This window comes from Orcinus orca, chromosome 6, assembly GCF_937001465.1.
Source record: "Orcinus orca chromosome 6, mOrcOrc1.1, whole genome shotgun sequence".
NCBI classification, from domain to species: Eukaryota; Metazoa; Chordata; class Mammalia; order Artiodactyla; family Delphinidae; genus Orcinus; species Orcinus orca.
The window spans coordinates 59,674,141-59,746,229 of record NC_064564.1 but is presented as its reverse complement, the minus strand read 5'-3'; positions in this window follow the sequence as shown (position 1 = coordinate 59,746,229).

The following is a 72,089-nucleotide window of genomic DNA, read 5'->3' as shown; positions in this document are numbered from 1 at the left end:
AGGTAAATGGTATTTGCAGTCTTTCCTTATGCTTGCATTGATACCAATTGCTTGCATTGATGCAATGTTTGCGTTGATACCATTGGTACCAATGCTTGCATAGATCAGGGTAATTAATTCTACGTGTGGTTTCAGATAGCACAAAAATCTCACTGGTTTAACAAAATAAATATTGCTTTCCTGCACAACAGAATCAAATGTAGGTAACTGGGGTTGGGTTAGTAGATGCTCTCTGTTCCATGCAGTCATTCAAAGACCTAGAATCATTAAAAGGAACTCTGCCACCGCCTAGGTCTTTCAAATTATCTACTAGATCTTCTCATGTATCTGGTTGACAGGGGCAAAGACAGATTGTGAGAATCATGGGAGAGGTTTTAGGAGCTGGCCTTGAAGTAGAAAACATTGCTTTCAGCACCATTTCATTGGACAGTCTTGGTCACATAACTCCTGCTTGACTTAAAAATAAAAACTTTCTGTATGCTGAGGAGGAAATTGAAATATTTAGATGAAGTCATAGCATTATCTCTATCTCATGAGGGGATCTAGAAGTAGATATGTGGGGTGTCTTTAAAATCTAAGACACTATAACTCAGGATATGAGATAAGTCTAAATTTTAAGCCAGTCACTGACATTCAGTGAATAATAGGAAGCCAGAGATTTTTTTCTTTATTGTTTCTGTATTTTCAACAACTAGCATAATGCCTGATGACTCTCTAATTCTATACCAGTTAAATTACATGTGCCAGCAATAAACAACTATAATATATAATAAAATATTTTAATTAAAATATATACTATATAATTGATTCAAGAACAAGATTGACAGAAGAAAACACAAATAAGAAATAACAGTCTTGGAAAATAATAAATATATAAATTATGATGGAAATAAACATTTCCTTTTCACTTTCATAACATTATTAATCAAGAAAGATAGTAAATTAGAAATCAATGGGTTTATTAATAAGTTGTTAACAACATAAATTAGTAGACATTTTAAATTTTGGTGGCAAAATTTGCCACAAAAAATTTAGCATATTTTTCTTCCCTTATTTTTTTTCAAAGCTTTCTGCTAACTTCTACCACTGTTTCTATTAACAAGATAAAGAAAGCAATAATGATGGATAGACAAAAGGTAAAGTATTGTGAAAACCAAACTATAAAGTATATGTACGTGATGTAAGGTGGCCTGTCAGTAAATGCTGAATACGTGAAGATGGTTATTGTGAGGGATAGAGAAACAGTTATATGCTAAATGAATGATAGCAAGAAGGTTCAACTTTAGAAGAATACTATAAAACATGGAAAGAATATACATATGGTACATGTAAACTAAGATCCTTAAGTAGAAAAATTTTAGGAAAGAAAGAATGGCAAGGAGCCCTAAATATAAAAAAGGCAAGAAAAAGAAGTCAAAGGGCAAGGAAATGAAGAAGCAAAAAGGAAGTCTCAAATAAATATATAAAGTTGCATAGATGTAGGAAAAGCATATATTGATGTAGAAAAAAAATGTCAAAATGCATAAAATTTCTTTTTAAGTAGAATGTTTGGAAAAAGAAAGCATAAATTTCGATTAAAGAAATAGGACGTTAGATAAAGAAGATAGTATAAAATACTATTTTACTTCCTCCCCTGCTCCAAATCCATGATATTAAAAATAAATAAATAAATACATGTTTTTAAAGGAAAGGAAAAGAGAAAGAGAATCAGACATGTAAGAGGAAAGTGAATAAGGAGATAATTTGTAATCATGCTAGACAAAAGGATTTGTACTTTCACTAAAAAAGACATTTTAAGGAGTTCTTATTAGATAGTGCATTTAGCCAGGGTTGTCCAAAGAAACAGAACTGACAGGATGAAAAAATATATATATGAATGAGAATTGGCTCATGAGATTATGGAGGCTGACAAGTCCTAAGATCTGCAGTTGGCTAACTGGAAATCCAGGAGAGCTAGCGGTGTGGTTTCAGTCTGAAGGCCTGAATATTTGAGATCCAGGAAGAGCTGATTCTTCAATTCATTCTGAAGGGAGAATAAAAACTGATGTCCCAGCTGGAAGGCAGTCAGGCAGGAAAAGTTTCTTCTTACTTAGGTGAAGATCAGCCTTTTGTTCTATTCAGGCCTTCAACTGATTAGATGGAGGCCACCCCCATCTGGGAGGGAAATCTGCTTACTCAGTCTATTGATTTTAGTGTTAAACTCATCCAAAAGCAGCCTCACAGAAATACCCAGAGTAAAGTTTGACCAAATTTCTGGGAACCCTATAGTCAAGTTGATATGTAAAATTAACTACCACAGATAGAAAAGTAGTCAAACTAGATGACTTATAAAACACAACCTGAGAAAACCATAACCAAAAACACATTCAAAAGAAGACTACTAAGAAGATGGAAGCAGTCTGGATGCCTTAGGACCCAGAGTCATGTACCAAGGTTGTAATAGAGGAGCAGGCAGTGGTTTTCTATAGGCACCAGTGGCTTTTGCTAGAGGCTAAATCAGAAAATGTTAATGTCTGAAGCAGAGGTCAGGGTATTACCAGACCTCAGGTTACTGAGGTAGAGCAGATATCCCCACACCTAGTAGGCACCCTGCTGGATGGTATATCTCTATCTTGTTGGGGATCATGGGTGCCAGGCAACAAAGATCCTGGTGAATGAGCTTTCTTACATATGAAGCTCCCATCTAAAAATCACCAAATTTGTGAGGAAAAATCCCACAGTGAGAAATATGTTCTAAAGTTAAAAATACATGTAAAATTAACCACAAAGTAAGTAATACAATATTTAGGATAATTATAATTAATATATATATAAGGTATGAGTAAAAAGGTAAGACACATGAAAATTATATCAGGAAGATTCAACATTATAGAACATGAATTCTAGAATGAACAGCAGACATAGTAAAGAAGGAAAATACATTGTGTAGAAGCAAAATTTATAGAGATGAAAAAACTTTTCACGTTGAAAAGACTTCCAGAGCTATAAGCTAAATGAATAATAAGAAATCCAGTTCTAAAAGTTTTATAATAAAAATTTCTGAACATCATGGATGAAGAATTCATTTAAACTTTCAGAAAGAAAATTTAAATAATCACCCCCAAAGTTAAAAATTACATTGTCATTGAACTTTTCATTAGTAACACTAGATGGTAGAAGACTGAAATAAAGGGAAGAGACACTGGTGGACCATTAGCATATGTAACCAGGTGAATTTATCATCATGTTTCCCAGAGCACTCTCCCTTCCCCTCCTACTCTCCCTCCGTTTCCCTTTTTTAACTTTGTCTCTTTCTTTGACTTTGCATATATATGTTAAGCAGTCTGTCCCCAAGGAAGAGCTCAATGGTTTGTCCAAATATACCAGTAATTAGATGGCTAAGAATGTTTATTTCAAGGCTGAAGTCTTAGAGATTGTACTTGGCTGGAAACCACATCCTCGAAACAGCTTTATCAGTAAGATATGGGCTGTTTTGATCTCTGTTTGCCTGATTACTTTGTCTAACCAACTGTCAAAAGATTGAGAAGAGCGAGGATTAATTAAATGATATTCAAATATTTCCGTATATGGTAAATTATTGGGGAGTCTTGAAAGATAAATAAGAATCGGTAAGTAAAAAGTAAAGCTTTTGGTGTTGATCTGAAGGTCATTTTGAGTTTTGATCTTGGTCACTGTACCATATGGTGGCTTTATCTACATGTGGGTGTCATTTTAGATCACTTTAGCAAATGCAGTCATTTGAACGTTAAATGCTATAGCTTGGCCAAGTATTGCATGGGAGGCTGAAGCAAACATCCTATTGTTTTAGGGGAAAGATAATTTTTTTGTGTGTTTTGCTGTGTTTTAAAGCCAGACTTGCAGTCAATAGCATTGAGCCTGGTTTTTATCTGTTCTACAAATGCTAGTGAAGTTGTAGCTTTAAATTATGTTCAGACCTAGGGAGTCCATACTAAACTGGCTGCCAATATTTCATTCTCCTTGATGATGTTTTGAACTGTATTCAGGGCAAAAGGAAGTAACTACAGAGTAGCTAACTTCTTGAACTTATGAAGCTTATTATAAAAGAAAATGGATTCCTGTGCTATGTGGCTGCTTCCCACTAGCTATCCATTTTGGTAGTGTATATATGTCCATACCACTCTCTCACTTCGTCGCAGCTTACTCTTCCCCCTAAATTACAGAAGTCATGGAAATAACTATATTTCAGAGGTTTTATAACTCCAAGCATTAGCACTTGATTATGTAAATAAACAAATTAAAAAAATCAATGCCCGTATAAACAGATATTTAGATAAACAGTGAATTTTCTACGAAGACAATTTTGACAATCTGTGCTTGGAACACTCTGTCTCTAGTAATGGTTTCCTCAGAATTTCAAGGATAAACTGGAATGGTTGGAATATATGATTCAATATTATTGTCAAAATGAGAGTATTGGGAGAATAATAACAAAATTCATAAAAGCTGATTGCTTAAACTGAAGGAATAGAATGATTATTTTAAGAGAATTATGGCTATCACCAGAATTTACTGGAAAGATATGAAAGGATCACTTTATATTTTAAATCTCAGGAAGACATATAAAAATACAAGGATTGTCTCCCAGATCTGACTGCTCTTAAAGAGGTACTAGAAAAGGGAAGCAGTATTTTTATTGTTAGAATGTGAGCAAGGGTGTGTGTGATCCATAACAATGTAACAAGGAAGGAACCGTAAAGTATAAGAATGCGCACTGGAATAACTTCTGCATAAGGAACCAGAACCAAGGAAAATGCTACAATGTCTCTTACAAAGCTTCAAATAGAGTCCATTAAAAGAGCAGGTAGAAAAATAGCCCTTGTAGGTTTGGAACTTCCACCAACCTATTATTGAAAATCTGTACAGCCTTGCAAAATGGAAGACAAGGTGATAAATCTAAAACTTTAATATACATATATTAAATTAATATTAACTATGTAAATATATTTAAATATTATATATGCCAAGATAGAAGAAGAATTACCTGTGGCCTATGGATTATGCTTGAAAATTTATGGAATGTGGACTCCATAGGAAAGCAGAAGAAGCATGAGATAATTAATGGAAAGCCAGGCAGGACAGTGATGGAGTTCAGACTGAGAGAATCTGTAGGTCTCTTTGGAGAATTCTTACTGGTTAGATCATCAAATTCAGGAAAGAGAGTACAAAAAAATTTGCTTCACTCTGTATGACAGACAGAGAAAAACGAATACCATATGCTAACACATATATATGGAATCTATAAAAAAAAGTTTCTGTTGGACCTAGGGGCAGGACAGGAATAAAGATGCAGACATAGAGAATGGACTTGAGGACACAGGGAAGGGGAAGGGTAAACTGGAACTAAGTGAGAGTGGCATGGACTTATATATACTACCAAATGTAAAATAGCTAGCTAGTGGGAAGCAGCCGCACAGCCCAGGGAGATCAGCTCAGTGCTTTGCGACCACCTAGAAGGGTGGGATAGAGAGGGTGGGAGGGAGGCGCAGGAGGGAGGGGATATGGGGATATATGTATACGTATAGCTGATTCACTTTGTTATATAGCAGAAACTAACACAACATTGTAAAGCTATTATACTCCAGTAAAGATGTTAAAAAATTTACTTGAACATTGAATATTTTTGGCACACATGTAATTCCATTAAAATTATAGAAACCTAAGCTGAATCTGCCAACATATATATAAAATATATACCATGATCTAGTGGTATTTATCTAAGGAATGCAAGATTGATTTAATTTATGAAAATAAATCTCTGAAGTGCATCATATTAATAGAATAGAGGCAAAAAATGTGGTAATGTCAATAGATAAATAAAAGGCACTTGATGAAATCTAACATTTTTCATGGTAAAAACATCTCAACAATTAAGATTGGCATAGAAGTTCCTCAGCTTAATGAAGGACATCTGTGTAAAGCCCATAGCTACCATCATACATCATGGCAAAAAACTGAATGCTTTTCCCCTAATATCAGGAAAAAGACAAGGATGCCTAGTCTCACAACTTCCATTTAACATTGTACAAGATACTCTTGCCAGTACAATAAGTCAAGAAACAAATTAAAGGGCCCCAGATTGTAAAAGAAGCAAAATTTTCTATATTCACAGATGTTTTGGTATTGTATGAAAACCTGAGGAATCCACAAAAACACTCAACTACTGTGCCATTGTAGTAAGTTTTAAAACAGTCTTAGTAATAAATAATTTCAGCAAGGTTGTAGAATGCAAGATGAGTATATCAGTTTCATTCTTATACATTAATGAAGAGTCTAAAGTGAAATCAAGAAAAATTCATTTACAGTAGCATTGAAATGAATAAAATACTTAGGAATAAATTTATCAAAAGAAGTACAAGACTTGTGCACTAAAATTACAAATTTGCCAGTAGCATCCTCTTTAGTGCTGGATAGGAAAGACTCAGTAGTCTGCACTTAACCTCTCTGGACTTTGCTTAATACATGTATTTTTCTTTTGCTTTTACTCAATAACCTTTGCTATAATGAAATTTAGCCATGAGTTTTACCTGCTATTGAGTCCTGTGGGCCCACTGGTGAATCACTGGACTTGAGGGTAGTCATGGAAACCCCTAATCACTGGTAATTGTAGACATTGATTTCTAACAAAGTTTTTTCTCTAGAAAGTTCCAGTAGATACCCTGAAAACTCAGGACTTAACCATAGAGTTCAGTAAGGAGGATGAATACAATATAAAGAAACAGGCCATAATATTGTTCTTATAACAATAAGATTTGCCTGGAAATAAACACATTTTCACAGAATTCATCTGAAAACCAAAAGATTCTATAATAGCTAACATTCTGGGAAAAATGTGGTCTGCTTAAATATTTCCTACATTTTAATTGATTATAAATTAGTTGCTAAAATATTATTTGTTAATTGCAACTAATACTGCTATTTCTTCATTCTTAAAATTCTTTATAACTTCTTTTAGGAATTAGAAACTTGTAGAGAGAATGCATAAAATATAGCCTGATGCTGTGGTATCCAAAAATGAAGAAGTGACTTAACATTAGAAATTGACTATGAAAGACAAAGCAGCATGATCAAGTAGTGACAGGTGGGTCAGAGGGATGATCCTAAATTTGACAGAGGACAGATGCTGAGCTTTTCAAAAGATTTTGCAATTGTCTGAACAAATTTCAAGCCATATTTTCTATAAATGAAAAATGAAATTACCAACTGGGAAAACAGAACAAAGATAATTTTAAAGAACAGAGAAAAAAATATTAAAGGTCAAAAATACTAACTTTATTAAATACTTAATAATGGATTAATAGACTAGTTTTTCTCCAAATTGCAACAGTAGTAAAGAACATGTTAGAGCACTTAAAAAAATAGGAATATCTCTAAGACCATTATTTGCAAAACTGTTAAAGAAAGGTTTTCAATTGGACCTGAAACTATGAAAAAAGAAAAACTTGAGCAGTCAGATCATTCTTATAAAATAGCTGGTGGCAACAAAATGACATAATATCACACTTCCCTTGGTTTTTTACAACAACATAATTTACTACCTAGTCTGCATGTCACATCAGTTTCAGAATTGTTTAGACTTGGATAGGTTAATTCAACCTGCCTATATTCACAAAATTCAAAAGATCCTGATTCACATAGTTAATGTAAAAATTTGCAAATAGAGATATATGTTCATATTGGCTGTATGTTATTCTAGCATACCCCCATAGAAAACACAAAGGAATGCAGATTATAAGAATGAAGCAGAGTAAACTTGCAGTCACGTTGGGAGAAATTAGTGGTATCAAGCTCTGAACGTCTAGTTCTTCCGTCTCAACAACTGGCATAGGTTTGTCAACAGAATCTCCTCTTTGAGTTTAAGTACCCCCTGCTTTGATAGCCTGCACAAGTTCGTGTCATTAACTCTATTTCTTTATTTTGCTTCTCCAAGCAGCATCTCTTCCAAAACATATCCCTTTTTTTTCACACATGCTAGGAATTTCAGTCTAGGCCTGTGCTGTGCAATATTGTATCCACTAGACACATGTGGCAAGGGAGCATTTATAATGGGACTAATGCATCTGAGGAATTGGGTTTTTAATATATTTTTTTAATTTTAAAAAAAAATTTGTTTTATTTTATTTATTTTTGGCTGCACTGCGTCTTTGTTGCTATGCACGGGTTTTTCTCTAGTTGTGGCGAGCGGGGGCTACTCTTCATTGTGGTGCGCGGGCCTCTCATTGCGGTGGCTTCTCTTGCTGCGGAGCACAGGCTCTAGGCGCGTGGGCTTCAGTAGTTTTGGCTTGTGGGCTCAGTAGTTGTGGCTTGTGGGTTCTAGAGTGCAGGCTCAGTAGTTGTGGTGCATGGACTTAGTTGCTCTGTGGCATGTGGGGTTTTCCAGTACCAGGGCTTGAACCCATTTCCCCTGCACTGGCAGGCAGATTCTTAACCACTGCACCACAAGGGAAGCCCAATATTATTTAACTTTAATCAATTTAGACTTAAAAGCTGAAGCATATAAAGTATTTCTTATTGACATAAAACTTTGTTTTTGTAATACTACCTTTTACTTTGTTGTATCATGTAAGATATTGTTTTACTGTAGTTTGCTGTGGGGTGAATATATCGTTTCTAGCATTACGTATAAACAGATAAACCTTTCATCTAGTCTGTGCCATTGGATTGATTTAATTTGAATGATTTTTCTAGACATAAACGTGCCATTATAATGTGTCTATTTGAATGCGTTATGCAGATAAAACAATACACAGTGATATCTGTTTAAGTCATAATTGGTAATTAACTTAAAATAATTATAGTTTTAACATAAATTAGGTTAAAATTAAGTATGGGCAATTTTTAAAATTTAAAATGAAGGCATATTTTTGATGCAGTATCTATTGGAGATGCAAAAACTAGTGTTATGATTGGAACAGTAAAGATAAAAGTTTACTACAACAAGATATGAATTACATGTTAGTGCGAACGGTAATTGCATTTTTTGCAGCAGAGCAAAACAAAATGCTGTTTGGTACCTGTGCAAGAAAAGTTTTAAAGATGATAAAGTGGGGAATGTAAAGAGACCTTGTCCGTAAATACATAGTACATTTGATAAGATGTTTCGTCTAAATAGTCAAAATATGATATCTGAGATTAATCACTTGATATTAGAATTAAAATAGCCACAAAAATATTTTAAACTTTTTTAAACAAAATCTGAGCTTGTAGGTTTGGCAAGCTTTAAAGGAGCTTGGATTCTTGAAAAAATAATGAAAAAGAAAGTACAAATAATGATTAGTTCAGTTATGGAAATATTGTTAGAAACTAGTAAAATAAAAAACTAATGAAGATATTTTACAATAAAGCCATCAAACAGTTAGTTATAGAATATATGACTTTTTAAAAATATGTAAATTCCTATAACTTTCTAAGCACATCAAAGATCAATTTATTCAAATTTTGAAAAATGTTAAGTAGTTTCTTTAGGTTTAGGTGAGTGCTGCAATGTAAGAGATAATGTAAAATTACTACATTTGGTTTGTTTTGTGTCAAAGGACTTCTAAATTTACTAATAAACATTTTATTCAATTCAGTAACAACAATAATATTGAACTCTTGCACACTTTTTATTTATTTACATTTATCACAGAAGAATATCAGTTAGATGTGAAAAAACTGAATTGCTATTTCAATGGACTGTACTCTAGCCTTGTGAGATATTAATCTGGATTCTTTAGAATCTTAAAACAAAGGACTAATTTTTCCCTTATTGATTTGCTCCACTCTACTAAATATTGAAAATATTTGCATTCAGTTTTCTGGAGCAGACTCTGTGGAAAATGTCATGGATAGAGTTGTTAAAACCATTCAGTATTGAACAATGTATGTGAGTGATGAAAGAATAAAAAGACAGTGAATTCAATGAATGAATTTAATAACTTAGTTCTTTGCCAATGCTCACTGGTTGTGTAGTATAAGCGTTTCACACAGATTTACTCTACAATTAGCTAAAATTCAAGATTACCTAAGGGCTTCCCTGGTGGCACAGTGCTTGAGAGTCCGCCTGCCGATGCAGGGCACACGGGTTCGTGCCCTGGTCCGGGAAGATCCCACATGCCGCGGAGCGGCTGGGCCCGTGGGCCATGGCCACTGAGCCTGCGTGTCCAGAGCCTGTGCTCCGCAACGGGAGAGGTCACAACAGTGAGAGGCCTGCGTACCGCAAACAAAACAAAACAAAAAAAGATTACCTAAGTATTAAAAAATGCTTGATAGGGCTTCCCTGGTGGCACAATGGTGAAGAATCCTCCTGCCAACGCAGGGGACACTGGTTCGAGCCCTGGTCTGGGAAGATCCCACATGCTGCCGAGCAACTAAGCCTGTGTGCCACAACTACTGAGCCTGTGCTCTAGAGCCCGCAAGCCACAATTGCTGAAGCCTGCATGCCTAGACCCCGTGCTCTGCAACAAGAGAAGCCACCACAATGAGAAGACTGAGTGCCACAACGAAGAGTAGCCCCCGCTCACGGCAACTAGAGAAAGCCCGCACAGAGCAACGAAGACCCAATGCAGCCAAAATAAATAAATAAAATTTTAAAAATTATTTTAAAAATGCTTCATAAAAAATTATTTAATCAAAGACAGTAAATGGCCACATGGTTTATATTCTCTCACAGCTATTGCACTGAAAATGATGGAGTTCGATTTAGAGCTATAAGGAAAAAAAGAGCTTATCTGTGACCTAGGTAGACAGGTAAAAGGATTTGTGTTAAAAATTAATGTTAACTCGATACACATCAATAAAGGTGATTTTAGACATTGTCTTACATGTCTAAATAGAGAAGATTTTAATTCTTATCAACAGTATTATGTGAATTGGCTGCAAAAACAAAGAGAAAGATTTAAGAGAACATTTTGTTTGTTTGTTTGTTTTTTGCGGTACGTGGGCCTCTCACTGTTGTGGCCTCTCCCGTTGCTGAGCACAGGCTCCGGACGCGCAGGCTCAGCGGCCACGGCTCACGAGCCCAGCCGCTCCGCGGCATGTGGGATCTCCCCGGACCGGGGCACGAACCTGTGTCCCCTGCATCGGCAGGCGGACTCTCAACCACTGCGCCACCAGGGAAGCCCAAGAGAACATTTTTGATATTGATAAATTTAAAGCTGCTTTTCAATTTATGCATCACACTTGAATTTGGCATTAATAGTACTGAATTTACCCAAAGGTTAGGTAATTTACCTATTTACAGATGTAATTTTGAAATTGATTTGTTTTTAAAAATGAAATAATTTATTCTCAAGTAGACAAACTCGTGTATCAATGTTGGATCAAATATTAAATTAAAACAATCTTTTGGTTCTCAGTCCAGTTATTGGAAATTTTAGATTTGTCTGGAAAACCTTGGTATGTGTGTCTCTATTTTCTACTATAACTTTTATGAAAGCGAAGATAAGATAAATTTTTTTAGAATAAAACCTAGCATCTTAGTGAGATGAACTGTAAGTGTAAAATATCCACTTACCTAGGAGATTAGTATGAGAAAAAGCTTGTAAATATCTCATTAATAATTTCTATTGGTTACATATTAAAATAGTATTTTGATATATTTTAAAATATATTATCAAAATGAATTATACTTGTTTTAAAATTTTTTGATATGACTACTATAAATTTTAAATTAAATATGCATCTCACATTACATTTCTATTTGAAAATACTTATCTATCAGAAAACAAGAAAATCTGCCTTGTTTCAAATATACCATCTCAAAAGATGACTTACATCCTTTAAGTTTTTCACTTGTGCCTTGTGTAGTCTAAAATGTCTAAAGATGTACTGTCTAAATATTCTCAATTCATGCAGAAGCTCATAAAATATATGTACCCAATATTTATTTATTAAAAAAATTTTTTTAACATCTTTATTGGAGTATAATTGCTTTACAATGGTGTGTTGGTATCTGTTGTATAACAAAGTGAATCAGCTGTACATATACATATATCCCCATATCCCCTCCCTCTTGCATCTCCCTGCTACCCTCCCTATCCCACCCCTCTAGGTGGTCACAAAGCACAGAGCTCATCTCCATGTGCTATGCAGCTGCTTCCCACTAGCTAGCTATTTTACATTTGGTAGTATATATAAGTCCATGCCACTCTCACTTCATTCCAGCTTACCCTTCCCCCTCCCCATGTCCTCAAGTCCATTCTCTATGTCTGCATCTTTATTCCTGTCCTGCCCCTAGGTTCTTCAGAATCGTTTTTTTTTTTTTTTTTAAGATTCCATATATAAGTGTTAGCATATGGTATTTATTTTTCTCTTTCTGACTTACTTCACTCTGTATGACAGTCTCTATGTCCATCGACCTCATTACAAATAACTCAATTTCGTTTCTTTTTATGGCTGAGTAATATTCCATTGTATATATTTTATCTAAACTTTTATGTAAAAGTATACTGATTTGAATTACATCTGTGTGTAGTTTCTCTCTGTATACTTACTATCCACTTTGCAAAGTATTTTATACATACAAATATATCACTTTCAAATTTTAGGGAAACTGCTGCTTTTGTATTATATTAGCATATAGTGAGCAAAAAATTCTATTGTTCTAATTAAATATGCCTTTTATGATTTTATAGTCCTTAATTTTACCCCTCATTCTTCATGTTTGGACTAATAGTCACCAAACAATTTAAATGTTTAGTGTACTGAAAATATTGTGTTATCCTTTTGCTAAATCAAAATACCTCTAAGGAAACAACCAGTTCCCAAGACGAAAATATAACTAAATTACAAAACACAAAACTGGGATGATTAAAATGCTCTACCTAACGTTATAGGATGTTAGTGTCTAAAACTGTATGCATTCTGCTATTGATCTTAGTTTTCCTAAGAAAGCAGATCTCAAAAAAGAGTGCATGGATATTTCCATAATTTCTACTTCTCTGAGGAGAAAACACCTGCAATGGTAAGGAGCACTCATGTAAACAAAGTGTGAACTGCACACATGACTTTAATGTGCCTCCTTTTTGTTGAACTGAGTTCAGCTATAATGGACTAAATTTTTCCTTTCACTAAAACTGCTGCCAGGGACTGAAGGATCAGTTCAGTTGCTCTAAATGGTTCCAGTGACATAAGGAGAGAGAAAATAAATATCCCAAGTGCAAAATTAATACTTTAAGCTATTATGGCTAACGTCTAGAAGTCAGATGCCAAGTGAATAATTACAGCAAGATCATTGTGTTTGACAGTAACATTGGTCGTCAGCTACAGTCTGAGAGTCAGATGATGATAGAATATCATAGTCCCTTCATCGAGAAACTTGAAAGCTAAAGCTTGCTGGATGCAGCTGGTTGGTTTCAGTTTCTGACAGAGAAATCTTTATCTCCTAATTGAATTCAAATTGACTTTTCAGTAAATGATATTTCTGAGTTGATGATTAAGATTCTGGAAGGTTCCCAAAAAGTAAAGAGCACACATAATAAACAACTTACTATTATTATATCTTAATACAGTAGTTTTCTCCTGATTGCCTTTTCACTGCAAATTGCCTGATCACTTCGATCATTTAATAGCTAGTAGTTATTACTAGCCCATCTGTAGTCCACAACGGAAAAATTATTTTCACTTGTCACTTGTCTGCTCCCACTCCCACTCCCTTACCCCAAGCCTCACTTTCAAACAAGTACTGTATAGAAAGCTGACAGAGCCCAAAGATAATTCATTCTGTAGCTGTCTTAGAGCTTGGGAATTTCCTAAAAAGCTGGGTTAACATTTGCAAGTGTAGGCTATAGTTACAACTGTAAGCTACAAAAATAGAGTTAGGATATCCATCAATCAATCATTCGATTCTCTAGGCGCTGTCAAATTTTACTAACAAACATTTTGGGAAATTAATATAGCAAAACCGAATAAAATCAAATTGGACCTATTTAAAACAGATACAATAAAACCTGTGATGTATTCACAAGTTTTGTTTAAATCAAGCCTCCTGAGTGTAGAGAACAGAATTCACTCTATGTGGTCAGAATGAATAAAGCCAAGTCCAAAATAGGTACGGTGATTTTAGAGTTTGAATGGTAATCTGGAGGCAGACTCGATGGGGAGGAAGAAATCATCTGCTATCACTGTTGGGGTTGGGAATTCGTTGTGATTTTCCCGACCAATTTAAACTTGGCCTAAGATATACCAATAATATGCAAGACTGAGGGATGCAAGTTACTAAAAATAAAGTGACATTAAGATATCAGCTGATCTCTTAGATAAAAATAAAAGTAGCCATCTGTTGCTTCTGTAGATTCTGTTAGCATAGTAATGTCTTGATCAATGATACAAATATAGTGAACACATGGAGTTCCCAATTCACATAAGGAATGAGAGTCTCAAAGTTTTGCCATCAGCTTGGTGTACAAATTTGGACTAGGTATTTTCCCCTTAGTTTCTTCTATGAAAATCTTGAATTAGTGTTGCATAAAATAGCAAGTTCCTGCTGTAAATACATGTCAAGGCAGTGTTTGCTTTGATAATCAATAAGGAAGATAAAAAAGTAGAGGCTTTGTAAGACTAACAGTTGGGACATTTACATGTAAGGGATAGCACAATTGATGCTTATTGTAGCTGATTGTAATTTCTGATATATTCAGGAAAGCAACTGTTGTCTTCTCACTCCTTCTTACACCCAAAAATCCAACCAAACAACAAAACTAAAAAACCTAGAACACTATCACTTTACCCTAACTAACAATTCTTGGAAAAGACAAAGACAGAGGGGGACAGGGACAAACATACCTGGAATCTCATTACTCCTCTGTCAGATCTTCTATTTTTTCTTATTATAATGCAGTACAAAAAGGAGGAAACCATGTCCTCCTACACTGTATTGCAGAGTTCAAATCAGTATGCATTCAAAACCAATTTGTCTATAATTGTGAAAAATAAGATCAGCCAATTTAACAGAATACTTTGCAGTATATTTTTGGGAAAATCCATTCAATCAACAATGTTTAATTGAGCACTTACTATCCATTGGGCACTTTTTAGCTGCTTGTGATGTATCAGTGAATATAGTAGATAAAGCCTGCTGACCTTGTAAAGCCCACATATTGGTAGGAGGTAAGAAGACTATAAAATATAATAAATTAATTTTAAGTGGTGAGCTTTGGCAAGAAGGCAAGAGTTAGGAAAGTGAGTTTAGAGAGAAGAAAATTCAAGACAAGGGGAATAGAGTTGCGCTCAACAATATGGTAGCCATTAACCACATGTGGCAATAGAGCACTTGAAATGTGTCTAGTAGAGTTGAATATCTAAATTTTTAATTTAATTTATTTGTAATTCTAGCTAAACTATAAAACCTGTTAGTTGATTTGCTTATTCACAAAACTTTAATTATATTTGGAACAATTTGGTTTTGTAAATCTACTTTTTCAACTGTAAATTTTATAAAATACATAGAGATCCAGTATTACCAACAAAATTTTAGCATATAAATTGTGATGTGCTGTAAAGTACATAGCAGATTTCAAATTTAGTATAAAAATAATGTACAATATTGCGTTAATAATTTTATATTGATTACAGGTGGAAATGATAATATTTTATTCTATTTTTAATTGTAGTATAATTGATTTTAAATGATAATATTTTAAATATATTAGGTTACCTAATATATTGTTAAAATTAATTTTACATATTTTATATGGATTTTGTGACATGGATTGGATGTAAGGAAGACTTGAGAAAATTATACTTTAGAGTAAAATAGTTGTTCATATGTGAGCAGAGTGTTGACAGCTTCTGCACATGAAGATGGGCTTACACTATAGGTATGGACAGGTGGAAATTTAGTGAAGAGATGGAGAGAACAGACAGCTTGGGAGAACACTTAAGGTTGGTGGGGTGAATCAGAATCTATAAGAGCACTAATACAAGGACAGATAGTTTAATCAAGCAATTCCTCATCCTAATATTCTCGCTCTCATAGTTTTGCAAGAAAGCAACAGGGAATTAGGGGTTGATGACATATATAAATCATATATTTTTGTACACTCTCACAGTAATTGGATACTAGGACTCTACTGGAGTAGAATCCAAAAGTGAACCTAAACTACTTGAGATTGATGCCACCTTTCTTCCAATCTGAGTAATGAGGGAAAAACATATGGTTTGGGATGTTGGGCATTGGAGTAATCAAAGATAAATTCAGTATAATTAACATGATGACCTATCTCTAGCTTAACTTGAATCTAATTTGAAACTATATGATAACCTCCTCAACTTTTCCACCACATACTGAAAAGGCTTTGCCATCTCTGGAAATAAACATTTACATAACAAAATATTATGCTCCAGGCTTCCTAGTTCATTCGTACACAGTGTCTGGAATGCAATTTAAAAATATTAAAAAACACGAAGAACCAGGAGAATGTGTCCAAAACTCAAGAGAAAACACATTCTCTTATACATATAGATGATTCAGGTATTTAAATTACTAGACAAGTTCTTAAAAACAAGTTTTAGAGTTTAAATAATGTTTAGGAATAATTTTCCTATCACCGTCCTTATTCAAACCAAATAAAATATCCATCTTAACATTTTTCACTCCAAGAAGGCACACATAGCTCACTAAACTATTAGAGTATTAAGGATTGAGAAGGAAATAATGCACAGAAACTAAAAAGATCACTGACAATAACAAGCAAAAATAAAACCCACAACCTTCAAGTAACTCTAATTTTTCAGAAAATTGTGTTTAGAAACTTTTGCAAGCAAAAGATAATTAAAATAGAATTCCTATATGTATTTATGTAGTATTTCTCAAAGAATTTTAAAGAGGAAATAGTCCATAAACCTACAGCAACCTCCCTCCCTGCCTCCCTCCCTGCCTCCCTCCCTCCCTTCCTTTCTTCCTTCCTTCCTTCCTTTTCTCTAAATCCCTCTTAATCCCCTGCAGCTGCTCCAGAAAATCTTTACTATAGACAAATTTCAAGCATTCCAATTTACAGCCTGCCAGGTTTTCTAGGACTTCAGTTTACCAGCTTTTTTTTTTTGTTTTCCACTTGTTTGTTTTGTTTTGTTTTTAATTTGGACATAATGATTCTGACTTAGAAATTTTTATTTTATTGTCTATATCCCAAATTCCTTGAAAGAAAGAATCATGGAATTTACCTAACAAAGACTCTTTTCCCTATTTCAAGGACTAGGCTCTTTTCTTGGAGGCAGTTGGTCCAGTGTCTAGACTTCCACATTATCCCAGTACCAGTGAGACATTTTGTTTACCATCCATGTTGGAAATCAAATTTCTAGGCTTACATTGTCCATCCACTGAATTCATACACTTTTCATATTTGACTTTTGAAATCTCACCCAATTAATGTTTTGAACAACCTTGTATACAGTATGATACATATTGTATGTCATAAATTGCTATGTATACAGCGTTTGCTTGGCCAATAAGAAATAATATTTATCAAGATTTTATATGTTCCATACCCTGTTCTATAAAAGATTTTTATATGCATCAAATCATTTAATCTTTATAATAGTCCTATAAAGTATAGCTTATTGATACTCTTTTAACACATGAGGAAACTGAGACAGAGAGACCAAATTTCATGTAATACTTATGTGAGAGAGCCAGAAAAGAAATCAAGGCTTCTGGTAACTGCTTAGCCTAGTCTGTAAGAAACTCAGCCCTAAGTATGAGTCTTGGATTTCAATTTTTTTCACACATGATCATGTTTACTTTAACATGAAAAACAAATATTACTAAGCGCTTCTTGTGGGGAATGAGCAGCTAAGATGTCCTGGAAAAGATTAATTGTGAATGATAAAAATGAGCTAAAGTAAGGGAATATAGGTAGTATTTTTAAAAAAGAATATAAAATGAATTAGGAAGAATTAATAATAATTCTATAATAACTATTTTAATCTATAGTAAGAAAATTTTGCCTATTTTATTTGCATCTCCCACCTTCAATTATTTTCTATATTTGCTTGGGAAAAGCATTTGCTTGCTGTATTCAGGTGTTAAATTGAAGCATTAATTTTTACATTTTCCACATAAATCTCAGGGAAGTTTTATCTAAACTTGTTGGCCTTCCTTTCTCTTGTCATAATCATTTTGTATTTCTTTCCACCTATTTCACTTAGTAAGGAACTGCAAATATAAATTGCCTTCCTAGTTAATGAAAATTAAGTTGGAGCTGTCTTTACAGCTAGGAGTTCAACAAGCAATGTTTCCCCTCCCTTTATCATGCGCAGTTGCTCTGAAATGACAGTTGTTCTGAAATTACTTTTCCAAGGATATATATGATGGTAGTTTAAAAATTGACTTGAGGATTAAAGAAATCCATTGTAAAACACAGCTCAGACACTTTCTGCCCAAGTAAGAACCTCATTTTCTATTTGTAGCCCTTAAAAAATTGAAATATATTAAACATTAATTATATAAGGATTATATACAAATGCACATACATATACACATTCATCAATATTATGTACCTATGAAGCATGCATTCAGTTTAAATGAAGTAGATAAAAGTGAATATCCACACATTAAGAAATAAAAGTTGGCCTGTATATTTGAAGAACTCTGTGTGCCTATTTTCTATGGCTTCTTCTTCCCTTTCCTTCTCCTCCAGGATAATTACTAAGTTTTTGTTAACTGTTTAATTTTTTTGAAGTTTACCACATTCATATGAATCCTTAAGATACAGTTTTGTTTTTTATATAAACAGAAGAACATTATATATATTTTCTACAATTAATATTTCTCCTCTGCTTTGTGTTTTTAAGTTTCATCTTTGTGGATACATGTGCATATATTTCATTTATTTTCATTGTTGTATAGAATTCCTTTGTATTACTACAGCAAATGGTAGATCCCATTGTTCATGGAAACTTTGAGTTACTTTCAGTGTTTTGCTATATTGAAGAGTGCTGCAATAATCTTTCTCATTATATGACTTTACCATGATTTGATTATCCGTTCTCTGTTGATGTACACTGGTATTGTTTCAGCTAGAGGATATTACAAATCATGGTGCTGTGAACACTCATGTAGGAGTCTTTTTGGGCTCATATGTATTCTTTTTCTTGGGTAAATACCTAAGAGTGGATGTTTTGGTCAAATGTTAAGTGCATGTTTATAAGAAATGGCCAAATTGTTTTCCAAGGAAACTACAAAGTTTGCATTCCCACCAGCACTATGTCAGAGTTCCAACTGCTCTATATCCTGGCTAGTATTTGGTACTAAATCATTGTTATTGTAACCTTCCCACTGTGTGCACAGTGGAATCATTATATGGATATAAGTAGCATTTTCCAAGCGACTAATGTTGTTGGTCATCTTTTCATGTTCTATTTATTGCTCATTGTTAGGCATTCTTCATGAAGTGTCTAAATATTTTGCATATTTTGTGGAGCTTTCTGCCTTAACATTGAGCTTTAATTGTTATTTATATATTCTGAATACAAGTTTTTATCTGACATGTTTGGCAATATTTACTTCCATTTGTGACTTGGGTATTGATTGGGATTGCATTGAACACTTAGATCAATTTAGGTATAATTAACATGAAATTTGACTAGGCATCCTACTTATCATATATTGTACTATCTTGAAGCCACTTTCCTAAAAGAGTGCTAGAATGGCCTGATGAAGGTAAAGCTGATGGTTCAGCTTTGAAGGATTCTGCAGCACTGAGGTGCCATCCTCCAGGGCACAGTATATGCACTGAATCACATGCTGATACTTTGTCTACAATAGAAAAGCTGTATGGGTCCAGAAAAGTGGAGTGGCCTCACTTACCATCACTTTCAGTGACTCACGGGAGAAATTGTGCTTAATTGGTAATATTACATGCTTTAGAGCTCTTTTCAAACCAGACATGACTATAGGAAATCTTGGAATTGCCTAAATTCTTGACTGAATTTGTGAGCAAAATCCTCCCACCAACCCACAGGGGAGATATAAATTTAGGGAGAAATAAACCTTAGTTTTATTCAGCCACCGCAAGTTTCGAATAATTTGTTACTGCAGTATAACGTGTTATACAGCCTGATAATACCTGCACTTGGTAGGTGCTTACAAATAAATGAATGAATGAAGATATATGAATGAGTGAATAATGATTGAAATAGAGTGGAATGTCCCTTTCTGAAGGCTTTATATACTATATTCATATGTGTCTATGGTAAGTTTATCATATCCTACACACCAATTCTAGTCACTTTTGTTTTTTAATTTTCATATTTTTTCTCTCATTCAATATTACTAGGTTAAAATCTAAAAAAGTCTGCACTAAGGAGATATTTTTTCAAGAATATAAGTCCTCATCCTTTTCCTATATAAATTACTTCATACTTATGAATGTATTAATAGTATGATATTTTATTTAAGCAAGCTATTCAGCCTCAAGATCTAGATTTATTTTGATAAATTCTGTTAATACATTTATTATAACAAGTAATAGAAAGCCACAAAGTATTCAACTTGTTTATTTTTGAAATATCTTAAAAATTTTCCCCCTATACACAATGTGTTTAGGTCATTATTGGTATGGTTTGCTAAGTAGCACTTGCTTGGATATAGTTTTAACGCACTGTTTTCTCACAGACTTCCCTATGTATCATCTGAAAAATATTTTAACATAAATAAATGACTTTCTTGTCTTGCTAAGTTACATCTATAGGGAATATCGCTAATTAGTTCCCTACTATAATTTTACTAGATGTGTACAGCTAGAGCTACTGCTTGACCTGTAACCAAAGAAATTTAAAAGCATCTTGTGTATTCCATTCATTACTCATATTAATATCTTCTTTTTAAAGTAAATATATCCATTTAACACTGTACATTGGTTGAAGAGTTTCCTTTTCAATCAACAATTATATCAACACTGAAATAAAACCTCTAGGTATATTTGCATAATCGAGAACAAAACCATCAATTCCCTATTTGAAAGATCAGCTGATGAAACAAGGCATTAAAATGCGAAAATTCCAAGTAAATTTAGTATATTTGTGTATAATAACCATCAAGTATTGTATTTTTCATTTTAAATACATTTCATCTGCCATGACAGGAAGAAAAGGAGAGAAATTTTAATCCTATAAATTAAATAAATAGGAATTGATGTATTTGACCAAGACAGAAAAAGAGACTTTATGTTATTATGCAGACACAGGGTGAATTAGTAGTGGAAAATAATCAGTTAGATAATTATAAAATATTGGGTTGGCAAAAAAGTTCATTCAGGTTTTTCTGTAACATTTTATGAAAAAACCTGAATGACCTTTTTGGCCAACCCAATATTACTACTATAGGAGAATATTGGAGCTGAGTGCCTCCATTGATATCAAACCATATATCAAATCGTTTAAGTTTAATCAGCTTAGCAAATATATTCAAGTTTAGATACAAAACCTCAGTGTACAGTTTCCAGTTGCACCTCAGCTATCCTGTCCTAATTTATCCAATGCTCACCGGTATCTGAATGTTGAATTGTCCACATCTAATTCATATCCTCAGGAAAATATTTCCCCATTCTACAATGTGAAGAACATTATACAACTTGCCTGAAAGCAGATAGCTGCCACTTACTGGGTTATTTTCACACTCAGAATTATCTAACATAAAGATGCATTATTTTTATAGCATGTCACAAAGAGGACATATATGATGAGATCAGAATCTAGTGGGTAACATGTATACAAGACATAGAGGACAGAAAAAGACATAATCTTTTAATCAGTCATTCCTTTAGGAAAGTAACATGGAATGAAAGCTTAGGTATGAGATGAAAACTAACATGGGTAGGCAGCTTTCTCTCTTCTGTCCTGAGTTTTCTCATCTTTAAAATGGAGTGGGTAGATATAATAACTTATTTTTATGAACAAAAGAGAAAGGCCAAAGGAACTGGTGACATAAAATATAACCAAAGAACATCAGCTAGAAAATAGCAATTTGGTTAGAAGTAATCAGCGATAAAGTAAATGAAGTGATGGATCAAAATACAACTCATGCAATCAAATACTTTTAAAGTCAGGAGAATTTTTGAAGGTTTATTGGTTAAGCAGCCTTTTGACATGGTTCTCTATAGACATCCTCATGTATTGTGATGAATGAACAAGATAGCGAGGCACAAATAGCCACACAATAAAAACTGACTGGAAAATAACAGATCCTAAGATTAGTCTAGGTTTATTAATGCAACTAGAAAGGCTTCTACTTAAGAATACTGCCATAATTCCTTAAAAAACTAAAAATAGAACTACCATATGACCCAGCAATCCCACTACTGGGCATATACCCTGAGAAAACCATAATTCAAAAAGAGTCATGGACCACAATGTTCACTGCAGCACTATTTACAATAGCCAGGACATGGAAGCAAAGCAACCTAAGTGTCCATCGACAGATGAATGGATAAAGAAGATGTGGCACATATATACAATGGAATATTACTCAGCCATAAAAAGAAGTGAAATTGAGTTATTTGTAGTGAGGCGGATGGACCTAGAGTCTGTCATAGAGAGTGAAGTAAGTCAGAAAGAGAAAAACAAATATCGTATGCTAACACATATGTATAGAATCTAAAAAAAAAAAAAGGTTCTGAATAATCTAGGGGCAGGATAGGAATAAAGACACAGACGTAGAGAATGGACTTGAGGACACGGGGAGGGGGAAGGGTAAGCTGCGATGAAATGAGAGAGTGTCATGGACATACATACACTACCAAATGTAACTGTGACCACCTAGAGGGGTGGGATAGGGAAGATGGGAGGGAGACGCAAGAAGGAGGAGATATGGGGATATTTGTATATGTATAGCTGATTCATTTTGTTATACAGCAAAAACTAACACACCATTGTAAAGCAATTATACTCCAATAAAGTTAAAAAAAAAAAAAAAGTTAGGTGCCCTGGAAAGAGTCTTAGAATTGAGAGGCTTAGAATGAATCTTTGAGATGGAGTTTGGCTGCAGCACATTTATTAAGAAGTTCCCTGGGTATCAATACCTGTTTCAGGAAGGGGAAGGAAGTATGATTGGGCAGTGGAATGAGTTGAAGAAGAATTCAAGGAGTGCTCAGCATCTCCAGCTGGTCTCGGGGTACAGCTGATTCTCATTGCTTTCAACCGTTATTGAATATTTTAGGTTCCCCTCAGGCTCATCTAGCACACCTCCTGGCCTTGGTCACTTGACCCATGGCTTCTAAACCTACTCTTCATGTTCTTCTCTGGCCAGAGATCCTATTCTTGTCTTAGTTGTCACAATTGGGCCAGTCATTTTCAATAAGTGCCCCCAGATCAATAGGCCCTAAAATATATCTCATTGTTTCACTAGGTAACAGCAGCATAATCAATTACCTACGCCACTAAACTGACTCCTCTTTTTGCCTATTGGTCCCTTGGCACGGGAGCCTCAAGTATCTAAAGGAACAGTTAAAGATTATGATCTAATGAGACCTGCTGTGGACCGTCTCAAAAGCGTTCCCCCTTTGGGAACAAAGATCTTCAGGAGGGCACATATTGCCTTACAGGGATGACATTTCTGCATCATATCCAAGCAAGAGGGTATGGTTCTAGCAGTAATAAAGAAGGATGAATCAATTCTTTTTTTTTTTTTTTTTGTGGTAGGCGGGCCCCTCACTGCTGTGGCCTCTCCCGTTGCGGAGCACAGGCTCCGGACGCGCAGGCTCAGCGGCCATGGCTCATGGGCCTAGCCGCTCCGCGGCATGTGGGATCTTCCCAGGCTGGGGCACGAACCCGTGTCCTCTGCATTGGCAGGAGGACTCTCAACCACTGCGCCAGCAGGAAAGCCCAGGTTGAATCAATTCTGAAGGCTAAGATGGTTCAGAAAAATCTTTACTACACATTTTGGGGATTCATTATAAATTGCTTTATCCCACAAGGAATGGCTCTATTCTCTTGCAGCCAATGGACCGAACTTTCCGTAGCAGACATGATTTGGTTGGGTGTTTATTGTCCTTTGGGTTTTAGAAACTGACCATTAAGTCCTGGGTCTGATTGTCAGCTTTCTCTACCCTCCCACTGCAGGGAGTATGAGCTGCTTTCTAAGGTACCAAGGAGACCTTCTGGTTTTTGCACTCGTTTTTGACAATAATTAGAAATTAATCGCTCAGATATCTTTTAATCTTTTTTCAAACTTTCCTGAACTTAGTAATAGACAACCAGTCCGTTGCCTTTATCATTACTATTTTTCTCACAATTTTTAAATGCCTGTTAAATGCATCAGCTAATGCTCTCCCTTTCAACTGTAAGTTAGTCTACTTCAACATAACTGACAGTTTTAACAACTGGTTTGCCACCTTATGCCAGGTAGTATGTGTGCTGACCTACCACCAGTGGTGGGGTCTTCAGTGACAGTCCAGAGCTGAGTGATCTAGTTCCAAAATACCATCATAGTGCCTGCTTTATCAAACAAGTGTTATAGGCTAATTTCCCCAGGAAGATGACCCTAAAACGGAATCAGACATGCAGGTGGTTTGTTAACGAGCACATTTGGGATCAACACCTAAAGAAGGGAGAGGAAGGAGACAGAATTGGGTAGAAGTTTAATGTGTTACAAGCTCAGTAGCTGTCTTGCTAATCTTTCTGGGATCCTTGGAATAAGAATAGCTCTTCAGAGTTGTCCTGAATTTGGTTCTTTATGATCAGGACTTTATACTTCCCATTCATGTGGTTAATAGAGGTGGACCAGCTCAGGAAGCAGTGTGACTTTGAGCCAGGGTGAGGCAATCTCCCCAAATCCCTGAGATCGAAGTTTTCCTGCCATCAGTACTCTCTCAACAGCTGTGCCCACAAGCCCTTCATTGAAAGAATATCTGTGTGGTGCATTGCAGAATCTACTACATTTATCATCAATAAAAATATTATTGTATTCAGACATATGGAGAGCTATTTATTTACATTAAAAATTTACATCTATGGTTTGTAGTTTAAGAAGTTGCAAGTGATTTTTATACGCCAATTTTAGACAATATAAACTTTTAAAGTTTGAAAACTTCCATTATTAGGAAGCTCAAGAAAAGAGATTTAAATTGCCCTAATCATATATAGGTGAGACTTAATAGGTACTATTTTCTGTTAGTTTGAATATTGGTAGATTAATAAGATGATTAACTAGTTAATACAGGTAATAGGTTTTTATTTCCTACTAAATTTTATTTAGTTCCTAGGTCAAACACTATCCTAGGCTGTAGCAATGAATAAAACAGACAGAAATATCTGTCTTCATGGAACTTGCTCAGTGAGGAGGCAGTTTAAAAATGTACAATTAAATGCATGGGATGTGATTGTAAGTTCTATGGAGGAAAAGTGAACAGAGAAGAAAAATAGAAGGAATGGATATTTGATGAACATCTGATAAACATTTTCAAAATTTATATAATAATGTAGGTGTTATAGTAGTTTTCATTTTATTAATGAGAAAATGAGTCAAAATAATTAAATAAATTGCTTAAGTTCACACAGATAAGTGGTAAAGATAATATTCAAACCCAGATAATTTTGGCTTTAACATCCTAGCTCTTAACTTTATACAACTGCTATAAACATTGGACAGAATGGATTTGGAATAATCACAAAGGTTATAAATGTTATTTCAGAGAAAGTGGACAATAACCTTTGAGTTTTTGGTGCTACTGAGGTTAATGGCTGTAGGTACATATAATAAAGCAACAATTCTGTTACTGCTTTATATGAAAAAGATGTCTATTTTTTCTGTTACAGGGTAAGATATATAAAATATACATATTTGTAATATATTGGATGCAAACATTAAGATATGTGTTTATGTGTAGCATACATATATGTGTATATGTGATGTCTGTATCTGTGTGTTTCTGTGCATATATGACAGGTGGGAGAAGAGAGAAATATGAGATCCTGGAATACAGAGTATAGGAAGTACCACAATCGTTATATTGGCACAAAAAAAAGGAATCATGGATTACTTCCTAAAAGTAAAGTATTAGAGATAAAGATGTGGACTGTTTATGATTACTGGCAATTCTTCATACTGTAGCAATTATTTCAAATAATCTAATGAGACTACTTTCTTAATTATCATTTCTATTTATAAGGAATCAGTTTATAACTCTGTTAGGTTTAGCTGTTTTGTGTGGGATAAGAACAAGCAAAAGTGGAATTATTCACAAAAGAAAGTCTCATGAGGAGTTTTTTAAATGATAGAATTTACAAAATATTTCCTTATAGTCATAAAGTATTGATGAAAGAAAAAGCTATTACTAAACAACACCTCCACCCCCTCCCACCTTATTTAGATTCATATACAAATTCACTGAATAAGTGAATGGTTTTAACCAAAATGTGTCCAAATTACAGTGAAGACCACCATCCAGCCAAACAGGGCACTCAGGAAAAGATATAGTTTCTACCATACTGCATAAAAATTCAACTTGCATATGTGTTATTCTGAACATATACTAGTTGACTGATTATCTGTTTTAGATAGTTTTCTAGTTAATAGATTTAAATCAATAATTTAACTTCTATAGTTCTATATATTCTATCCATTTGTTACTGCATAAAATAGAAAAATATTTTTTCAATGCTCTTTCTTTAAATGAAGTCTAATTTTGATTTGAAATAGAATGAACGAAACCTTATAGCCTGTGCCAGGTTTTTAATTGCATACTACATAATTTGGCCAACATATTTTTATTATACATTGTGTTTTTTCCCAGTTTTATTGACATATAATTAACATTTAACATTATGTAAGTTTAAGATATAAAATGTGTTGATTTGATACAGTTAAATATTAGAAAATTATCACTAACTTACAGTTAGCTAACACCTCCATTGTGTCACATAATTACCATTTCTTTTTTTATGATGGAAACATTTAAGAACTACTCTCTTAGCAACTTTCAAGAATATAATACAGTATTGTTATCAATAATCACAGTGCTGTACATTAGATCCACAGAACTTACTCATCTTCCAACTGGAAGTTTGTACCCTTTGCCTTACATCTCCCCATTTCTCCCAAATGCAAGCCCAGGGGAACCACCATTCTACTCTCCGTTTCTCTGGGTTCAGCTTTTTTAGATTCCACACATAAGTATTCACATGCAGTATTTCTCTTTCTGTATCTGACTTATTGAACTCAGCATAATGCCCTCAAGGTCCATTCATGTTGTCACAAAGGGTAGGATTTTCTTCTTTCTTATGACTGAATAATATTCTGTTGTGTGTATGTATATATATATATGCATCACATCTTCTTTATTCATCTGTTGGAGGACCCTTAGGTTGTGTTCATATCTTTGCTATTGATAATAATGCTGCCATCATCATGAGAGTTCAGGTATTATTGTGATATCCTATTTTCATTTCATACAGGAATTTTTAATTTTTTGAGGAACTTCCATAATCTTTTACATAGTGGCTGTACCAATTTATGTTCCCATCAACAGTGCATAGGGTTCCCTTTTCTCCACATCTTCATTAACATTTATGTTTTCTTTTTTTCGATCATAGCCATCTTAATAGGTGTGAGGTGATATTTCATTGTGTTTGTGATTTACATTTCCTTCATGATTAGTGATATAGAACATGTCTTCATGTACCTGTTGGCCACTTATGTCTCGTTTGGGAAAAATGCCTATTCGGTCCCTCTGCCCTTTTTTTATTTATATATTTTTTCTTTTTGGTATTCAGTTGTATGAGTTCTTTATATATTTTTTGATACTAACTTCTTATCAGATAGATGGTTTGCAAATATTTTCTGCCGTTGTGTAAGTTTCATTTTGTTTGCCTTTTATTTTGTTGATTGTTGATTTTTTTGTTGTTGTTGCTGTTCTCTGTTTCTTTTATGCTGTGCTTTTCAGTTTGATGTAGTCTGACTTACTGATTTTTGCTTTTGTTGCTTGTGCTTTAGGTGTCATATCCAAAAAATTGTTGCCCAGACAAATCTCAAGGAGCTTTTCCCCTATGTTTTCTTCTAGAAGTTTTATAGCTTCAAGTCTTACGTGTAAGTCTTTATTCCATTTTGAGTTAGTTTTTGTGAGTGGTGTGTGATAGGGGTCCAATTTTATTTTCTTCCTGTGGTTATCCAGTTTTCCTATCACCATTATTGAAGAGACTGTACTTTCCACATTGAGTATTATTGGCTGCCTTGTAAAATATTAGTTGACAGTGTATGTGGGGATTTATTTCTGGGCTCTCTATTCTGTTCCACTGGTTTGTGTGTTTATAAACCAATGGTTTATAAACCATTGTGTTTATGGTTTTGATTACTATAGCTTTGTAATTAGGTTGGAAATCAGGAAGTGTGACACCTTCAGCTTTAACTTCTTTCTCAGGATTGCTTTTGCTATTTGGGGGTCTTCTGTGGACCCATATAAATTTTAGGATTGCTTTTTATTTCTGTGAAAAATGCCATTGGAATTTTGGTATTGTAGAATTATTGAATCTATAAATGGCTTTGAGTAGTATGGGAAGTTCAACAATATTCATTCTTCTGATCCAGGAACACATCTTTCAATTTGTTTGTGTCCTCTTCATTTTCTTTTATCAGAGTCTTGTAGTTTCCATGGTACAGATATTTCACTTCCTTGGTCAAATTTATTCCTAAGTATGTTACTGCTTTTATGCTATTTTGAATGAAATTGTTGCTTTTTTTTATGATGTTTAATTGTGGAGGTATAGAAACAGCACCAATTTCTGTATATTGATTTTATATCCTGCAACATTACTGAATTTGTTGATTATTTGCAACATTTCTTTTGGTTGGATCTTTAGCATTTTCTATATATAAGATCATATAATCTGCGAACAGTTTTAAGTTTTCCTTTCCAATTTAGATATCTTTTATTTCTCCTTTTTTTTTTTTTTTTTTTTTTTTTTGCCGTATGCGGGCCTCTCACCACTGTGGCCTCTCCCATTGCAGAGCACAGGCTCCGGATGCGCAGGCTCAGCGGCCATGGCTCATGGGCCCAGCCGCTCCGTGGCATGTGGGATCTTCCCAGACTGGGGCACGAACCCGTGTACCCGGCATCGGCAGGCGGACTCCCAACCACTGTGCCACCAGGGAAGCCCAATATCTTTTATTTCTTTATCTTGCTTTTTTGCTCTAGCTAAGACATAGTACATAAATACTGTGTTGAATAAGAGTAGTAATAGTGGACATCTTTGTCCTCTTCCTGATCTAAGAGGAAAACCTTTTAACCTTTTACCGTTGAGTATTGTTATCTGTGTGTTCGTCATATATTACATTTATTAAGTTGAGGTATGTTCCTTCTATACCTGAGTTGTTGTATTTTGTCAAATGGTTTATATGCATCTATTGAGATAATCATGATTTTTATCTTTCATTCTGTTAATGAGATGTATCACATTTATTGATTTGCATATGTTTAACCATCCTTGCACCCTAGGGATAAATCCCACTTGAATATGGTGTATGATCCGTTTAATGTGCTGTGGATTTTTGTTTTGCTTCTTTCAAGATCTTCTCTTGGTCTTGTTTCCAACAATTTTACTATTAATCTGTAACTTGTTTTTCTTTTGTAAAGTTTAAAAAGTTTAGTCAAGATATCTATGAACATTGCTTTTTTTTCTACTTCCTCTTCCTATCTCTTTGTAGAGATATTATGCATGTTAGAATTTGTCTAATGTTCTATGTAGCTCTCATGGCTTTTACAGGATTTACCATTAAAAAAATAAAAAGATTTGTCCCTATATCTAAAATATAATGCTGCTGCCAGGACAAAATAGACATCTTTAAAAAATTGTACAATTATGCCTTCAAAATGATTCCCAATATTTTCTACTATATCTGCTTGCTTAGTGATGGATAACTTTATTTTATTTTCAAAATTAAAATCCAGATAATATTTTGAAAATTTGACACTTTGAAGGAACATGTAATGTTATCAATCAAAACGTTTGAAGACTTTCCTGAAGAGATGAAATCTAGCCTGGATGTCAAATAATAGATATATTTTTGCAAAAAGGATTAATAATGAGTAATATATATATGTGTGTGTATATATATATATATATATATATAAACAATCTCAGATATTAGACTACATTAATATTTTTGAAAGTAGAAAGTAACAAGCAGTGAGAGAGAGAATGGGGAATGTTACTGAAAATTTAGTATATGGATGAATTTCTAGTGGCTTTATAATATATATATAATTTTGCAATTTACTCCATATTTAGCAGGGACTCATCAAATAATTTTGAAGGAAAATTGGGCATGCCCCTTTATTTTTCTATAAACAATGGGTTAGGAATTTATTACTGTAGTTCATAAGTCAAGTAATGAAGAATTTAGCTAGAGAGGTGAAAACAGTAAGGCCTCATAATCTAATACACTGATGACTAGTTAGTTATAAGAAGAAGAGGTAGACCAATGGAGTAGTCTATTGTGATTCAGTGTTTTATGTCTAAGTTATTGGTAAGATAGTCATACCATTAATTAAATAAAAAGCAAAGAAGAAAAAACTTGAAAGGAGAAGAAATTGAATTTTAATTTGAACATGTAGAGTTTTGTGTTAGTCATTGGTGTAAGTGGTGATTTCAAGCAGGTTTTTGGAAAATCAGGCCTGAAGAGGTTAGAAAAGGAAACTTTTCCATGATGATCAACTCAGCACTAAAGCTATGCATGGCAAGATAGAGTTACTGTGGGTAGAAAAATTAGACTGACATTATTTAGAACATTGGAAAAAATATCAGAAGAGATGAAACCCTATAAAGAAGATGCTGTCTTATCAATCATTTTGGCACATGTAATTAGTAATAATTTGCAAAAAAACTGTGAAACTAATTATCATAAAAACAGTTAATAAATACATCATTCTAACAAAAAACATTAAAGAGCTCCTTAAAAAATAAAACCAGTAATGATTAGATTAAAATAATATTTCGATACCTTAGTAATTCCACTCTTTTGATCATAATGTTATTGCCTATTAAGAAAAACCATTATTAAAAAACACACCAAGGGATGACTTAGCTGCTGTGTACACTGTTTTAACTTGCCTATTTTGTCCTTTCCATATGTAGATATATCTGCTTTGTGAACTGCAATTATGATATGATATGATACATAATTTTTCTAACAAATCAGTCTTTTAGTAACATCTTCCTTATATTGTCAAATTTCCAATTATTTTTATGTTATTTAAAACATTTTCTTTATAGTTTTATTTAAGTTTAGGCTTTTGAGGTGGTGGTGTCAAAAGTTTATGCCACAATTTCTACAAAATTCAGTACTTATTGAACTTGGAATTTTTTAATTTGTGAATGCTGTATTGTAACCTGTATGTTTGATGTTACTAACTTTTAACAATTCCATAAGATACATAATATTATCTGTCATTTTTTTCCAAAATAGAATTCAAAGAAGTTTGCATTTATCACTCAGATCCTCTTGTTCCATAGGCTGGATTAAAGATGAAATATCACTGGCCAAAATGTTGCATTCTTTAAACTTCCAATAATTTGGATTTGAAAGTATGGTTCTATTTCCTTCAAATATAAGAAAGGAAGTTATTGTTTATGAACTATCTGGAATGTTTAAAAGCCTGTACATCCTAATTTTTGTGTGTCATATTAAGCAGGTAATATATTACAGTAAGCCCCCTACATAAGAACAAGTTCTGTTCCCAGAGTGCGTTTGTAAGTCCAGTTCATTCGTTAAGTCCAACAAAGTTAGCCTAGTTACCCAGCTAAGACAGTCGGCTCTAAAGTACTGTACTGTAATAGGGTTATAATACTTTTCACACAAATAATACATAAAAAACAAACACAAAAAATAAAGAAAACATTTTTAATCTTACAGTACAGTACCTTGAAAAGTACAGTACAACAGCTGGCATACAGGGGCAGGCATTGAGTGAACAGGCAAGAAGAGTTACTGACTGGAGGAGGGAGAGGAGGTGGGAGATGGTAGAGCTGAAGGATCATCAGCAATAGGAGATGGAGGGCAAGCTGCAATTTCACTCACACCTGATGTTGATGGAACGCACTTTTGCATCTTTGAAAGTTCGCAACTTGAAGGTTCGTATGTAGGGGACTTACTGTACTTGCATTGTTTAGTTTTAAGTATGTGATTTTCTTATAATGAAACCCTGGAAACTTAAAAGTTCCACCCGACTTGTTGCAGGTAGTTACAATGACTCTTTCTTTGGCCTGTTTATATATTTTGTGGTGCATATAATGTTTTCTGTGTTACTTTTTGGTAGGTAATATGGAAACTAATTCTGTATTATGCAGCTATTTCTTAATATAACTTTATCAACAAGTGACTTTAACACTTTTTAAAAAACTGTTGAGCCATATTGCTGAAGAAAAAATTATTTTCTCTTGTGTTCATTAAGTTGGTGGTTTTCCTCACAATATCAAAAATACTAAGCCATTCAATAATTGCTCTAAAATAATTATCTTTTAATATACATATTTTACTGATATACATGAGGTTTAATTAAATTATATAATTAAGTAATAAAACATTTCATCTAAATTAAACAGGTTTGTGTGCAAACCCAATAAAACCTTGGTAATCAACAATTGGTGCAGATGTAATAAAGAGTAGCCTACTAGCCTATGCATTAGTCAGTATGTTTTACAAGTAGAGTTGAGGCCATTAATTAATCTCTAAAATCAGTTTGATGGAAGTTACTTATGAGAGCTTGCATATAATTTCTGGTTTTATTAATGGTTCATTAAAATTGGTAGCTTCAAGCTCCTTCAGTTAAATAAGAGAAAACCATGTAGGTAACATACAATATGTTAGTAAAACAACAGGGTGAAGCAATGAATTACTGGTGTCATAGATATCCCTAGTGGCAGCACCCAAATTATTGACCCTTAACATCCCAAGGTTGAGGATCCCAGTTTCCTATGGAGTGATAAGTATAGGCTGTAGTGAACAAAAAAAAAAAAAAGGAGATAGTAATGAGGGGGCAACTGCTTCCTTAACAATTTGGCTCAGACAGTACTTAGTGCCTCCTCACTAGGGAAATAAACCATCGCTTGAATGATAAACATCTGCATGTATGTTTGGAGGTGGCAGGTGTGTCACTGTTCAGCATTTCCACTTGCTACACCAATGAATACTCGAGGAGTGTATTAGTAAACGCATTTAATTTTTGCATTGTTAATGACACTTGTGGGTACATAGAAAACCAAGTTCATTATTTCTTGTATGCCAGCTATAAAGAAAAGAAAAATTTTCTAAATACCTTTAATCCTTTTTGTTTGTTTGTTGTGATATGCCAATGACTAGTTGGATAATATGCACTCCTAAAATAGCACCTTATAGTTCATCTTGTGATAAATGCTTTCTGTAAATTTTCTTGGTTTAAATGAATACAACTGCCTTCCTGTTGCTCTCATTCTCAGTGAATTGACTGTTTATGTCACTCTCAGCAGAGGTATAATGTAACATTTTAAATAATGGAACCTCCCCTACTGTCAGAGAATAGAAATAGTCACCTACTCTTTCAGGGAAAACAACTACTTTCCTTTAAAAAGTGTATTTTAATCTCTTTTCAATGCAATTTTAATATAACTGTGTGATATTCCCAAGTAAAAATAGTTAATTTTTTGTTTCAGAAAAGAGGTTAGTTTTGTCACATTGAAGAGGTAAAAATCAAATTGTTTCCCTTCTTTGTTTTTTACCATTAAAAAAAATATGCATAGGTACAAATCATCACCTAAAGAGACAGCTTCAAATTCTTAAGTCTATTTTTCCATGTATATCTAATGAGTAAACCACTGAAAATCAGGGTGTGAATATATATTTGAAAACAAATATAAATAAATATTTAAAATTCATATATCATACAGATTATTATGTATCAGAAAAAAAAAGAACTTTCACAGTGATATTCTAGGTAAGAGGCATACAGATGCAAGAAAGCAGTTGATCTTGTCTGAATTATGTTTCAACTATATTCAATTGGATAGTAAACAGCATTAATTTAAATATTGATCATGGCTAAGACCCCATCAGACTGAAACAAAACCATGGGATTGTTAAGGATTCTAGAATTTACAGAGATTAATACACTACAGTTGAGTCCCTTCCAGGACTTCCAAGAATCCTCATTTGGTGAATGTCTACTTGTGAGACTGATTACAAAGTCTAGGCTGAGAGCCAGAACATTTTGTGGTAATGGCTAGACCCAATAACAACTAGAGATTTCAAGTAGTCTGTATCTATATTGATTCATTTGCTGATAAATACAATATAGCAGCAAGAGGTCAAGAGACAGTAATTCAGGCAAAGGGGGAGTATGAATAGAAGCAGAAAATTGTCCTCACAAAAAGTGGTGATGGGGGCTTTAATGTCTCTGGGGAGATAGGAGGCAACTTTGGGTCCTGACTCTCTGGGATCGCAGGCAGATGGAAGATTAAAGGAAAGGAGTGGGAAGAATTCCCTTTTCCTTTCACATTTACTCTTCTTGTATTCAAGGTTTTCAAGACCTCACTGCCTCTTTAAAGGGGAGATATCCAGACAAGTTAGGTCACATGAGACAAATGTCTTTATGTTGCTCTTAGTGGGCTATTGACCAGCAGCATTTGGCTCCTGCAGCTGAGAGACCCTCACTACTTGACCATAAAATGGATCGATAATACTGCAGTCAACACAAGCAAGATACCTCCTTGTTTCTAATAACCACTAATGAGAACTTGGCTCCCACCTCAGTTACTTGGAGCCAAGAAAGGAAAGTGCTCATTCTTCTTGGGACCATAATGTAGACTCTATGTTTTTGCTCATGACTCCCTCCAGACCCAGTTCTTTTATCTTAGCTAACCCTCCCTCTATACCCTGGGTTGTTTTCTTTCTTCCCTCCCTACCACAGCCCTAGCAGTTTTAATCTATCCTTCTAAGGGGAGAACAATCTGGATCTTTCCTCTATTCCACTGGAAATTTATTGTTCATGGTATAAATCTTAGCTTTAGATTTTCATGCTCTACTGATTCCCAAAGGCTTTTCTTTCAAATGTATGGTGTTTAGGTCTGAAAACTGAGAATTTAACCACAATTCAAAACCAAGCTGTACTTTTTTCTTCTTCCACATCTTTCGGTAATAAACTTACACTGGTGGCAATGCTTATAGAAAGTCCTTGTTGCTTCTTAAGTGAAGAGAGAGGGGCAGAAGATAGGAAGAATAAAAACAGGACAAATTGTGTTGGGAAGCACCACAAACAATTTAATGTGAAAATATTTCCTTGATATACTTTAAATAATAATGAGTCAAATAGTTTGACTCTCTTGTTGAGTACATGTAGAGATAGTAACAGCTGAACCTGGAATTGAAGCTATGAAGTAGAAATCCTCATTAAAAACTAATCTCCCCCTGTCTAATAGATAATAGGGAACTGTTAAAACTTTTACAAAGTGATCAAGATCCAGTCAGTTTCTACTAAACACAGATCAGTTTAAAAAAGAAAGTAGACTGGATTGACAGGGGAGGAAAGGTAGAAGTGGTGTTACTACACATTCTCACTGAACTGTGACAGTCCCGTTTGGTGCCAGTTATCCCAGCATACATATTTACTTTTTTTTTTTTAACATCTTTATTGGAGTATAATTGCTTTGCAATGGTGTGTTAGTTTCTGCTTTATAACATAGTGACTCAGTTATACATATACATATGTTCCCATTTTTACATTCACTTTAGAAAAGCAAATCAGTATAAATGATATTTTTTGGCCATCCTATTTAAGGCACTATTAAAATGGTTGACATCATGTTATAGAGAGCTAGGATTGAGAATGCGATGTTAAGAACAAATTTAAAGAAATTTGGTTATCATAACAGCACTGTGAGACTTTTCTTATGGATATGGATGTCGCCCTTTCCAGTTTATGGGGTCAGAGTGGCAGGACACATTCCAGGTGTGTGTGTGTATTTTCAAATAACTCGCATTTCACTTACTGACACAGCAGTACAATGCATTAAAATCAAATTTCTGTTCTACCATACTTTCCTCACAGTTGTTCCTTCTAATTGTAATAACTATTCCTTCCATGCCACAAAATGAAGCAATTATTTCTTGAAAAACAAATCAGAAAGAATTTCTTCAGGGAAGACATCCCTGACCTCTCTCAAAATAGAATAGACAGCTCCTTCATCTTGTGATCTCTGTACCTAATACATCCTTTGATCATTAAGCTTCTGGCATTGTTCTTTAATTTGTTTCTTTCTGTATCTCTATACCCTAATACATATTAGATTTCTTGATAGAACAGACTGCTTTTGTATTCAATCCCAGTATTCCAAGTGCCTGGCAATATATCTGACCCACACATTTATTGAAATGAATTCAAGCTAATGGAATGGATTTGTGAATTTTCATATTGAGTAGTCAACTGATTGGAAAATAAAACCTGATTAATTCGGAATCCATGAAGTTGATATTCTCTATTGTTTCCAGTAAGGCACTCTTTTGAAGTTATAGGTTAAATTATCCATCACGGTATATAGACTATTATAATAATAGCCCCAGATATTTTTAACTATTAAGAAAAGCATTGTTTTATGATTGACTTTAAGCATTCTTAAATAATTCAATTATTATAATCAATTTACTTGCAAATATTGCCATATCTACGTAATTCTTGTTTAACCAAACAAGAAACCAAGGCATATATTTTCACTGCAATTTGCCTAATTCTAGGTTCAGCATATGCTTCCATAGATTTAAACTAATTTTAACATACAGACTTTTAAAAGGCAGTTTTAAAAAATAAATACTGTTCTCAGCAATCTGATTTATAAGAGGCTTTGTCATGCATGAATCTGGACAAGGCAGAAATTGAAAGGAAGGGCTTTTTTTTAGATTTGTTAAACCCATAAACTATTGCATATTATTGTGTTATAGAAGCATCCAAATTATGAAATGGATCTCCTCCTTTTCAATTATCTCAGTACAATTTGTTTTAAAAATTCCCTAAAGTTACCCTCACATTCATTCGGCTCTTGTAATCTTGCATTTCTCCCCAAATTAATTTCTTAGTGTGCTTTTATAGCTGCCTACAATTTTAGAGACATATTTGACCAATCTATTTTATAAGGTTTTTAGTGAAATTCTGAGGTAAAAAAATGTATGTAAGAAGCATATGCTTCATCGTTATTCTGAAAATATGAATTAATATCTCCTTCCCCTTTCATTTGTAATATTTTATTTATAGGTGTTTTATTTTCTAACTCTGACCTTTAACTTACTTTTTAATTTTTTCCACCTACACATCTCTGAGGATACCTTATATAGAATAGAATAGGTGCTCAATATAGCTTATCATTTTTTGGAAGAACAAATGTTAATGTGCACTCTGGTTGATTTGTTATTCAACTACAAATAACGTCAAGGAACAGAATGTGGCTCAATGTATGAACTATATCTTTTGAAATTAACATTAATAAATATTTATTGATTAATTTAGAGAAAGGTTTATAATAGTTTGTCCAAAGAGGAAAGAAGTTTATAAAATTTATATATTTTTTCTAAAGCTAAACCAAAGAAATATAGAAGTTTCAATTAATTTCTTCTAAGTTCACTAAATGGCTACTTGGTTTCTATAATATAGCACTGGATCTATAAATCATCAATGTAGAGAAATGGTTACTCTTACTTTAAAGGCATCATCTCCCAATTGGCATAGTAGGAAGCCTCATCTTTTGTTAAGTTTATATACTGTTGCTCTTAACCTTCTTGGTTATTTCACCACTGCGTTCAATGGCTAACTAAGTTTCATTTTTATTTATATAGCACAGGATTAGCTAATATCTTGTGCTGATGGCTCAGAACCAGAGTCTACAGGTTTAGATTGGGTTTCTCATCACTTATTGTAACAAATTTCCATTAATGGGGTAGAACAAATTGCAGTTAAACTACTACAGTGACATAAAGCATATGTATAACAACATTAAATGGAAGGCAAATAAATGATTGTGGGAAGGCAATCTCTTTGTATATATTTTGCTATTACAAATAGATATAGGTGACAGATTTAATGTAAAACCAATGTTCTTACTGAGCATTTATTACCACTTCGTGGGCCAGTCATTTCAAATTATTGACAGTAGGTTTTCAAAACCAGGTTGGTGCCCGGTTTTAGTAAAAGCTGTGATGTAATGATACATTGGGAGTATCTTGAGTTCCAGTCTTTCCTTAGACACTTTCTACCTTTCCCTAGATATATGGTGCTATATATTGTCACAATGTGAAAGCCAAGGGTCCAGTGATATGTGTTAATTTATATCCTTGAACCGTGATGCCACCTTCAAGAGAAAGGTACATTAGAGAGAAGGAAAGAAAATATATGTCACCCAGTGAATTTCTAAGAAACGGTGTTCTTAAAATTCTTCTAAGACTGATATACTAATTGTCAGACTATACTTGCCAGGACTTCACAGAGCAGTGTGTGTGGTGGTAGATAGGGCTTGGGATTAGGCCAGATACTTTAGTTCTCTTGATGTAAAGCAAACAACCCCAATTTAGTGGCATAAAACAACAGTCAATTTATTATACTCAGATTCTGTGATTCAGGAATTCAGGCAGAGCGAAATGGAATGGCTTGTCCCTGCCATACATATTTGAGGCCTCAGCTGTGAGGATTCAGTTAGTGGCAGATGATGTGAACACTTGGGAGCTGAAATTATCTGAACAATATTTCACCATATGTCTTTTAAATAGGTTGTGATAACATGAAGGATGGTCTCACCTGAGTCTGTCAACCAGCATGCCTACACGGCCTATCCGTGAGGCTTGGGTGTTTCACTTTATGGCAGCTGGTTTCTGAAAGGGAGCATTCTAAGCACAAATGTTCCAGGAGAATCAGGCAGACTGCAGAGCATTGTTTGACCTGTTCTCAGAAGTCATATAGTGCCAGGCATGCTGTACTAAAGTGGCCCAAGCAGGCATTAGACTTCCTAGATCAAGGGAGAAGATATAAATCTCACCTCCCTTTAGGAGAAGTGTTTGATGTATGACTTATTTTTCTTAATTGACATGGAGGGATGAGGGTCAGCTGAGAAAGAAAAGATTAGGTAAAATCCAGTGAACTGATTAAGAGAGTCATGGAAAGGCACAGTGCTAAACACATAAAAGATAATTGTCAGTGTATAGGAAAAACCTTGGCTGGTTGAGTAGATTCATAAACATTTTTTATTATAAAATAAGATAAAAAATCAGAAATCGGAGTGGGTTAAGAGCAGGATGTGTAAATTCAAATTTAAAAGTAAAGCATATGAATAATGAATGAATAAACAAAATGGGTAGAGAGAAATGTATAGATGGTCAATACAGGAACATTTAGGAACCAAGATCCAGATAAATTTTTCCACAAGTGAATATATGCCTGTCTTATGTATACAAACTTAATGTTCTCATCCTTATACCTTAAAGAGAATTGTGCAAATGGTGACATTAGTAACACACCTGGGGAATGTTAGGAGTATGCTATTCTAACATTAAATAACAAAGGTAAATATGAATGTGAACATTAATTATCTATTCACATATGGAAAAATATTAGCAGAGCCACTAGATATTGGATAGTGACTGGCAATTCTATTTTATTCAGAAATAATATTGAGTGCTTGTTAATTACAAGGCACTAAGAAAAGACCTAGCAGGTATAATAAGAAGTTAAATACAGCCACATACAATCATACACACTCATCTTACACACATACAGTTTGCAATTTAGTAGACTTAACAAAAAATGTACATACACACTTAAAATCTTCAGTAGATAGCTAATAATTACTATTAGGCTGTATGCTATTTTTAAACACACATACAGAGGTAGGTAGATAGACAAATTTAAATATCGTATAGCCTAAGCATTATGGCGCATTAGGTATTGATAGGAGAGTCATGGCATATAGAGATAAAAATGGGACCAAAGTATTGTCTCCTTAAAAACTGAAGTTTTTATACAAGTGTTAACACTATTTGAGATTCAACAGTTCTCTATTTTTGAGTGGTAACCTGTCACTAGAAAATAACAATATAATTTAGCATAATAATCATGTAGCAAATTATTCAATACATGTCTTTCTTTGCCTTACACGTTCATTTGGCTAACATACAGGTGGAGAGGTATTTATATATTCTTTTCATAAAAATCAGAGCAAGGGGGGAAAGAATGTCCAGAATGGTGGATTAAAAAAAAAAGCAACAACAAAAACTCTCTAAGTATCTTGTCTTCAGTAAAGCTAACAAGAACACTGGCAAAAATGTCAAAAACCTCTTCAAATTGGAAATTAGTCAATGATCACAACAATTGAGGAGTGTTTATTTAGCAAAACAGCTAAATCACAGTAAGAATAGTAAACTCTGTGCCATTTTATCTTGTTCTATCCCCATAAATCTCTTATCAGACTCTCTTTTTCCAGTCCTGCAATAGATATAAAAATCAGCAGCCTTAAAACCTCCATAGCTATGAAAATCAGAAGACTAGCAGACATTGGAGGAGGATAGAATCAATTTCTAGCTCACCATAAATAATCCATTCTCAAGAATTGTCACCATTTCACATGCCTGAAGACTCTATGGACAAGTCTGATTCACAGGGTTTGTATATATTTTATCTGAACCCAAACTTCTTCAGTAAGAAAAAGGCCTATTTTCAGGGTGTTTGTAGAAAAGTCAGTGTCAGTTGTTTAACAGGTGGCAATACCCATGGGGGCAAACAAGAGGCTGGCCAAAAAGCATGAAAGGAAAATATGATCGAAATGTATATAAATAGGGTTTTTGAAAATCTTTAATATTCAAAGGAATATTCCTGGAAATCTAAAAAACCATACACATGTATAGAGCTTTGTGAATGCACAGGAAAGATTTAAAGAGACCTTAAGCTTTCAACTCTGTCTGACCTTGAGACATTGTGTAATGAGGACGTAAAGCCGGAGGCAGAGTTATAAATTGGATGAATACTACAGCTGTTCCCTAACACACATAAAAAGTCCTTTAGCAAAGTGTGGAAGATGTATTGGTTGAAGGCATTTAAGAAAATCCCTATCCAAGCACTATCTGACCACTAAGTTAATCAATTATACTAGCCATTCACAACCAAGAAAATATATCTTAGGGAATTAGTTCAGGGAAGTCACTTAACAGAGAAAGAGAGCCAAGACAAGCTGCAACAATAAAGAGCAACAACAACAAACACTAAGAGGAGAGAGATCTGATTCCCAGATTTGCCTCATTTTAATAATTAAAATGGGAAAAGAATTTGATAAAGAATAGATACATGTATAACTGAATCACTTTGGTGTACATCTGAAATTAACACAACATTGTTAATCAACTATACTCCAATATAAAATAAAAGTTAAAAAATATTTTAAATGTCCCATATACATTAAAAAATATGAGACATGCAAAAAAGAAGAGAAAGTATTGCCCTGTATGTGTGGAGGAGACAAACAGGCAATAACAACTCTCCCTTAGGTGACCTAGATATGGGACTTGGAAGGTGATTTAAAATCAGTCATTATAAATATGTTCAACAACTAAAGAAAAACATTTCTAAAGATCTAAAAAAAAACAAGCTTATAAAATAAAGCATATCAATAAAGGTAAAGAAACTATTAAAAAATAAATAGAAATTCTTGAGTTGAAAATTACAAGTGAAATAAAAAAATTCAGAAGCAAATTAGAAATGATAGAAGAAAAAATATAGCAAACTTGAGTAAGGTCAATTGAAATTATCCTGTCTCTAGTAGAGACACAGATGTAGAGAACAAATGTATGGACCACAAGAGGGGAAAGTGGTGGGGGCTGTGGTGGTGGGGGGATGAATTGGGAGACTGGGATTGACATGTATACACTAATATGTATAAAATAGATAACTAATAAGAACCTGCTGTATAAAAAAAAATAAAACAAAATTCAAAAATTCAAAAAAAAAAAGGAAATTTTCCTGTCTGAGGAAAAGAAAAGAGAAAAAGAGAGTTAAGAAAAATGAACATAACCTTAAAGACATATGACGCACTATCATGTACACCTATCAGAAACCAGAGTGAAAAAAAAGATGCAAAGGAATAGTTGAAAAAATAATGCCCAAAACTTATCGAATTTGAAGGGAAGTGTTAATTTACTCATTTAAAACCCTTAACAAACTCCAGGTACAATAAGCTCAGAGATACAATCATAAACATATTATCATAGACAAACGGTCAAATACCAAAACCAAAGAGTGAATTTTGAAAGAAGGGAAAACATCATCAACAAGGAAATCTCAACATAATTAACAGTTGACTCCTTATCAGTGGCCATGGAGGCCAAAAGGCAATAAGGGTAACATATTCAAAGTGCTGAAAAAATAAAGATTATCAACCAAGAATTCTATATCCAGCAAGCCTCCCTTAAATAGGAAGGAGGTTTGCAGATACAAGATCATGTGTATTTCTGTACAACCTGAACAATCTGAAAACAGCTCCATTTACAATATAATTTTTTTTAACTTAGAAACTCATTTAGCAAAAGAAATGCAAGACCTGTACAGCAAAAATTGAAAGGAATTTAAAATGATGTGAATAAGTGGAATGGTATCCCATTTTCATGGATTGGAAGAAATAAATGTTAAGATGACAGTATTCTCTAAATAGATGTACAGATTCAATGCAACCCCGTTCAAAACTCTGGTTAACTTATTTGCAGAAGTTGATACATTGATCATAAAAGAGATCACGAGAAGGGCGACAAAAATAAACAGTAGGTGAAAACATAGAACACTCTGTCTAAATAGGATGTCTCCTTTAACTTTCATGTCTTCATCAAAAGTTTTACAGAGTTTCATTCTAAAACAGATAATAGTGGAAAATTAATCAAAAATTATATTAATATGTCAAGGATGGGGATAAACATGTATGCATAGAATTTTCCATTAAATAAATTTTAAGGGTAGTATCACCTCTAAAAAAGTATCTCTAGACAACTGTATTACTGTGGATTTTGACAATTTAAAATATTGAAATTTTTATATGAAAACTTTATGTAATGAAAATTTTACTATTTTCACCTTAGTCTTACAGTACACGTACATACATAGGAAAAAGAAAATACATTGCAGGGTCGAATGCATTAGAGGAAGAGTAACACCCTTGGCAATTAATATATTTTTCAAATGACTGCATGGTATTTATAATTCAATAATATAGTATTAAGTAGGTTTATTGTAGTGCATAGGAAATAGATTGATGAATTTTTCACATATTTTAAATATATTTACATTAAATAGTTACTTTTTTTTGGGGAATCATAACCTTGTATAAGTCTCCCCCAAAACCACAGTGTTGAAAAAAATTCACTGGAGTCCATTTAGAATTGAATCATTCCACTTCTTTACAAAAAGTACTATTGGAAAAAAAAACTTCAATATGATTTAAAAACATAAGATTTCTCAAAATATCTTTCTGGCTAATATGATTTTTTTTACCTTTAGAAGTTATCAAATTACTAATGAGAAATGTATAATCTAGACTTAAGCATGTTCAAATGACTTACTTTAAAGGGGCTGAGTTTCCTGATTCATTATGAAAGAATTCCACATTAGGAGCTATAGATGAGCTGTACTCTCCCTTTCGAGATTGAAGACTTCTTTTATGCTTAATGTTTTTAGTTATGTCTGCCTGTTTAAAAGTCCTAAAGGGATGTAATATTTTCTATAATACAAATCTGGCTCTAGTGCTGAATAAAATAAAACTGTGGCTCAAGTGGTGAAAAGGAGTTTGCACACAAATAAAACGTGGCTTAGAAAGAAACTTGTTCAAGTTGGTGGAAGTTGTTTTAATGATTAAAAATAAATTGACATGACTAAACAAGTGCCAGTACTATTAACATGATATTAGGGTTTTAAATTTTGCAAATATAATGACCCTAACTGCAATTATCATTGACCCAAAAGTGCTAGTCAGAGGAGTATTTCAATAAGCTTGGCATCAGGAATTTGAGATTCCTCTCCCTCTCCCTCTCCCTCTCCCTCTCCCTCTCCCTCTCCCTCTCCCTCTCCCTCTCCCTCTCCCTCTCCCTCTCCCTCTCCCTCTCCCTCTCCCTCTCCCTCCCCCTCCCCCTCTCCCCCTCCCCCTCCCCCTCCCCTCCCCCCTCCCCCTCCCCCTCCCCTCCCCCTCCCCTCCCCTCCCCTCCCCCCTCCCCCCTCCCCCTCCCCCCTCCCCCCTCCCCCTCCCCCCTCCCCCTCCCCCCTCCCCCTCCCCCCTCCCCCTCCCCCCCCCCTCCCTCTCCCTCTCCCTCCCTTTATAGACTAGGGCTAGAAGACTGTTCTCTCTATGGTTACCAGATGAACAGAATATAGAGCCAAAGCTGTTAGTTCTAGTCAGTTTCCTGAATGCAACAGCATTAATTTAGATGGTTCTGTCAGGGAATACTCTGATAATATTGCACTGTGACAAGAATAAAAATTTTTTTCTTTACATTTATATATAGATGAAAGGGAAAAACTACATTTTCATAGAATTTCTTATTCATAAATCTCAAATTCCTCAGGTAAAATATTTAACTTTGTACATGGGGCATGTTTTTGTGCTTTTCAAAGAATAATTTTCAGCAACACTTGAAATGAAGGAAAATCATGCTATACAAACCAAATTAGTTGCAGAATTCTGACATGCAGAACAAGTGAGAAACTAAATGGGTTTTAATATTTTTGTCTTGCTAAATTACATATCTGAAATCACTTCCTACATACTCCAAAATGGTGCATAGAAGGTAAGGTTGTACTGGGTAAACAACTAGGATATAAACCTGAGATATGAAGGTTGTTTATTTGTTTAAATAAGCAAAGAGGCATCCACAAACCTCCTTAAGTCTGTGATATTAACTGTTTACTATAATAAAAGCATAGCACACTGGTGGTGTGCTACACTTTCATAATTTGACCTCTTTCAAGCAATCCAGCCTCATCACTTGCTATGCTACCTCCCATCTGTGCCATCCTAGATCCAATCTCAAGGATTCACTTGGCATTCTCAAGGTATTCTATGGTGCATTATGCTACTATGAATTTATTGATGTTATTATTTCCTCTGCCTCAGAAGATGCTCTCGACCCCATCTCACTGGAGAAGGTCTAGTCTTCAAAACTGTGCAATTTTACCAATTTATGTAGTAGTTCCAGTCCTAAAGGCAGAACAAAGTATTTCTTTTAATCATTCTAGAGCACCTTGAACAGACCTCAACTAAAGCAGTTAGCACAGTATATGATACTTTTTTAAATGCTTACACTTCATTTTAGAGCCTTTTGAAAGCAGGGAACACATTATACTTATTTTTTAATGTTCTGAACAATTTTTATTACATAAGAGGTTCCCAATAAAGTTTGTAGAATTAAAATAATACTACATAAGCATGCATTAAAAAACAAAACAAAACACGTGTAACTCCATAGTCAAAGGTGGCTATCCAGGAGTTATAGGGCAAGAATGACAAAACTTCAGTTTCCCAGTGTGCAGACATAAGGAAGTGAGGAGAAATGATGTAAAGCAAGAAAGAAATGCTTCATTTTTTAGAGAAATTAAATCTTCTCCATTTTTTCATGATTGCTTATGCTCTTGTTTTCCTTTCTCATTCTTTTGTACTTTTTTCCACTCTTCCTCCTTAGCACACTCTGATATCACCCCCACTCGTACCTGCACACACATGCATGCATTACTCCATGGGAAATATTGGCAGTAAGAAAAGTGTAATCAATTCAGGTTTTCCTTTGCCACTTTAACTTAAATTGCTTGAAATGTTTCCTTTCTTTCTTTTTCATATGTCCCTTTCATGTGATCTCAATACCTTTAAAATAACCTAGACAGAACAAGGCTAAGTTCTGGAATTTTTAACTCACTATTTTAAGTAAGAAATATAGTCAGAATTATTGAAATATGTGTGCATGAAATAGGAGAAGATAAAGAATGGCTAGAGAAGGTGTTGGGGAAAATTCTATATAGAAATAAAATGCGATGTACTGATTATTTTGCTACAATGTATTAATAAAATAAAAGAAATATATTTTTAGATTTTAGGTACAGGAATATAAAAATTTTGTGTAGGAGAAAATAAAAATTCTGTGTATTTTCTTTACACAATGTCTGTGTAGAATTGTTTCTTTCCTGTGGTATCTATTCCTATAAGGTTATTTAAAACATTTCGTAAAGTGCTTACTGTGTGCCATGTGCTGTGATATATGATTTGTTAGTTTGGATTTGCAGAAGAGCAGATTCCAAGGCATGATTAAGAAGGTTAATAGATTCACTGTGGGACGTGTATCAAAAGCGTAATGGGTTAGGGTGAGGAGAATAGGTTTTGTTTTTGGTTTTTTTTTCAGACTGCAGGACAGAGTGATCACTATGAAGGAGAGAGGAAAGGAGGAAGCTTGGGTATGAAGGATCTTATGCTGCAGCACAGTTTGAAGATGGTTTGGCCATTCGCATGGGAATCTCCTGGCCAAAGTCTCCACTGAAGGAGTCTTGCTTCCCGTGGGAGTGAGCTAACCTTATCTTGAATACTTTCTGTTCTTAAGACCCCAGGAGCAGCCCCCAGGAAGCATGGCCTCACACAAGTGCCATGTGCATTCCGAGGGCAGCAGCTGGGGGCCTTTGGTCAAATATTCTCTGTGCAGAGCAGAGCTGAGCATGCAGTTAGTCTTTTATTTCCTCTAATAACAGCTTTCTGATGTTGAAAGCATTATAATCCTCTCTTTACAGTAAAGGAAATGGAGGTTCAGAGAGGCTGAGTAGTTTTCCTTCAGTCTCATAGATAAGTATGTAGTGGTGATGGAATTAAAACACAGATTTCTCTGACCTTTGAGTTGTAGCTCTTTACATTTCTTTTCAGATTGTTAGGAAAGCAGTCACAGAAATGACATAGTATCGTTATATTTAACCCAGAATTGTGGTACTAAATTGTACTCATAAAATTATATTTATTTGAATAGTTTACATAGTTTGGCTCTATCATATTCAGTGTATCTCAGAATATCAAAATAATAGAAATCTCAAAAGAAAGTTGTGATATTTACTAGCCAAGAATACAGTGTATTTTCCAAACAAACATATGCAGGTGTAGGGTTTATACATAATATTTATACTTGAATAATTAAAAAATAAAGACTTCTTGCCATATTCTCTGCTCACCCCTCTCCTTTCTAAACTTTACGAGGACTATGGTATAGTCCATGTGCAGGAGGACTTCAGTAACATGTGGTGACTAAGAAGATAGTAGAAGAGAACCATTGTTCCTACTGTTATTGAAAAAGGATTGTGGTAGCATTAGGAGTACCTTTTTGCATAGTATGTTGTCCAATACTCTTTGACTTGCTTCCTTATCTCTCCTTAGTTCAGCCAATTACCAATTACACTGAGAAAATAAAGACAGCTGACCAAAATATTTAGAAGGTTATTAATGATTATTTATGTGTGAATTTGGTTGTATATGTGTATATAGGTAGTACATATACATTCAAGTAGACTTTGTGTGGTAGTTACGAGAGAGGTAGCGAATATACCCTCTAAGGTATAAGTGATGTGATATGTTGTAGAAGATAGAATACCAGTAATAATGGTTAATGTATAATAGTTTTACCATGTGTAATAGTGTTCTAAATCATTGTAACCATTAGCTCATTCAATCCTAACTACCATCCTATGACACATATCGTATTTTTATTCCCATTTTACAGACAGGGAACTCAAGAGGCTCGGAATTCATGTACTACTCCCAAGATCATAGGTTGTGTCAGAGTCAGTATTTGAACCCAGGCAGACAACCATACAAGAAAGGATTTTTTGAATAATGGGAAGATACTCCCAAACAATACTCATCTCAACATAGTGATTCTCAACGTGTTTAACTATAATTCCTTAAAACTATCTCATATGGTAAAGACAGAACAAAGGAAATTCAATTTTTCTGCAAAGACTATAGGAAGTGACCTTATAAAGTAGCACCTTCTGCAGTTTCTACTGCCTAGATTTTTTTTTCTGTTAGCAATTAGGAACAGAAATAACAAGGGCAGTGGAAACATATTTGCTGAACTCAGGGGAGTTGAGCCAGGAAGCGTTTTCTTAAATCACTGAAGTTTAACAAGCTGTAGACAAAGAAAATGACAGCTCCGTCAGTGAGAACACTAGTGCTGATCCAGGGAGAGGCCTGTCCAGCATGTTTATTGTGAAAGGCAGAGATGAGAGATGAAAGATTGACAGAAGAAAAGCAAGGGCAAGAGAAGAAAAAGGGATCCAGCAAATTGTTGGAGCGGCTATCTACATGTTCCTTCAGGGGATGGGCCATTAAAACAATGAGAAACAAATCAACATACATGCACAGTGATTGTGCAAAATCAAATAGAAAAATATCTCACCTATATAAATAATACAGTGCAATATTTAAAACTTCAATTTAATGAACATTGTTTAGCACTTAGTAGGTTCTGACTATTTGGGATTTACAACTGTATCTGATTATCTTAACAAAGTCATTTGATAGATAATACTTTTTCCATTATCTGTCATCTTATTCATAGATAAGGAAAATAAGGCTTAGGGAATTTATTTTATTTGCTCAAGATTTAATATCTACTTACTAATGGAATTGGAATTAGAATCTTTATCCTCCAACTCAATCCTATGGAAGCTCAAGTTTCCACTAGTCTAAATTTTCTCAGAAAACTAAATCCACTGAAGTTTCCAGAAGATAAGAACTAGTTCACTATTCTCTATATTATTACATAGATACTGATTCCATGGAACCTTATCTAATTTATGCCTTGAGTTTGTGAGGCCAGTTGCAGTTCTCAGATGAAGAATTTTCATCACCTAAGCTCACTTACATGTATAACTTTCCATGGAAACTTTAGCTCTGAGTTTGGAGAGTGATGCCTCTTGAAATATGCCTGTACAAATTGTTTGCAGCTTGTTGCCTTGGGCTGTCAGAATAACTTACAACACATTTGACACCTGTGCTCTTTATTCTATTGGAAATTTTTAATAATTTATCTTAGTGTCATTCCAAAAACTTGTGTAGCTTCTAAAGAAAAAAGGAACAAACGTTTCTTTTATTTGGGGCTTAGACGATCAACTTGATCTAGAGCAACAGGGATCGAGTAAATCTACTTTAAGCCACAGAGAATATAAACTCAGGGATAAAATCAAAGTTAATTTTGAAATGATATCATGCATAAACTCTTACTGTGTGATGATGGGAAAACACTTGTCCTTGGGAGTCTTATGTATTAACAGTTGTCTCTCCAGTGCTGCAATACATATTTAGGCAATTAGTACAATCATGTTGTTGCCTCCTGGCTTTGCTATTTTCAGTGTCACTCCATCATGCATTTTTCCAGCACTTTTGGTCAGAGTCTCATGTCTGACAGATTTTCAGCTGGTTCAGGACAAAGAGCTCTCAGCTAGTGTGGCAGAGATGAAATGATCTTTCTTGACTTGTCTAAACCACCAAACCCAGCATTTTTCTAGGTCAAATTAGTGACGTAGTAGGCTATTCCTAAAACTAATTTATACCTCATTTTTATAGAGCGACTTACCATTTTCAAAATACATTGATATTTTTCATTCTCACAGCAACTTTATAGGATTTGGGAATGCAGGTATTATTCTCAGTATTTTTGCAGAGAAGGAAAAAGAAGTGCCGCAAAGGTAATTCATAGAAAACCATACAGTTCTTAAGTGGCAGTGGCAGAGCTTGAACCAGATGTTTTTCTTGCTTCTATACCATAATTTCTTATAATAATTTTTGAATGATTCATGTATCTTCTGCCCTACCTCCAGCAGGCTTCAATGAACATGTAGATACTTGGTGCATTGATTCATTGAACTTTTCTCTGATAACAACTCCTAAAGCACGTGCTACATCAATGGTCTACCAGACGTAGTTTTAATCTCATGACTTGTACTAATATTTGCTCATTTTTCCCTGGATTATTTTAAATTATTAACCAAACATCCTGGCTTGGCTGGTATTTTATATATTCCCTGACTCTCAAGTTTTAAAATCAAAATTTTTAAAATTTCTACATACTTCCAGAAATGCAAATATACATTCATTAGATAATCAAAGTTAACCAAGGCAGAAATTCTTAATTAAAAAAGCAATTAATCCTGAGAATAGAAACTATAACCTAGATCATGGTTTCTCCTTTTTGTAATATACCAGAAAGAACAAAGCTTTTAGTCATAAATAAAGAAAACTCATTAATCTGGTTACCAATCTGGATTAGTTTCCCTTAGTGAAAGGTCTAAATTGTAGTTTTCTTTTAATGAAATGCATTTTTTTTCTAAAATGCATTTTCAATACTCTCTGTTACGTTCTATAATTGGAATTAGACAAACAAAGCACTAGAGTTCTGACACTGACTAGCTTCAATGAATAGATAAGAATGAGTTGAAATTAGCTCATCAATTGCTTGTATGTAAATGATTTCTAGAGTGCTTGGACACCTGAAAATGGTCCTTCCATTCTTTTCAGTCATTTCAATATTCTCTGGGCAAGTATTAATTTTCCTACCAACCCCTTCATTATAGATAAGTCAAAGCTCAGGCCATTTTATTACAGTTTAGTAAATGCCCTAAATGAATTACTGTGAAGTGTGAATTGGTGAAATTCAAATTAGTGAGGGTGGGCAATCATACCTAAAGATAAATATTAGTCTAGCTTTACCACCCTCATCAGAAGTTATAGCATCAGATTTTAGGACTTCATGGCTTCATTACTATACCTTTGCAGACACGATACAAATTTTGAAAATATTATACTGCTTCAACCCTTATAACTATGCAAGCATTATACCATGATTTCCAGAGGCATTTATAAAATTTAGAAAATTATTCATAACAATATGATTGTAGAGAGGTAATGTGATACAGTGGGCCAAGCACAGGCTTAAAATTCAAAGGATCTAAGTTTAAGCCCCAAGTTGTCTTTTGGACAAGTCACTGAATCCTTTCAAACGTAAGTGCCTTCATCTGGAAAACTTTAGTATTAATATTTGCAAAAACAAAGCAGTATTAATACCAATATTTAGACTTTGAGCACTGGCTGAAAATACAAATGTAAAACACTCTGAAAGTGTAAATTGCCATACAAAAAATGATTCTAATGGGGGATTTCAGCTTGCCTGTGCACCTTAGGCATCATGAAACTTGCTTAAATAGACTACCTCCATTTGAAGTCAGCACCACTGATCCAGTGCAATAAAATGGATCTGAAAGACAGAAACCCTGAATTCCTAGTCCAGATTGCAAATCCTTCTCTCCCTGCTCAAGGTAATCACTGATCTGACATTTCTTCTTCACTTCTTCATGAAGTGATTGCTTGCTTTCCTTTGTTACAATTTTATTATGTAAGTATAAACCCCTAAGCACCATGGTTTTGGTGTGACAGTTTTGAATTGAATATGAATGGAATAATACAGCATGTTTTCAATGTGTTTGATTCCTTTTTCTCAACATTATGTGTATAGGATTAATAATGTAACCAGTGATGTATTTGATTTTAAATTTACCAGCTTACAGTGTGCTTTTTATTTGTCCTGGCTGTTTTATGAGTCTTGACTTGATTATTTTTATTATTAATTTTTTATCTTTCGTTTGGATACTATACACTCTTTTCCTATTAATTGGTCATTAGGCTAATGACTTTACCATGCAAGCTAGACTTATCAAAGTTGATATTACTTGGATATTTTACTCCCTTCCATGTATTTATAAACAATTTAGAAGAGTTTAATCCAAACTGAAAACTACCTTAGATAGGTCTTTAAGAAACAGAAACAGATCCTCAGTTTAGGTATTATCTGTTGGTGATGTATTGGAGAATCACTTCCAGGAGAAACAGAAAAGAATTATAGGAAATAGGAAGGAAAAGGAAGGGAGAAAGCCTCACATGATACCTCTGGAGTTTAAGCAATGCCTCAGTTTTGTCCTGACCCATGGCAAAGGAAATAGGTTTTTTTGCTCCAGTGACAAAAAGGTTTTAGCTAAGGATTTCAGGGAGCTGAGAAGGGAGGCTAACAGAAACAGGGGCAGGTGGAAAGGATCTGGGAAAATGAATGTTGTACAAACATTGTTGGCTTTATGCCTCCCCTCAATTTAAATGCTATTTTCCTATTTTTTTTCTAGTCTGTTTTGAACCCTATAATACATTACTGTGATAGTTGTGTAGCCAATGTTAATTTAGATTTATATAATAAAATATACTTTAAAAAAATTGGCTATTTTTTTAGAGTAGTTTAATGTTCACATCAAAATCAAGGGGAAGGCACAGAGTCTTCTCATACACCCACTGCCCTAATACATGCATAGCCTTCCCAGTTATAAACATCCCCCACCAGAATGGTACCTTTTTTAAAATTGATGAACTTACGTTAACAAATCATAGTTACCCAAAGTCCATGCTTTACATTATAACACTCTGGTTAACTCCTGGTGTTATACATTCTGTGGGTTTGGACAAATGTATAATGACATGTATCATACCTTGTGGTATCATACAAATTATTTTTTTTTTTTTTTTTTTTTTTTTTTTGCGGTTCGCGGGCCTCTCACCGCCGTGGCCTCTCCCGCTGCGGAGCACAGGCTCCGGACGCGCAGGCCCGGCGGCCATGGCTCACGGGCCCAGCGGCACGCGGGATGCTTCCCGGACCGGGACACGAACCCGTGTCCCCTGCATCGGCAGGCGGACTCCCAACCACTGCGCCACCAGGGAAGCCCTCATACAAATTATTGTCACTGACCTAAAAAACCTCTGTGCTACATATATTCATCATTTATGGGAGGCTATTTCTGGGCTCTCTAATCTGTTCCATTGATCTACTTGTGTGTTCTTTTGCTAATACCACACTATCTTGATTACTGTAGTATAGGAAAAATGTCAGGTAGTATCTGTTCTCCAACTTTGTTTTTCTTCAAAATTGTGTTAGATATTCTGGATCTTTTGCCTCTCCATATAAACTTTAGAATGAGTTGGTTGGTATCCACAGAATAACTTGCTGGGATTTTGAATGGAAATGCATTGAATCTATAGATTAATTTGGGAAGAACTGACATCTTGACAATTTGGAGTCTTCATATCCATGAACATGGAATCTCTCTCCATTTATTTAGTTCTTTGATTGTATTCACCAGAGTTTTGTAGTTTTCCTCATATAGGTCTTGAATATATTTTGTTAGATTTGTACCTAAGTATTTCATTTTTGAGGAGTGCTAAAGTAAATGGTATTTTGTCTTTAATTTCAAATTCTACTTGTTTATTACTGATATAGAGAAAGTGATTGTTTTTATATATTAAACTTGTATCCTGCAACCTTGTTACAATCACTTTTTAGTTCCAGGAGTTTTTTTGTGGATTCTCTTGGATTTTCTACATATGGTCATGTCATCTACAAACAGAAATAGTTTTATTCCCAATCTGCGCGCCTTTTATTTCATTTTCTTGCCTTATTGCAAGACATCTGTTATGATGCTGAAGAACAGTCGTGACAGGAGACATTCTTGCTATGTTCCTGATCTTAGTGGGAAAGCTTCAGGTTTCTCACCATTAAGTACGATGCTAGGTATACGTTTTTAGATATTCTTTATCAATTCAAGGAAGTTCCCCTCTATTCCTAGTTTACTGAGAGAGTGATTATCATGAATGGGTGTTTGATTTTGTCAAATGTCTTTTCTGCATCTATTGATATGATTATTTGATTTTCCTTTTTCAGCCTGTTGATGTGATGGATTACATTAATTGATTTTCAAATGTTGAATCAGCCTTGTGTACCTGGTATAAATCCCACTTGGTCATGGTGTATAATTCTTTATATGCGTTGTTGGATTCAACTCACTAATATTGTCTTTAGGATTTTTGCATTTATGTTCATGAGAAATATTGGTCTGAAGTTTTCTTTTCTTGTAATATCTTTGTCTGGTTTTGGTATTATGGTAATGCTGGCCTCACAGAATGAGTTAAGAAGTATTTCTTCTGCTTCTATCCTCTTGAAGAGATCATAGAAAATTAGTATAATTTTCCCCTAAATCTTTGATAAAATTCACCAGTGAACCCTTCTGGGCCTGGGGCTTTCTGTTTGGAATGTTATTAATTATTGATTCAATATCCTTAAGATATAGGCCTATTCCAACTGTCTCTTTCTTTATGTATGAGTTTTGGCAGATTGTACCTTTCAAGGAATTGGTCCATTACTTATAGGTTATCAAATTTGTGGGACAATTTTATTGTCCATGGGATCTGTTTTAATGTCCTCTCTTTTATTTCTGATCTGAGCAATTTGTGCCCTCTCCTCTCTTAGCCTGGTTGGAGGCTTGCCAAGTTCACGGATCTTTTCAAAGAAACAAATATTGGTTGTGTTGGTTTTCTCTATTGATTTCCTGTTTTCAATTTCATTGATTGCTGCTCTTATTATGTATTTTTTCTGCTTGCTTTGGTTTTAGTTTGCTTCTCTTTTTCTAGTTTCCTAGGATGGGAATTTAGATTATTGATTTTAGATTTTTTTTCGACTATATGCTTTCAGTGTTACAAATTTTCCTCCAAGCACTGTTTTCACTGCATCCCACAAATATTGATAATTGTGCTTTTATTTTCATTCTATTCAAAATATTTTAAAATTTCTCTTGTGATTGCTTCTTTGTTCCATGTGTTATTTAGTAGCATGTTGTTTAATCTCTACATATTTTGGGATTTTCCAGTAATTTTCCTGTTATTTATTTCTGATTAAATTCCACTGTAGTCTGAGAGCAGATATTGTATGATTTCCATTCTTTTAAATTTGTTGAGTGTGTTTTATGGGCCAGAATTTGGTCTATCTTGGTGAATGTGTACTTTTTTATTTCTGCTGCTCTTCATTCCTTCTTGCATCGCCAAACTAAAAGCTGAGCTTGTTTTCTTTCCTCCTGAAGAAAGCTCTAAGTATTCATTTTATGACAGGTTTGCTAATGGTGGATCTTATCAGGACTTGTTTGTCTAGGAATGCCTTTTTTTCACATTCATTCTTATATAGTATTTTTTCTTGTATTTAGATTTGAGGTTTGAAATTATTTTCTATACACATATTAAAATATTCTCCTGCTATCTTGGTTCTATTTTGCTGGTATAAATCATTTATGAGCCCAATAGCTGCAAACTGTAGCTAACTTAAATGTAATCTGTTTTAAGATTTATTTTTATGTTTGATTTTCTTTGGGTTCAAATGATGTCTTTGGCTATGAATTTCATTTTATTGACCTTTTTGATATTCATTTGTCTTCTTGAATCTACAGATGCTTTTTTTTATCAATTAGAGGAAATCCTCATGAATTAAAAAAGTATATAATTTCTACCACATCTTTTCTCATTTCCATTTACTTCAATTAACTTTGTTATATATTCTCACTACATTTGTCATGTCTCTTCCCTCTTCACAATTTTACAAACTTTTGTCTCTATGTGCTTCAATCTGGAAGCTGTATTTTAATTCTAATACTGCCATTAATCCCACCTGTTGAGTTTTTAATCTTGGTTATTAAATGGTATTCCATTTTTAGAATTTCTATTTGGTCCTTTTGCACATCTGCCACATCTTGCTTATGTTTTTCTGTTCCTTGATGACATTTCAAAAGTTTAACTCTTCTCCCCAATAGAAAGAATGTCCTTCACTACAGTGGGCTTTTATCTGTTGTCAATTATTTCTACTGGTTCTCAGTCACAGTGATTTGCTTTTTCCTGTGACTAGAATATCTTAGATGTGAAATAAGTATTTTAGAAAAATTTGTGACATAATTTGAGAACTAGAAGAATATTACATTAGCTCAGAGAGAATTTTCTTCTGCTTCTAAAGCCATGTGAAGGAACTACCAGTCTAAAATCACTGTAAACCAATTTCACAAGTTGAAATTCTCTGGACCACAGAAATGACTTGAAGCCAGGATTCTATGTCTGCAAAACCTAGTTTAATTTTTATTCAAGTTTACTCCTAGGGTACAGCTGTGCAGTGTAGGGAACATACATAATTAAGTATAAGCAGAGGATTGTTTACCAGATTCCCAGTGTTTCAATGAACCTGGATTTTAACTTTGCTTTTCATCTCAAGGCTTTCAAAATTGCTTCTCAGCTTCTCAGCCCAGAGTGAAAGCAACATTAAAAGCTAGCCTCACCTCTTGATTTTTGTCTTCTCCTGGACCTTGATATATGCATATAAAGTTTTATGTATGTGTATGTATAAGTTTCATATGCATAATTTTTATATTTAAAAGTATATATATTTACATTCACAATTTTAATAGCATTTGTCATTTTTACAGGAGGAGAATTGTTCCAAATTGCTGTGTATTCGTTATTGACTGCCTTGCATTTTATACTTAAGTTCACTTTTTAATAATTCTCAGAGGTTTGGCATAAACCTTTGCAAGTCACCGTAAACAGTGTTCTAGAACATTTTTTTCACAAAAACAACTCAAAATTTTGCTGCAATTTGCCTATAGAAAAGAGTTATGGTTATAATCATGGTCATCATTAAATGGAACTTACATTTTTGGGAGTAAATACTACATAGACCTAAGAGTGTCACTTTAACAGTTTTTAGGGTATTAAAATAATGCATAAATTATTCAATGCATAAGTGACTAACAACATTACCTCTGGCATGAGAACATGACTTGACTGACTGAAGGGTCCTTGAGCCTTTGGATTCTGACTTTTTCCAATGGAAAAAATGGAAATAAAGTATTTTGAAAACAGAACACAGTTTTAAACAAAGTGAATTCAAATTGAAGTGTTGTTGAAAGCTCTTCTTTGTACTTTGCCCTTCTGGCAGGCATCTGGTGTATCAAGAAAGTCATGGATAAACAAATTGCAAGTTCAGACAATATAGGATTTTACAGTGTTCTTAAGGTCATAAGGTCAAGTCTGAAATAATTATCACAGAATTGGGAGAAAAATATTACATGTTAATAAAATCAAAATGTTTCTTGCTAATTTACCAAGAAATATAAATTATATGCCTCTTAACATGTAATAAATGTATTTCTTGTGATGAGCAAAGAAAAATAAACATCACTATTAGGATCTATTACACTAAGCATGCACTGAAGGGACGTTGTTCAAAGGTTATTTTAAGGCAGTACATGATATATTAACGCAAAGTGATAAACTTTACTTAATGTTTATAAATCTGTAATTATATAATTCAGCGTTCTGGTCCTGCTTTTCACCTTCCTTTGAACACTATTTAAATCTACTTTGTATTTTCCCTTGAGGTTTAAGGCATTTAAATGAGGAAATAATGATATAAAAAGTGCAAATCATGTTATAATCAACAGTCTAAAATAACTCTTTACATTTTAAAATCAATGAATATATGCATCCATTCTTCCCATCAGTACCCTATTTCATTCCCAAACACCTTCCTCTGAAGTTGCTTGAGCTTGCATCGCATCATTTCATCAATTATGCTTTTAAATTATATTTTAACATATATGCATGAATCCATGAACAATGTATGTTTATAGTCTTCTATGTTTTTAAAAATAAGTTGGCACAAGTTATATTTCAACTTTATTTTTTCACCCATATCAGTTATTTTTGAGATCTAATCATGTTAATGTATACTCTATTCATTCCCTTATTTTATTTTTCTAGAATAAATATTTATTTAGTTTTTCTAGTATTTAATAGTTCAAACAATTGGGTTATAAACTTTTTTGATTATAAATCTTCTCATGTACATGTGTAAAAGAGTATGGACCCAGAGGTAGACTTGCTGATGTATGATATGCAACTTATCAGTTTTACTAGAAACTGCAAAATAGTACTTCAAATTGTTGTGCAGACTTTTTCCACAGCTATTTAAGTGAGCTAACACAATGTATTGCCTTTCCTGAAGTTTCTACTTTCCTCAGAGGAGGAGATCACATGGCTTTGAATAGTCTGCTTCCAGCAAACTAGATAGCCTTACCAACACTGTCAGTGAAAACAACCAGGAATGATGGCTAGAAATAACAACAACATTTTCAATGTATATATCCTGGCACAATAGTCAGAAATCCTGACTCCAAAAAATATAATAAAGCAAGAATACAGGTATTTAATCAGAGCACCAAAACCATTTTTCATCTTTACCGTATTTGCCTAATTGTGTTATATTTGTATGGGTTTTGGAAATTGGGAGAATTACAGATAGTAGATATAAGTCCACTTTGGAAAATATATCTGGATCTGAATTTCAGGCAGTCTGTGGAGTGAAAGAGATTCTAGAGGTGGAAGAACTAGGAGCAGAGTGGAAACCAGGTAATTATTTTCCATGGGTGGATAGGAAGTGCTTTCCATTTCCTGGGGTAAGATAGAGGAGAGGTAATAGGACCACAAGACAAGATGGAAATGACCTCACTGCTTTAGAATGAGACAGCCACACAGAGCAGACACAGTGGCACTGAGATTGGTGAGAAGTAACCCTATTTTCTGAGTCTTTCAGTGATTAGAAACACACACACACACACACACACACACACACACACACACACACAAACCAATCCACAAATAAAAAACAAACCAGCAACGATAATTAGAAGAGATGTGTGTACAGTTGGCTTGCAGGTCATTTCCCAAAGCAGCAAACAAACAAAAAGTATTCATAAGGTCAGAGGTCTCTATAGTGTTTTTTTAAGGGAATATGTAAGCTACCTCAATTGAGGAAATCAGAATATAAGGGCTGAGGGAAGCATCACAAGATTTTACTAATGAAGGTACAGTACTAGATAAGAGAAAGATGATGCTAGTGATGCTAGCAATCTGATTTGCCAGTTGATAAAGCTTTACATAATTTTCTCAATCCTATAAAAAAACTATAAGATAGTTATAAATATTATTCCCTTAAAGATAAGGAAATTGAGGTAAAAGTTAAATTGTTCAAGGTCACACAGTCATACCAGTTGAAGATGAAATTTGGAACTATGTTGCACGGCTGTAGAGGTTGAACTTTTAAGCATAATACAATATAAACTATTAAATAAGGATCTGTTCTCTCACTTTTTTCATGAAGTTGGGGCCAGGGAGACATGAAATATAATGATACAATGGGTATGAATGGTAGGACACCTAAAACATTATTTTATTAGTTTAACAAGCAATATGAGTCTACTATCTAAATACATGTGGATAGAAGTATCTGAAGTATGCAGTAGATGTTGAATAAATATTATCAAGATGTATAATTATCCACATAATTTTTTCAACATAGATGTTGACACCTTAATTCAATTTTTTATTTGATAAAAGCATGAAATTCTATGTGTTTTCTGCATTTCATACTCTGAATCCCAACAACTTCCATCTGCATGTAGCACAGTTCTCTGGACAGCGAATGTAAGAAAGTTTGTATGTGGGGGTGTGTTGGAAGGGAGGGAGCTTTTTTATAGATGTTTAAATTGTTCTGACCTTTTAAATGAACCTTCACCTTTTTAAAAAGAACTAGAGAAATTGGATCAGAAGGATTCTCAAAATCTTTTCAATGAAGCAATTAGTTTTGCATCATTGCACTCCAAAATATATTATTAGCAGTCATTACCCACAAACACACTGTCACTATGAATGAAAGAGAGTTGTGGTTTTTTTAACATCTTTATTGGAGTATAATTGCTTTACAATGTTGTGTTTGTTTCTGCTTTATAACAAAGTGAATCGGTTACACATATACATATGTTCCCATATCTCTTCCCTCTTGCGTCTCCCTCCAAACCTCCCTATCCCACCCCTCTAGGTGGTCACAAAGCACCAAGCTGATCTCCCTGTGCTATGCAGCTGCTACCCATTAGCTATCTGTTTTACATTTGGTAGTGTATATATGTCACTGCCACTCTCTCACTTCTTCAGAGCTTACCCTTCCCCCTCCCTGTGTCCTCAAGTCCATTCTCTATCTCTACGTCTTTTTCTTTATTCCTGTCCTGTCCCTACGTTCTTCAGAACCTTTTTTTTTTTAAGATTCCATGTATATGTGTTAACATATGGTATTTGTTTTTCTCTTTCTGACTTACTTCACTCTGTATGACAGACTCTTTGTCCATCCACCTCACTACAAATAACTCAGATTCGTTCCTTTTTGCCACATCTTCTTTATCCATTCACCTGTCAAAGGACACATAAGTTGCTTCCATGTCCTGGCTATTGTAAATAGTGCTGCAGTGAACACTGTGGTACATGACTCTTTTTGAGTTATGGTTTTCTCAGGGTATATGCCCGATAGTGGGATTGCTGGGTCTTATGGTAGATCTATTTTTAGTTTTTTAAGGAACCTCCATACTGTTCTCCATAGTGGCTGTATCAATTTACATTCTCACCAACAGTGCAAGAGAGTTCCCTTTTCTCCACACCCTCTCCAGCATTTATTGTTTGTATATTTTTTAGTGTTGGCCATTCTGACTGGTGTGAGGTAATACCTAATTGTAGTTTTGATTTGCATTTCTCTAATGATTAGTGGTGTTGAGCATCCTTTCATGTGTTTGTTGGCAATCTGTATATCTTCTTTGGAGAAATGTCTATTTAGGTCTTCCACCCATTTTTGGATTGGGTTGTTTGTTTTTTTGATATTGAGCTGCATGAACTGCTTGTATATTTTGGAGATTAATCCTTTGTCAGTTGGTTCATTTGCAAATATTTTCTCCCATTCTGAGGGTTTTCTTGTTTGTGTTTTTTTTTTTGTTGTTGTTGTTCTTATTTATAGTTTCCTTTGCTGAGCAAAAGCTTTTAAGTTTCATTAGGTCCCACTTGTTTATTTTTGTTTTTATTTCCATTTCTCTAGGAAGTGGGTTAAAAAGGATCTGACTGTGATTTATGTCATAGAGTGTTCTGCCTGTGTTTTCCTCTAAGAGTTTAATAGTGTCTGGCCTTACATTTAAGTCTTTAATCCATTTTGAGTTTATTTTTGTGTCTGGGGTTAGGGAGTGTTCTAATTTCATTCTTTTACATGTAGCTGTCCAGTTTTCCCAGCACCACTTATTGAAGAGGCTGTCTTTTCTCCATTGTATATTCTTGCCTCCTTCATCAAAGATAAGCTGACCATATGTGTGTAGGTTTATCTCTGGGCATTCTATGCTGTTCCATTGATCTATATTTTTGTTTTTGTGCCAGTACCATACTGTCTTGATTACTGTAGCTCTGTAGTATAGTCTGAGGACAGGGAGTCTGATTCCTCCAGCTCCATTTTTCTTTCTCAAGGTTGCTTTGGCTATTCAGGGTCTTTTGTATTTCCATAAGAATTGTGAAATTTTTGTTCTAGTTCTATGAAAAATGCCATTAGTATTTTGATAGGGATTGCATTGAATCTGTAGATTGCTTTGGGTACTGTAGTTATTTTCAAAATGTTGATTCTTCCAATCCAGCAACATTGTATATCTCTCCATCTTTTTATATCATCTTTAATTTCCTTCATCAGTGTCTTTTACTTTTCTGCATACAGGTCTTTTGTCTCCTTAGGTAGGTTTATTCCTAGTTATTTTATTTTTTTTGCTGCAGTGGTAAAAGGGAGTGTTTCCTTAATTTCTCTTTCAGATTTTTCATCATTAGTGTATAGGAATGGAAGAGATTTCTGTGCATTAATTTTGTATCCTGCTACTTTACCAAATTCACTGATTAGCTCTAGTAGTCTTCTGGTAGCATCTTTACAATTCTCTATGTATAATATCATGTCATCTGCAAACAATGACTGTTTTACCTCTTCTTTTCTAATTTGGATTCCTGTTATTTCTTTTTCTTCTCTGATTGATGTGGCTAAAACTTCCAAAACTATGTTGAATAATAGTGGTCAGAGTGGACAGTCTTGCCTTTTTACTGATCTTAGTGGAAATGGTTTCAGTTTTTCACTATTGAGAATGATGTTGGCTGTGGGTTTGTCATATGTAGCCCTCATTATGTTGAGGTAAGTTCCCTCTATCCCTACTTTATGGAGAGTTTTTATCAAAAATGGTGTTGAATTTTGTTGAAAGCTTTTTCCTGCATCTATTGTGATTATTATATGGTTTTTACCCTTTCAGTGCTTGTGATTGGTGTGTTTATATTTTCTATTTCCTCCTGGTTCAGTCTTGGAAGTTTGTGCTTTTCCAATAATTTGTCCATTTCTTCCAGGTTGTCCACTTTATTGGCATATAGTTGCTTGTAGTAAGCTCTCATGGTCCTTTGTATTAATGCAGTGTCAGTTGTTACTTCTCCTTTTTCATTTCTAAATCTGTTGATTTGAGTCTTCTCCCTTTTTTTCTTGATGAGTCTGGCTAATGGTTATCAACTTTGTTTATCTTCTCAAAGAACCAGCTTTTAGTTTTATTGATCTTTGCTATTGTTTCCTTAATTTCTTTTTCATTTATAACTGATCTGATCTTTAAGATTTCGCTCCTTCTGCTAACTTTGGGTTTCTTTTGTTCTTCTTTCTCTAATTGCTTTAGGTATAAGGTTAGGTTGTTTATTTGAGACGTCTCTTGTTTCTTGAGGTAGGATTGTATTGCTATAAACTCCCCTCTTAGAATTGCTTTTGCTGTATCCCATAGGTTTTGGGTCATTGTGTTTTCATTGTCATTTGTTTCTAGGTATTTTTTGATTTCCTCTTTGATTTCTTCAGTGATCTCTTGGTTATTTAGCAGTGTATTGTTTAGCCTCCATGTGTTTGTATTTTTTACAATTTTTTTCCTGTAATTGATATCTAGTCTCATAGCATTGTGGTCCGAAAAGATACTTGATATAATTTCAATTTTCTTAAATTTACAGTTTTTGGGGGGCTTTTTTGCGGTACGCGGGCCTTTCACTATTGTGGCCTCTCCCATTGCGGAGCACAGGCTCCGGACGCGCAGGCTCAGCGGCCATGGCTCACGGGCCTAGGCGCTCTGTGGCATGTGGGATCTTCCCAGACCGGGGCACGAACCCGTGTCCCCTGCATCGGCAGGCGGACTCTCAACCACTTCGCCACCAGGGAAGCCCTAAATTTACAGTTTTGTGACCCAAGATATCATCTATCCTGGAGAATGTTCCATGGGCACTTGAGAAGAAAGTGTATTCTGTTGTTTTTGGATGGAATGTCCTATAAATATCGATTAAGTCCCTCTTGTTTAATGTGTCATTTAAAGTTTGTGTTTCCTTATTTATTTTCATTTTGGATGATCTGTCCATTGGTGAAAATGGGGTGTTAAAGTCCCATACTATGATTGTGTTGCTATCGATTTCCCCTTTTATGGCTGTTAGCATTTGCCTTATGTATTGAGGTGCTCTCTCTTGGGTGCATACATATTTACAATTGTTATACCTTCTTCTTGGATTGATCCCTTGATCATTATGTAGTGTCCTTCTTTGCCTCCTGTAATACTCTTTATTTTATAGTCAATTTTGTCTGATATGAGAATTGCTACTCCAGCTTTCTTTTGATTTCCATTTGCATGGCATATCTTTTTCCATCCCCTCACTTTCAGTCTGTACATGTCCATAGGTCTGAAGTGAGTCTCTTGTAAACAGCATATATACAGGTCTTGTCATACAGGTCATTCAGCCAGTCTATGTCTTTTGGTGGGAGCATTTAATCCATTTATATTTAAGGTAATTATCGATATGTATGTTCCTATTACCATTTTCTTAATTGTTTTGGGTTTATTATTGTAGCTCTTTTCCTTCTGTTGTGTTTCCTGCCTAGAGAAGGTCCTTTCACATTTGTTGTAAAGCTGGTTTGGTGGTGTTGAATTCTCTTAGCTTTTGCTTGTCTGTAAAGGTTTTAATTTCTCCATCAAATCTGAGATCCTTGCTGGGTAAAGTAATCTTGGTTGTAGGCTTTTCCCTTTCATCACTTTAAATATGTCCTGCCACTCCCTTCTGTCTTGCAGAGTGTCTGCTGAATGATCAGCTGTTAACCTTATGGGCATTCCCTTTTATGTTATTTGTTGCTTTTCCCTTGCTGCTTTTAATACTTTTTCTTAATATTTAATTTTTGATAGTTTGATTAATATGTGTCTTAGCATGTTTCTTCTTGGATTTATCCTTTATGGGACTTTCTGCACTTCCTGGACTTGACTGACTATATCCTTTCCCATGTTAGGGAAGTTTTCAACTTTAATCTCTTCAAATATTTTCTCAGACCCTTTCTTTTTCTCTTCTTCTTCTGGGACCCCAATACTTTGAATGTTGGTGTGTTTATTGTTGTCCCAGAGGTCTCTGAGACTCTCCTCAATTCTTTTCATTCTTTTTTCTTTATTTTGCTCTGCTGTAGTTATTTCCACTATTTTATCTTCCAGGTCACTTATCCGTTCTTCTGCCTCAGTTATTCTGCTATTGACTCCTAGATAATTTTAATTTCATTTACTGTGTTATTCATCATTGTTTACTTGTACTTTAGTTCTTCTAGGTCCTTGTTAAATGTTTCTTGTATTTTCTCCATTCTATTTCCAAGATTTTGAATCATCTTTACTATCATTACTCTGAATTCTTTTTCAAGTAGACTGCCTATTTCCTCTTCATTTGTTTGGTCTGGTGGGTTTTTAAGTTGCTCCTTCATCTGCTGTGTATTTCTCTGTCTTCTCATTTTTCTTAATTTACTGTGTTTGGGGTCTCCTTTTTGCAGGCTGCAGGTTCATAGTTCCCATTGTTTTTGGTGTCTGCCCCAGTGGGTAAGGTTGTTTCAGTGGGTTGTGTAGGCCTCCTCTTGGAGGGAACTGGTGACTCCGTTCTGGTGTGTGTGGCTATATCTTGTCCTTCTGGTGGGCAGTGCCATATCCAGTGTTGTGTTTTGGAGTGTCTGTCTACTTAGTACGACTTTAGGCAGCCTCTCTGCTAATGAGTTGAGTTGTGTTCCTGTGTTGCTAGTTGTTTGTCATGGGGTGTCCAGCACTGGAGCTTTCTGGTCATTGAGTGGAGCTGGGTCTTAGCACTGAGATGGTGCTCTCTGGGAGAACTCTCGCCCATTGATATTACATGGGACCAGGAAGTCTATGGTGGTCCAGTGTCCTGAACTTGTCTCTGTCACCTCCGAGGCTCAGGCCTGACACCCAGCTGGAGCACCAAGACCCTGTCAGCCATATGGCTCAGAAGAAAGGGAGAAAAAGAAAGAAAGAAAGAAAGAAAAAAAGAAAATAAAAAAGTTATTAAAATAAAAAAATAATTAAGAAAAGAAAGAAAAAAGATGCGAGCAACCAAACCAATAACAAATCCACCAATGATAACAAGTGCTAAAAACTAAACTAAAATAAACATATAAATCAGAAACTAGTCAGTTTCATACAGCAAACCCCAAGTCTACAGTTGCTCCCAAAGTCCACTGCCTCAGTTTTGGGATGATTCGTTGTCTATTCAGGTATTCCACAGATGCAGGGTACCTCAAGTTGATTGTGGAGATTTAATCCACTGCTTCTGAGGCTGCTGGGAGAGATTTCCCTTTCTCTTCTTTGTTTGCACAGCTCCCAGGGTTCAGCTTTGGATTTGGCCCCGCCTCTGCATGTAGGTCACCTGAGGGTGTCTGTTCCCCGCCCAGACAGGACAGGGTTAAAGTAGCAGCTGATTAAGGGGCTCTGGCTCACTCAGGCCGGTGGGAGGGAGGGGTACAGAATGCAGCGCAAACCTGTGGTGTCAGAGGCTGGCGTGATGTTGCAACAGCCTGAGGCATGATGTGTGTTCTTCTGGGGAGGTTGTCCCTGGATCACGGGACCCTGGCAGTGGCTGGCGGGCTGCGCAGGCTACTGGGCAGGGAGGTGTGGATAGTGACCTTTGCCTGCACACATGCTTCTTGGTGGCTCTAGAAGTAGTGTTAGTGTTTCATGCCCGTCTCTGGTGTCCGTGCTGATAGCCACGTCTTGTGCCCGTCTCTGGAGCTCGTTTAGGCAGTGCTCTGAATCACCATTCCTTGTGCACCCTGAAACAATGGTCTCTTGCCTCTTAGGCAGGACCAGACTTTTCCCCAGACTCCCTACTGGCTAGCTGTCGCACACTAGTCCCCTTCAGGCTGTGTTCACACAGCCAACCCCAGTCCTCTCCCTGGGTTCTGACCTCTGAAGCCCGAGCCTCAGCTCCCAGCGCCCAGCCACCCCGGCAGGTGAGCAGACAATCCTCTCGGGCTGGTGAGTGCTTGTCGGCATCAATCCTCTGTGCGGGAATCTCTCCGCTTTGCCCTCCGCACCCCTGTTGTTGCGCTCTCCTCCATGGCTCCGAAGCTTCTCCCCCCAGCCCCCGCGCCCATAGCCCATACCTGCCAGTAAAGGGCCTTCCTAGCGTGTGGAAACTTTTCCTCCTTCACAGCTCCCTCCCAAAGGCAGGTCTCGTCCCTATTCTTTTGTCTCTGTTTTTTCTTTTTCCTTTTGTTCTACCCAGGTACATGGGGGAGTTCCTTGCCTTTTGGGAGGTCTGAGTTCTTCTGCCAGCATTCAGTAGGTGTTCTGTAGGAGCTGTTCCACATGTAGATGCATTTTTGATGTATTTGTGGGGAAGAAGGTGATCTCCACGTCTTACTCCTCTGCCATCTTGAAGGTCCTCCTTGAAGGAGAGTTTTGCTATAAGCCTCCATTCTCTCTATCCAATACATTTCTGACTCACTCAGCAGAATAGAAATGAATTTACTTGTAAATGTTCTTGAATAGGGAGTAGTCTGTCCATAAAAAGTCAGTATATTGAGTTTCTGTGACATTGCTGATCACTACTTTTCAACTGCTAGAATGTTCATTTCAACCTTGTTTATCTTTAAGAAAATCTAGTAATAGAGATGGAAATCATATAGCTTGTTATTTCACTAGAGAATCCCTTAAAAGATAATCTCTCTGTGCAAGATCAATTACAAGTTGTTATATAAACTTCTTTGAAATTCTAACTTGGTAGCATAAAGAAAACATTTAAGTTTACTTTTACTTCCTTACCTCCAAGGGAAGCTTGATTTCTTTTTGCTAGAAGATTGAGCTCTTGTTCAAAACATTTTAAGTGTAAGAAGGGTTGCTAATCAATTTTCAACATCTTCCTGTAAAGTTGAGGGTCAAAAAAATCCATATGCAAATTTTTCTCACTTTAGGAGCAGTTGCTCCTATTGATAGCATGTTCCACGGTAGTTGATACTACTTAGTCAAAATGAATTGAGCATAGCGAGTTTTAAAGAAGGTACAAACTGTCAGGTGCTTTTCCAGAGTACCTGAGATTCCCAGTCCGGGATTCTTCCAATTCTCTGTGTGAGAACAAGAAGAGAAGGGAGGAGTTGTAGAAGAATGATTTGGAGAGAGGAGAAATTCAGGTAGGAAATAACAATCTAACTTAGATTTCCTGGAAAGTCTAGGAGGAAAAAAATCTTGATAAACACATTGTGTTCCTAGGGATTTCTCATTCCCCCCTTTTAGAAGTTTACAGTTCTGTGTTTAAAAAAAAATCTATTGAAGACATTTTGAAAATGTCAATTACAATTTTGTATCATCTTTTCTTTCCAGTGACAGACTAGATCAATTACTTATTCATGATGATCTACTTTTCATGTTCTATAATCTGAAGGGCATGTTTACTGGTGGTTGAAAGAATTTTTAGAAGCTTTAAAGGAGAGCTTATTTTTAAATGTAGTATACACTTCAGCACCTATCTGTAATCTTGAAACAAAATGATAATTTTTTGTAACAGACAAATCTTACATCTAACAGAAAGATATGAGCAGGTAAAGGACTTCAATTATTAGAGTTTCAAGATGAATGAGAACTGTGACTGCTCTTGAGTGGCCTGGAGGTGGATGATAGTACTTCAATCACAAGGTTATCAGTGAAAAAGAGAAGGAAAGATGGAAGCCATTAAAAGACTGCTTGAGGAAGCATATATTGCTTACAATGGAAATGAAAGATGAAAAAATATAACAGAGAACTCTAGGCCAGTGAATTGTCACAGAAAACAAGTAGAAAAGACATAGTAACTTTCTAGCAGTTATAGTAGAAAAAAAGAGTGAGGAAAACAGACATTTTTCAAAAGGGAATAAGAGCTGATATATATTTGACAGATCTTACAGGAAAAAGAGATCAGGCTCATAGTATTAAAACTTTGAGGCTAGATTAATAATATTCATGAATCAAACATTTCCTATAACTAGAATCCATAGAATTTTATAACTTTCAAATGAATTTTAAAATATAGCTCTTATTAAAAAAAGAAGTTCTCAGGCATCATATTTATGGCTTAAAATGAGGACTGTATGTATTTACATTTCCTCTCTTCCAAGCTTATCTCACTGAAATAGTGTTAATTATGTACAAAGGGAAATAAATGTATTACAGAACTGATAACTGAAAGGGAGTTGGGTTACTAGTGACCAACAGCAGATATATTTCTTAAGAACAGAGTAATAGAGATAGAAAAGGAAAGGGGGTAGGTCAAAATAGAGAACACTGCAGCTAAAATATACATTGAATAAGGCAGACTCAAAAGTAGGTATTTTCATATTGGCAGATCCCTGAGAATGATTAGGCCCTCAACCATAGCCAGCAGGAGGAGGCTGTGACTCCTGCATCATTTAAATAATGAGTTTAGAGTACTTATGAACTATGTATGGAAGAGAGGTCCAGATAGTCTCCCATTCCTGTGCTCACAGAGACAGTGTATTACATAGGAAATCAGGCTCAAGAATAATATCTGTTTTCTAAGAAATTGAGTCATCTTTCAATGGAATGCAAAAGATAGCTTAAAATTTTAAAAATACATATTTTTCAGGAATAGAATCAAAATAATGCCTGGCACATAAATTTGAAATAAATTTCTAGAGTGTAGAGAAAAGAAAAAAATGAAGAGATGAGGATATCAGAAAAGTTAACAAACACAGGGAATCAGTCCAGCATAACCTATATCCAAATAGCACACATTCTATAAAAAGAAAATAGAAAAAATAATGACACAATGGGGAGACAAAGGGAGAAACTAAACATAAAAATAATAGTAAAAACTTTTGAGAAATGAATAATCTATAGAGATGTGTGTCTAATGAGTGTGAAGCAGAATGTCCACATCTAGATATATTCCTGTGGAATTTCCTTACATCAAAAGTAATTGGGAGATTAGATTTGACATAAATACACTACCATGTGTAAAATAGATAGCTAGTGGGAACCTGCGGTATAGCACAGGGAACTCAGCTCGGTGTTCTTTGATGACCTAGATGGGTGGGTGGGTGGGAGATCAAAGAGGGAGGGGATATATGTATACATATAGCTGATTCACTTCGTTGTATAGGAGAAACTAACACAACATTGTAAAGCAATTATACTCCAATAAAAAAAATGTATAGATACAACATATACAATTTTGAGAAATAAAGATTCATTGACCTAAAAAGAAATATAAATTGAACTGGCATCACATTTTATCAGTAACCCTGGATGCTAAAGAGGGTGTAGAGTAGCCATCTACAACCCACTGGTTGTATGTCCTTGGACAAGTTATTTAACCTCTCTCTGCTTTAAGAGAGAATCCATTTGGCCTTGAACTTTGGAATGGCAAAGCTTGCCCTTTGAATGGCAAAGTTTTAGTGAAAAATATTATATTTCCCTCCCTAAATCGAATTATACTATTTTTTACTGAAATTAATAATCAATGAGGAGTATTTTTAAATTAATTATCAGTGTTTTACAAATACTTGAGCAAAAAGTTAAATGTAATTTAAGGGAAACAGATTTCTGAAAGGAAGCAAAACCAATTGTACAGAAATGATTTTAAAAAAAATTAAAATAACTATGTTAACCACCAGAAAACTACAATGGAAAAGAAGCAGAATGTTCTCCTTATTAAGATGAGATAATTTTTAAAAAGGAGAACTAAGTGCTGATTATGGTTCTGTGTTGTATTGGAGGCATTATAATAAATCTTTGGAAAGAGTTGGGTAGGAGCCAAGGTGGGTGAGTGAGGGATCAGAGAGCAAACTTTGGGTTTTGTGTAAATCTATTAATTTAAGCTAGCATGTTTGAAAATTTCCCAAATACAGCAAATCTGCACCACAATTGTGATAAGCCCATAGAATGAATAAATTACCTATATGCCTAATTTGTTTCATTTTGATTAAAATCCTTCCTGGACAAAATCACTGTCTGACATAAAGTGATATAAAGAGCTACTTTCCAGGTACCATGGGTAAGTTGGTCATTAAGGGAAGTGGTATAGTCTGTTAAAATGATTTTCCTCCCTCTATAATAGCCCAGGGAGATTATGCATAACCCAAAGTAGGAGTTGAAAAAGTAGTCAACAATTAAATTAACGTAATAACTATCTTATGAGCAAAATTTTTAATTTTGTATTTTCAGAGTCATTTTAAGTACCAACAACAGTTGGCTCAATTGCATTTATAAAACCCAAAGTCAATATTTCATACCTTGACATTATAAATGTAACAATATAGCAAGTAGAGGTTAAATAGTGGTAGAGATAAGATAGTATCTACTAAAGGAGCATAAATTTCCTAGTCTTACGTAAACAAAAGAGTTATGGCCTATATCTGATCCTAAAGAAATAGAAATTTAAATATGTTTATATAAATGAAAATAGCAAACAGAATAACTAAAAAGGAACATCTAATTAAGAAAACTTGGAGAGCAATAGAGAAGGATAATTTTGGATGCCATATGGGAGAGAGTTAAGTACAATTTCTTTAGATGTAGAACTAAAATATATTCTGCCTAAATTTGATAATTAAGAGATGACAAATAACATTTTTTTTTTTTTTTTTTGACAAATAACATTTTTTAAAAAACTAATACAAAGGTGCAATTTAGATGACCGAACAAGGACTTTATAAGTGTTCATTTTGGGGCAGGCCTAGATTTAACTATTGAAGAGCCCAGGGCAAGAAGACACATAACATGCATTTAAGTATTTTAAATTTATTAAGTTAATATAAACTGTTAAATAAAATATAATCTATTTTTGTAGACTAGTATACCTTCACAACCAAAAAAAAGAAAAACTTATGGGTAAAAGTCTTGTTTCTATATGGCTGAAATTTAGCAATTAACCATGGCAATGAACTCATTCATTGTATATGTCTCATTGTTGGGTTGGTGATATTTAATGAGTAGTAAAATAGAGACACACATACTTCACAAATTATTATATATTTATTTCCTAAAATTTATCTGATTATTTGAGCAAGACACTAATTTTGTTACTTTAATCAAGAGTTTAATATAACGAGTTCTATTGTAATGCCAAATTAAACAACCTTTTTTGAGTTTTTGTGGTTGTCACATAGTATTTTTAAATAATTAGTTTAATTAGGAGAAATTTCATTCAGCTGAGGTAGCAGCATCTGATATTAATTACGTTTAAAGTGATACTTAGAAGCTAAAATGAAATTTACAGTTATGTTAAAACATTGCAACAGAGTCTGCCGTAGATACTGTTGGTGTCAAGCTAGATCCTCTTTTCTGCTCTTTATACCTATTTCGTCACAGTTCACACATGCCCCCTCCTCTGGTGAATTGTCTTTGACCAAATGATAGCTAACTTGCCCGGGTGGACACACTCCTTCCCCCATCTCCACCCCCAGCAAACTAGGGTTGTACAGAAGGCCAGTCCCTTGTCATAAGTTGGAGCTAAATATGTGGTGCTATTTGTGCTGCTGAGACCATGTTCTTGTTAACTTTTTACCTCCTGCCTAATCCAGTTTCCCTCATTCCCCTCCTCTGCAAAAATAGAACTCAATGTATCACTTGAACAAGATCCCCATTTGAGTCTGCTTCTACGAGATGCAATTTAAGACAGGGTCCAATATAATAGATTACCACAAATAAATTTAAGATATTTTATTTTAAGATATTTTAATTTTATGTAAAACACCATTTTCACATCATATATCATAATTTTCACCGTTTCTTAAAGCTGTGTCTAGATGCATGAAGGAAGGTAAAGAATAATCATTTTTACTTTTCACAGCTGTCACATCTCGACCTAAGCGTTACAAATGCAAGAGTCCTATAAACTCTTTAAGATTGCAGTTGACGATTATAAGCAATGGTTGATAATAGTGTTCTAAATGGTGAGTACCTCTGAAACAACTAAAGGAGACATGAAAGACATAAAAAAGAATGCCCCGTGTAAGACCTGGAATCGTGCTTATAGTTGAGTTCATTAAACACAGTGCC